Source organism: Medicago truncatula, chromosome 1 (assembly GCF_003473485.1).
Source record: "Medicago truncatula cultivar Jemalong A17 chromosome 1, MtrunA17r5.0-ANR, whole genome shotgun sequence".
Classification (NCBI taxonomy): domain Eukaryota; kingdom Viridiplantae; phylum Streptophyta; class Magnoliopsida; order Fabales; family Fabaceae; genus Medicago; species Medicago truncatula.
Genome location: NC_053042.1, coordinates 6,131,298 through 6,202,284, shown reverse-complemented (window position 1 = coordinate 6,202,284; position 70,987 = coordinate 6,131,298). Strand labels below are relative to the sequence as shown.

General features: G+C 33.1%; 7 protein-coding genes across 14 annotated transcripts in view; 4 read left to right on the top strand and 3 right to left on the bottom strand.

The window, feature by feature from the left end:
- The first annotated feature begins 15,814 nt into the window (after positions 1-15,814).
- Positions 15,815-25,865, top strand: LOC25482073 (uncharacterized). The gene is made up of 16 exons (XM_013610559.3): positions 15,815-15,970; positions 17,530-17,930; positions 18,018-18,243; positions 18,322-18,567; positions 18,868-18,983; positions 19,571-19,669; positions 19,780-19,867; positions 20,505-20,734; positions 21,209-21,381; positions 21,603-21,802; positions 22,843-23,175; positions 23,300-23,401; positions 23,587-23,884; positions 24,228-24,376; positions 24,457-24,741; positions 25,134-25,865. Exons 2-16 carry the CDS (start codon positions 17,632-17,634, stop codon positions 25,350-25,352), a joined length of 3,063 nt encoding a protein of 1,020 aa, XP_013466013.1. The 5' UTR covers positions 15,815-15,970; positions 17,530-17,631; the 3' UTR covers positions 25,353-25,865.
- Positions 25,866-26,091: 226 nt separating this feature from the next.
- LOC25482072 (uncharacterized) lies at positions 26,092-29,026 on the bottom strand. Its single transcript, XM_013610556.3, has 6 exons — positions 28,826-29,026; positions 28,464-28,714; positions 27,714-27,972; positions 26,988-27,167; positions 26,622-26,777; positions 26,092-26,529 (listed from the first exon to the last, which is right to left on the bottom strand). Exons 1-6 carry the CDS (start codon positions 28,865-28,867, stop codon positions 26,365-26,367), a joined length of 1,053 nt encoding a protein of 350 aa, XP_013466010.2. The 5' UTR covers positions 28,868-29,026; the 3' UTR covers positions 26,092-26,364.
- Positions 29,027-31,586: 2,560 nt separating this feature from the next.
- On the bottom strand, positions 31,587-35,499 carry LOC25482070 (probable inactive heme oxygenase 2, chloroplastic). Of its 5 annotated transcripts, none has more exons than XM_013610554.3 (6): positions 34,987-35,499; positions 34,161-34,381; positions 32,807-32,914; positions 32,567-32,710; positions 32,141-32,229; positions 31,587-32,048 (listed from the first exon to the last, which is right to left on the bottom strand). In XM_013610554.3, the coding sequence occupies exons 1-4, from the start codon at positions 35,432-35,434 to the stop codon at positions 32,618-32,620; spliced, it is 870 nt and encodes a 289-aa protein (XP_013466008.1). In that variant the 5' UTR covers positions 35,435-35,499; the 3' UTR covers positions 31,587-32,048; positions 32,141-32,229; positions 32,567-32,617. The 5 variants fall into 5 exon arrangements, with proteins under 5 accessions (XP_013466008.1, XP_024625633.1, XP_024625582.1 ...); XM_024769865.2 differs by having other exon boundaries at positions 32,141-32,224; XM_024769814.2 differs by lacking the exon at positions 32,141-32,229 and having other exon boundaries at positions 31,587-32,115.
- An 806-nt stretch (positions 35,500-36,305) lies between these two features.
- LOC25482069 (uncharacterized) lies at positions 36,306-44,006 on the bottom strand. Of its 4 annotated transcripts, none has more exons than XM_013610551.3 (10): positions 42,967-44,001; positions 41,316-42,476; positions 40,033-41,196; positions 39,833-39,874; positions 38,896-38,972; positions 38,662-38,746; positions 38,497-38,580; positions 38,281-38,382; positions 38,098-38,196; positions 36,306-36,927 (listed from the first exon to the last, which is right to left on the bottom strand). In XM_013610551.3, the coding sequence occupies exons 1-10, from the start codon at positions 43,705-43,707 to the stop codon at positions 36,811-36,813; spliced, it is 3,672 nt and encodes a 1,223-aa protein (XP_013466005.1). In that variant the 5' UTR covers positions 43,708-44,001; the 3' UTR covers positions 36,306-36,810. The 4 variants fall into 4 exon arrangements, with proteins under 4 accessions (XP_013466005.1, XP_013466006.1, XP_024631131.1 ...); XM_013610552.3 differs by having other exon boundaries at positions 41,316-42,473; XM_024775363.2 differs by having other exon boundaries at positions 41,316-42,430; positions 42,967-43,100.
- Positions 44,007-52,565: 8,559 nt separating this feature from the next.
- Positions 52,566-56,727, top strand: LOC11411558 (patatin-like protein 2). The gene is made up of 7 exons (XM_003589188.4): positions 52,566-52,880; positions 53,718-53,899; positions 54,017-54,206; positions 54,525-54,689; positions 55,463-55,765; positions 56,038-56,213; positions 56,325-56,727. Exons 1-7 carry the CDS (start codon positions 52,737-52,739, stop codon positions 56,416-56,418), a joined length of 1,254 nt encoding a protein of 417 aa, XP_003589236.1. The 5' UTR covers positions 52,566-52,736; the 3' UTR covers positions 56,419-56,727.
- Positions 56,728-58,579: 1,852 nt separating this feature from the next.
- Positions 58,580-62,577, top strand: LOC11409206 (26S proteasome non-ATPase regulatory subunit 14 homolog). Its single transcript, XM_003589187.4, has 6 exons — positions 58,580-58,858; positions 58,968-59,145; positions 60,290-60,371; positions 61,159-61,335; positions 61,430-61,597; positions 62,145-62,577. Exons 1-6 carry the CDS (start codon positions 58,714-58,716, stop codon positions 62,334-62,336), a joined length of 942 nt encoding a protein of 313 aa, XP_003589235.1. The 5' UTR covers positions 58,580-58,713; the 3' UTR covers positions 62,337-62,577.
- An 8,138-nt stretch (positions 62,578-70,715) lies between these two features.
- The window catches only part of LOC120579361 (uncharacterized), a 796-nt gene continuing 524 nt past the window's right edge, over positions 70,716-70,987 (top strand). The window contains exon 1 of the mRNA XM_039831368.1: positions 70,716-70,987. This exon is cut by the window's right edge and continues 110 nt beyond it. Within this exon, the coding sequence (XP_039687302.1) occupies positions 70,810-70,987 (178 nt within the window). The 5' untranslated portion in view covers positions 70,716-70,809.

The following is a 70,987-nucleotide window of genomic DNA, read 5'->3' as shown; positions in this document are numbered from 1 at the left end:
ATATGATATGAAATCATACCAAGAATTGGATGCATCCCAAATCTTTCAAATTAGTGTGATCAACCAGAAAAATAACTATGTAAAGAACAAGAGTTTAAAATATATATATATGGAAAAGCTTCTCATGCACTCTACCAAATGGTACTTAAAGAGATTTTGCATTTTTATCTTTGACAATCTTTCTTCATATAAATAATGTTCGGGTAGTTCTAACTAATTTGACTAATTTTATTTACAACCATCTCTTGGTAGGATTTCATTTCATATTCGAGTCTATAGCATGACAATAATATATTGTAAATAAGTTCTATATTATAATATGATATGAAATCATATCAAGAATTGGATGCATCCCAAATTTTTTTGAAATTAGTGGGATCAACCTGAAAAATAACTATTTAAGGAACAAGAGTTAGAAAGAAAAAAAAATGCAAAAGCTTCTCATTCACTCTACCAATGCTACTCCAAGAGATTTTGCATTTTTTTTCTTTGACAATCTTTCTTCAAATAAAAAAAGTTTGTGTAGTCCTAACTAATTTGATTTACAACCATCTCTTATTATGATTTCATTTTATATTTGAGTCTATAACATGACAAATCTTATATTGGTGATAATGTGTTTGGTTTGCAAAACAGTAATCACTGAACAGAACAGTACAAGATAGGGCAACACAACATAAGGCAGAACATCACAAGACAAATTTTTATGGTATTGAATAATTTTCTGTTTTATATGATTTTTGGGTGACAAAATGTTATTTTTGTGTTTTAGACAACTTCTACGTGGGAGAAAAAGTTGTGTTGTGGTTTGCCGAGGGACAAAAATTGCAGTTTTTGTCCTGTCCCTTGCCTCCAGTTTGTCATGTCTCTGAAACTGTTTTACAAATCAAACATTGGACAACTGCAGTTGTTCTGTCCTGTCCTTCATTTTGTATCAAATCAAACACATCATTTATACTCAAATATTTGAGTCCATGCATAGTATTATCGTGAAAAGGGTTAATTTTTAGAGTGATATTTATAAAGAGGATTGTTATTTGAACAATCATTTGGTTGACAACATTTAAGACAACCATAATTTACAAAGAAAAAGTAGGTATTTGCACGAAAACCAATGCACTAGAAATATAAAGTAAAAAATAATGTAAGTATGAGAGAGAAAGTTGTCACAAAGTGGATGTTCAAACATCATTTCTCATTTATAAAATACATTTTACATTTACTCTTTAAACTTTTATACTCCATTATTTTAAATGAAATATTTTATCCCGCCTCACTCATTTGATAATTAACACTTATTCACCTGAAGTATATTTCTAACCGCTAATTTTAAATCACATTGAGAACAATAAATTAATTAAGCCAATAATTCTAAACATTTTTTATTCAATTTGTTGGTCTATATTTTCTTTTTCTTTTTCTTGTTTTACCACCGTCGATATTGTGTGCTAAGTTGAAATATTGATTTTTTATTAAGGATACTGAAATATTGAGTTTATTTTGTTTGATTATATATTCATATATATTTTAAAAAATGAAATATTAAAATGTCTACACTCTAATGGTAACATGTAACTCATTAAAACTGATAGCTATTGCATTCCTACAAACTTATCAAAACTAATTCCTACGAAAAGTTGTGAAAGTCTCATTTTCTAACAACTAATTAATTTTCCGTATGTATCACACCACTAAGCCACTACTACTATTATCATATGTTATATGTTTAATATTTCAATTTTATTAAAATTTTAAAAATAGTTATTCGTTCACGTAACAGGCGGGTCTAAATCTAGTTTTCCATTAACCAGAGATAATCATATTTAAGATATTGTCAAAGACAAAATATAGATATCTATCCTAGCCAAATAATCGAATATACGTTCGTCATATTGTAGAAATTTAGTTTCTTATGCTAGAACCAATAAGTTAACACGTCAGTGATTTAAGCATGTTGGCCTACATTAGTTTTTCCGCAAATTTAAATGTATTATTATAAATTATAATTGAAATGTGACATCGTATGAAGTCAGACTATTTAAAATGTCATGCTAAATATCAAAATGAAGTTACCTTATTTGTCTTTTAACTCGTTAATCTATTTAAACATTGTCAAATTACACCTGCTTATTTAAATATGTTCATATCAATTAAACATTTAAGTAGGGTAACATGTTAATGTCATATCAGAATTTCAAAAATGTCAAGTTGATGCCTAGAAATAAGCTTGTGACGAACTATAGATCAGACCCAAACTTTAAATTATATGAGGCGTAGCCATTGCAAAGTCTAACTCAGTAGAACCTATTTTCAACCGCAGGGTGCAATGTATAAGTGTTGCTGCTCTGTTTTCTATCTTATTTTTTTATGTAATCTTACTGAACATTAACTTGTGTTGCTCTTTTTCTTATAAGTGCAAATCAAACTTGGCAGTGATGATACTCTAAGATTTATAGCAGTCACACATGAACTGTCAATATATTCCTAAGGGTTTAGAGACCCTCTAGAATGGCCTCCGAGCCCTCCAAAAGGCCTAGGACACCCTCCCAAAGGGCCCCAAGGCCTAGGCGCGTCCTTCCAGGGGCGTCGCCTCAGTCAGCTTCTAGAAGCCTCTAGAGCTTGGCAGAAAGACTTAAAGCCCTCGTTGCTTGGGGCTTAAGTCACGAAAAACCAAGCCCACAATAAGCTTTAAATACCTCACTTGAGAGCCTTCTCAAAGCAGAACCAATATAGTACTAAACCTTAATATTATATATTGTACTTACCACAAGTACAACACACTTTAGGCACCAACCGTTTGCATTATACCATGGTGGTTTCAGGTTTGTTCCGGTGTTTGAAGTACATATTAATAAAACTCTTTTGCTTTTAAGAAAATATAAAGTATAAAAGTTGAAGTCAATATATAAACCCAATTGATTATTATATATTCCAACAAATAGCATGATCATGACTTAATAATGAATATGTATAATGCGACATATATAAGGATAGAATTACAAACTACTTTTTACAAACACATTAAGGAAGAAATGAATTGCAAATGACTATAGACAAAATGCTTCGATGTACTGTACACAGACTGAGCATGGACTATAGTCTATATGTTCGTTAAATGAAATGCATGTCTAACTATATGTGTATTGCATTATGAATAATGAAATACCAATACTTAAATTAATAACCATATTATGCACGAGAATATCAATTATGTACACCTAATTAATTAACGCCTTGAGGCATGTTGGTGTCCATGGGGATTGTTGGGGTTGAATGGCCAGCACCAGGACTATGACCTGGATCCGTTGGTCGAAAATCGTCAACCAATTTTTCAGCCTCGACGCCAACATGTGGATTCTGGGAATCTAATGTTGTCGCGGCTTCATTCTCTAAAATGTTACGCCGCCAAATGACTATGTTTTCGTATGCTGATACGTACTCCAATTTGCTCTCTCTTTTCATTAGGGGTCTGCCAAGGGTTGAGAAACATAAATTGAAAATAATTAAGACTAGAAAAATAGAACTGAACACAAGCTTAGAATTTGCCATTTTGTAATTTTGAGAGTGATGTGTTTAATTGTAAAGAGATAGTTTAAGAGTTGAATGTTTAATGTAGTTGGGAGGTGTGAATTTGCTTGTAAAATGATGTGTGCGTATAGGGTATATATAGGGCTTGAGGGAATAAACACAGAGTTCAAAAGTTCAACATTTATCACTACTCTAATGTTTAATGAGAATTAGAATGTAGTGGATGTAATCTTTTACATGATTATGCTCCCTCAAGATTCTCTTTTTGCAAAGGTCAATCTTCCATGACCCAAGGAATCACATCTGCCCTTTTTCATGGATTAATTTGATATTTTTAAAGTAGGCAATTAACTTTAAATACGAATTATTTGTATTATACTTTTTCCAGCAATAGTTAAATATTTTTTGAGAATTTGGGCTCAATTATCATGCAGTCTTTGCAGCTAAATCTCGATCGTATAATCAAGTTATAATCCAAAATAAATGACTAAAATTTGACTACACAAGATTTGCATACGTATTTTTTGTCAAAAAAAAAAGATTTGCATGCGTATTTGTAGTGTTTATAAATATGTTAAATTTTTAAAATTTGTTTTTATTTTTGTTTCCTTTTTAATGAAAAAGCTAGGGTTAACATATATATGCTACAGGTTAAAGTATCACCTTTCACGTGATGTTGGCTTGAGACTTTATTTTTTTGGTGGGATGTTGGCATATTGAAGTGTTCGATTATTTTCGAAGTCGGTTTTGGTAAGCTAATTTGACTTCTTAAAAAAAAAATGTTTTCATTTTATAAACAAAAAATATATGTTTGATATTTATAACACTTTTTTTTTACAGAATCTTATAACACTTGATGTCTTGATGGATATGATAGTGAAATGAATTTGAATACAAATGCTTTATAAAAGAATGCACTCAAATTGGTTTAAATAAATAAAAAATTGATATCTAACCAAAAAAAAAAATTGATATATTTTTAGAGATCTAACTAAATGATTATAAAAAAGAAAAACCAAACTCAGAGATATAGAGAAAAATTATTGTATACTTTTAGTATCTTTCATTTCTCTAATTAATGATGAAGCTTGGTTTGATACTCAAAGTAAACTATATTGAAAATTTGTGCTGGTTGTAGTGACATTCATATTGTGGCTTAAGAGCATAGTGCAATGTATTTGGCCAGTCCAAAATATAGGCTGAGAGGTGAACTACCAATTAATTTCCCTTTTGGTGCACAAAGTCTAATTTGTTAGGAAATAATAGGGTTGAAGGAGAAAAATAAACACAAGAATATAACGTGAAAACTCCAAAATCAGAGAAAAAATTACGATTGCTGTCTAAATCGACAACTAAAGAATTATTACTATGTGAAAATTGTTACAATACATAGACTTCTCTAACTCTCACCTAATGTCCCAGTACACCCACACTCTCACAAAGCAAATATTTAAACTAAGTTAGATATAAGCTTAAAGTGTTATTGACCGGTGCATCTAAAAACAAAGAAACTATGTTCAATATATAGCCTTGGTCTTCCCCTTGCTTCACTAAACTAAGCGGTGTGGAACATAATCATCAATAACTAATTTTTTCTAACCTCCTTCTTTATTCAAAAAACTTGACAATCAAACCCAACAATCTCCACCTTGATTGTAAGAGTTTCATCTCCCGTTTCCATTGTCTATACCGACAATCATACTCCACCATAAGAGTATACTTCACTTGAAACTGAACCATTCCAAGAATTTCATGTCAAAACCTTGCTGAAAGATTATGGTGCAACTCCCATGTTGGCTTCCAGGAAGTTCTTCAACAATCGACATATCTCACCACACACCTTACATCACTGCCAACCAATGCCCATGTGTTGTTCTGAATCCGCTAGCAATTACTTGTCCTTTTGCATGGTATAGCGGAAATACCATAAGGACACACTTAATCTTCTAGATAAGATCATCATCATCTCCCAAAACAAGGGAGACATTGCTAGCACTTACCTCAGAGTCTTTTTCATAAACTACTCCACCTGGACAATTTCTCTTTAAATGCCCAGACTTTCCACATTTCCAACACGAAAAATCCTTTGCATGGATCTTCTTCCCATTAGCCCCACTTCTAGTCAACAACATTGAGCCTGATGAAGTGCTTTCATCACTTTTCATCCTCCTTTATTCAGAAATAATTTTAGTTGCAACTTCTTCAAAACTCAAACTTTGCTTCCCATACATCAAAACAGGTTTGAGATGAACATAAGAAGGTGGAAGGGATGAAATGAGCCTTAACGCTTTATCTTCATCATCAATCTTAACTTCAATTGATTCTAACTCATAAACAATATTATTCAAAGTACTAAGATGATCAGAGATTTCCGTACCCTCATCCATGCGCAAATTGTGGAATTGCTCCTTCAACAACAACCGATTTGAGATGTCCTTTGCTTGATATAACCCTTCAAGCTTTTCCTAAAGTTCCTTGGCTGATGACAGATTCTTCACATTCGCAAGAACATTCTTTGCCAAACACAAACAAATTTCACTTGCAGCTCTCAAATCTAGTTCCTCCCACTTATCGGCCTCCATCTTGGAAGTGTTTCCTTTCAGCGCCTTGTGTAAACCTGATTGTATTAGCACATCCTTGACTTGTACTTTCCACAAGCCAAAGTTAATTCTTCCATCAAACTTCTCTACGTCAAACTTCATTGCACTTGAATAAGACATAACAGTTGCACAATACCACCCTTCTTCAACACCTTCACAATATCACACTTCTTTTTCTGATGTGAAAGATCAGACAATGCTGCAACCACATAGCATACTAAGAATTGTGATATCACACGAAACCGAAGCTCTGATACCACTGTTAGGAAATAACAGGGCTGAAGAAGAAAAATATACACAATCACAACACAAGAATATAACGTGGAAACTCCAAAACTAGAGAAAAAACCACGACCGTTGTCTAAACCGACAACCAGAGAATTATTACTATGTGAAAATTGTTACACCACATAGACTTCTCTAACTCTCACCCAATGCCCCAATACACCCACACTCTCACAAAGCAAATATTTAAACTAAGTCAGATATAAGCTTAAAGTGCTACTGACTGGTGCATCAAAAAACAAAGAAACTAGGTTCAATATATAGTCTTGGTCTAAACAAAGCGATGTGGGATATAATCACCAATAACTAATTTTTTCTAACCTCCTTCTTTATTCAAGAAACTTGACAATCAAACCCAACATAATTTGATACAAGTGTGAGTGAGGGTATATTCCTTCCAGTGATCCTTTTAGATTCTTCCACAGGACATGTTGTTTCTGCAATTGGCAAATATTCATTCATTCATCAAAAACACAACTGCACAAACACACTTTCACTATGCCTATTCCTAAGTCTTGATTAGACGTTTCTGATGCCACTGAAATTCCAAATCCTGGTCACTTTTAGTAGTTTCTAATTTGTTTGGCAGCCCCTAGTGTTGCTAGCTAGATTCCATGGTACTTTATAAGTTATTGGAAATAACAATTAATGTACAATTCAATGTCACATTCACATTTCTTAAAAAAAATAGGCTTAAATGTTTTTTTGGTTCTTTTAACTATTTAATTGGTATTGTTTTGGTCTCTTAACTAAAAAAAAGATTGTTTGAGGATTTTAAGTTTTTTTTTAGTCTCATTTTGATCCCTTCTGTTAGGTTTCCGTTAGGGTTTTAAAAAAAAGTTAACTCCTAGACACGTGTCACCTTATCATTGGCTCTGAGTTTTTTTGTTTTACAAAAAAAAATTATTATTTTTTTAAAAAAAATCCCAAAGCCGATGACAGAGTGACACGTGTCCCAGAGTTAACATGTGTCACCTTGTCATTGGTTATGGGAATTTTTTACAAAAAAATAAAATATATATATTAAAAAAAATAATTTTTTTTTATAAAAAAAAAAACTCAGAGCCAATGACAAGGTGACACGTGTCCACACTTAACGTTTTTTATTAAAATTAACGGAAACCTAACAGAAGGGATCAAAACGAGACTAAAAAAAAACTTAAAATCCTCAAACAATCTTTTTTTTAGTTAAGGGACCAAAGTGATACCAATTAAATAGTTAAGGGACCAAAAGAGCATTTAAGCTAAAAAAAATATGTCATATTCACATGTTACTGCTGCTACTAGTACAAGAAGAAGTGTCCTACCCATACTTAATCTTTGAAGTTATTCATTTGGCTAGTTTGAACTTAACACCCGCGCACCTCTCAATGGAACATTCTCTCTGGCCTGTATTTAAAGTTGTACATAGAAGAGTCTAACAGTAAAATTCACGCATAAAAATGGGTGTTGCAAGTTCGAACATGTGCCACACACATCAAATATCGTAAAGTCTACCATCTAATTTGCACTTACAAGGTATTTTTTACTTTTTTTTTAAGACCAAGATATTTCCCTCCCTCAATGCGTAGATATGTTAGTAAAAGTGTTAGGGATCTTGACCAAATTGCGCACTAAAACTTGAAGCCAAATTGGAAGCAAATGAAAGGTATATACACTTCTAAACCCCACTAGGATTTCATGTGGACCCTTTTGCCTTAGTTTAAAATAATATCGTTATTAGTCAAATGAATATGATTATTCCAATTTGCTTCATAAAGGTCGTCAATGTGTATTATCAATCCGTTAAATAAATATTTTAAAGGAAACATGAGAGGTTTCTTCAATACATGGGGTTGGCTCCTCAAGCCAGGGAAGTTCATAACCATTGAATCGTTAATGGAGCTAGATCCCATCAAAGAGCACTACTTGTTTATGGTAGGGGTCTTTTTTTCCAATCTCACCACTTAAGAGAGTAAAAGGGAGAGAATAGCTTTTTAAAAATAGGGGGGAGAGAAGGAGGTATTTCTTGTCCCATTTTTATTTATGTCCTTTGCTTGTGTGTTAAATGCTTCATGTCTAGTATAGTGCGTAGGGATGGGAATAGGCTAGGTCGGCCTACAAGGGTCTACGGCCTAGTCTACGATAGGTCAAATCAGGCCAAACTTTTTTTTAAATAGAGAAGGTCTATGTTTTTTTAGAAATTTATTTAGCTTAAAAGGTCAGGCCACAGACATTCAAAAAGCCTCTTAGACCGACCTATTTAAATAAATATGAATAATATTATTTATTATTATATTATATTTTGTACTTTGAATTAAAATAAAAATTTGTTAACTTTTCAATAATTTAAGCTTATTAGTATACATTAATTTTTTGCATGTTTAAATACATTATTATAAACTAGAATTGAAATATGATACAATATATAGTCAAATTTCCTAAAAACTCATGTTGATTATCAAATGAGAATTCAATCTAATTGCTTATTTAAAGATGTTCATATGAAATAGGCTTTTAAATAGGATAGCAGGTCATACCAGACTTTCAAAACGCCAGATTCAGACCTGAAATGTAAGTCTATGCAGACTGCAGGCCTAATAGTGCGGTGTTCATTGCTAACTTCGGTCGATAAATTGTTGAATTATAAGAGTGTGGTTCAGTTTATGTTAATTTGTAAGTAGACATCAACGCTTGATGCTTGCGTTGATCATGATGAGTCCGTGTTAATTTTTTAAAATAATATCATTCATATAAATCATATAGTATATACACCCAATATGACTTACCTCGTTTTTTTTATTAATGACTTAAAAATCTGTTGCAATAGAAATATAGTTTGCTTATGTTAAAATATATTTTGCTTCCTTGAGAAGGAAAGACTTAGATTTAAACGTGCTTAAATTATACTTTTTTATTTATTTTAGAGAAGCTTAAATGATAGTATGTGTGTTGGTGGATGTGGTAACATTGAGACGAGGACATATTTTTCTTGAATGCGATCTATTTAGGAATGTTTGGTATTTAATACGTCATTAGCTTGGAATATCTTTTGTTAATTCTGGGCATATAAAAGAACTTTATCTTCAATTTACTCAGTTGGCGGGCATGCCGAGAGCTTCATATTCTTACCTAAAAGTTATTTGGCTTGCTTTAGTTTGGATAATTTGAAAGGATAGAAACAACTGTGTCTTCAAAAATGTAGTAATCGATGCTCATAATATTTATGACAAGGTGAAGTGGACTTCCTTTTTATGATTATCTTCGAATTATATTCCTTTAACTTTCGATTTTCATGACCGATGGCGCCATCCATTATTATGTATGGGTGGCATGTAATTGCTTTTGTTTGGTTTGGTGATGGCACTCTTTTCATAGGTGTGTGGTCTTTGTAACAAATTTTGGGTGATTTACCAATTTAGCACATCTTATGCGGGGTGGATTTATCTTATCTTTGAGCAATATATTTCATTTTGATTTGTTAAAAAAAAAATTATACTTCTCTCCCTTAAGAATTAAACATTTACTATATTTAAATCTATTTTAACATAAATAATTGTTTTTATAATATATACTAACTTTGTGCCTACATTTAAGAAAAATAATCCATTTCTCTATATTTTCAATTTCAATGATAATTAAATTTGAATATTCTATTATTAATTTAATTATTTATAATACAAAGTTCATTTTCAAATAGCCATATTTTTATCGGCTTTTTTTGCAATATTTTAATTTTATCAGGTATTGATTCACATTTCATAACATGGTTTAAAATAATATGTTAATGATATTTTTTTTAAAGAATAATACGTTAATGATATTGTAAATTAAAATTTCATAAAAGATATTGATTTAAAAATAGAGAAAATTATGCGTTATAATGTTCATTATATTAAAATATATATGCAATGCCGACTTTGTGTGTTGGATTTTTACCGTTATACCATTAGAAATAAAAATAATATTAAGAGAAAGAAAATGTAGATTTTAACGTAAGAGAGAATGTGTTTTGTCAAAAAAAAAACATAAGAGATGATGTGTATGTAACTCAAGTTTCTCTCAAGCTATTGATATGCAATTTAGTATGAATTCACGTTTTTTTTCATAAGAAGATAAAGGCGTGTAATTTAAACATTTCTTAGAAAAAAGAAGTGTAATTTACTCTTCTAAATATCAAATCATCACATTCCTCTAAAAAAAACTTTTATACATGCATCGTAAAAAAAAAGTGAGACGTGTATTTTACATGAAAATTATAGCACTATTTATATTTTATATGTTACATTAACAATTTTTTATTCATATGTAATCTCATGAAATTAGCCAAGAAAGCTTATTGAGTTTTTTTAAGGGAAGAAAGCTTATTAATGTCTACCGTAAAAAAAACAAAACTTATTAATATCTGGATAACAAAAGTAAAATACAAAATTCATGTAAAATTCTTGTGTTTTTTACTTAAAAAAAATAATCTTGCATTTTCAAAATTTAAAATTATATGTATCCTTGGTGTTAAAAATTACAGTTGTATGTTTTATTTAGACAAAAAAAAAAAAAAAAACCGTGTACAAATGAGCGTGAATGTCACACTTATAAGAGAGAGTAAAAGACTCTCGATAATAGAAATATAATATTAAATTCAAAAATGCATAAATATACAATGGATAAAAAAAATATAAAGATAAAATATTAGAGGAATGCTAGCAACACTCACTTTTCAACAATCTCTCTAGCACTCACCCTTTTATTGGATGAAATCAATATATGTCCCACCATATTGTGTGGGTTCAATTTTCAAAGTCTACACCCACAATGATTAAACCAATAAGAGAGTGAGTATTAGAGAGGATGTTCAAAAGAGAGTGTTGCTAACATTAATCTACAATATTAATATCAGATGTTTAATGTATGATAAAAGATGTTTAATGCACTACAAAAAAAAAAAAGGATAATAATTTTAATTTTTTTTGGTAGTGGCATTAAGATAATAATTTGATTTTGATCATGCACTACCAAAAAAAAGAGAGTAAAAGACTCTCGATAATAGAAATATAATATTAAATTCAAAACTGCATAAATATACAATGGATAAAAAAATATAAAGATATAATATTAACATCAGATGTTTAATGTATAATAAAAGATGTTTAATGCACTACCAAAAAAAAAAATTTTTGGTAGTGGCATTAAGATAATAATTTTAATTTGATCATGCACTACCAAAAAAAAAAGATGTTTAATGTATAATAAAATTAAAATACAATTTGCATATATTAATAATAAGATAATAATTTTACTTATATTCAATGATATTTCACAATTGCAATATGTTATAATGTTCGATTCTTTCCGCTCATCCATATTACCTTTGCGTTGAATGCCTACTTATGCACACGAAACATCTTAGAAGCTCCATCTACAACCGCATGATCAATTAGATTTTGAACCAGACATCCATTACTGTTTCTAAGATTTTGATGGCCTAGGAGCGAACCTATAATTAAGACCTTAATTAATAAGTATATATATAGACACACACACATATAAAAAGATTGAATTCCTAAAGTGTGAAAATAATTTTCTTAAAGATGATAATTTTTATTACGTTAGGAAATGTGATATTCAATTTTCTAACATGTTATTTTTTAATCAAATGTATATGGTTTTCACATTTTCTAATTTACTTTTTACCGAACCCTTAATTTTATATTTTGAGATTCAAATTTTAAACTTATTTTAAACAGCCTAGGACAGTCGTCCTCACTCCTCCTCACCTGTCTCAAATATGGCCCTGAAAAATAAAGTTTGATGATATGTGCATCTTTCCTTTAAGTTGTGAGAATTTGTGTGGTTATTTCACTTTTAAAATTTGAGGGGGTAAACTCTTGCATTCTCTTTTGGATTGATAATTCTTGCTAGTTTTTTAGTTTTTTTTTTTTTTTTTATACAAAAATCTCTTAATGCTTCCTTATTTTTGTTGTTGGCCGATGATCGTACAAGGATCCAATCCCTCTTATTGTTCCTTCACTTTCATTCTAGTTTTTAATTTATTAAAAAAGAACAAACTTTAGTGTTCAAAAGTTTTACACATGCATTTAAATTCAACGATATGGTGTCATATTAATTAATGACATATCATAAATCATGTATTTTTAACTCATTAAATAATATGTCCTTAAAAAAAACTCATTAAATAATATGATAATCCAATGTTAGACGTGTGTTTAAAACATGTGTACATTGTTAATGTATAAATTAAACTGAACACTTAAAAACATCTCTAACTTACAATTTTTAGGAGTTTCTTTTTCCGGCCAAGTCTATGGCGAATAAGGAAAATCATGCACCTTGTACAAGGTCATTTTCATCATTTAATTAATAAAGTCTACTGTTAAATTAAGTGAAATATAAAGAGACTTATTGGTTTAATGATAGAAAACAAACTCGTGTACAATGGAATATCAATTTTGTCAAAAAATAAATAAATGATTTTCACGCATTAAGTTTTACTTAAAAACACATGGAAAATACTATTTTGCCTCCAACTACTGTTAAATACCGTTTGGTAAGCGAGTTGTAGTTAACTATCTCTGAGCCAGCTGCAGTTGGTTCAGCTACACTTAAGTGCAGTTTTTGGCAGAGCATCAATTACGATTATGCGCGTTTTTGTCGAAAAATCAAAATAAATCGAGCCTTTTTCATAATGCTACGAAACTTTGCAGATCCTCTATATGTATTTTAATAGAGGTGTCTACATAGTTCCATACCATTTCGACAAAAGTCTTGATTTATTTTGATTTTTCGACCGAAACACGCAAAATTATAATTTTTTCCCAAGTGCGCGTCCGAAAAAGTGACCTAAATGTTGAATTTTTTCACGATTTATTGCATGCATGTCTAGGACATAAAAACAACATCTCTTTTAATGCGCTTATAACTCAAGAAACCAAAACATCAACCTAGAAATCAAATTTTGGGCTAGTTTTTTGCAGACATCTCTATAAAATACATATAGAGGATCTATAAAGTTCCGTAACATTTCGAGTAAGCCTCGATTTGTTTTGATTTTTTGACCGAAACGCGCAAAATTGCAATTGATGCTCTGCCAAAAACTGTATTTAAGTGCAACTGAGCCAACTGCAGCTGCCTCAACGATAGTTAACTATAGCTCACTTACCGAACGGTAGTTAACTATAGTTGGAGGTAAAATGATACTATTTTTTATGTGTTTTTAAGCAAAACTTGATGTGAGAAAAACAATTTTAAAAAAAAGATACAATTGCTTGAGTTGGGTTTTATAGTTGAGGCCTTGTGATTGAATAATTGGGCTTAAAGCCCAAGACATTAAATGCTTGTAACCGACTTGGCAGTTGCGGACGGTGATAGAAACGGTGCAAGTTGGGCGGCGGGAAAGGAAAGACGCGGAACGAAGCAGCCGAAACTGAATTTGATTTCTTTGTTTTTGATTTTGATGTAACAAACTGAATATGACTTTTTGAAAGCGTGCCTTTGGAAGTAAATTGAATCCGTGTGCTACTTTCTTTATATCGTTTTGGAAAATACACTTATGAAAAACATTTAATATTAATTCTTCTATTCATAGGGGAATAATGCGTGGATATATGTAAGTAGATGTTGATCCGTGAACTTAACTCATTTGTTAGGAATGATGCATAATATATGTAGAGGTGTTTGAATCTCACACACTCCATTTATTCACATTTTAACGCGTGAGCTTCTGACAGTAATCTACTTGATCAAAAAAAAAGTAAATAAATGCTGATATTTTAGATGATAAAACTAATCATTGTGAACACAATATTCAGGGATCTATGAGATATATTGATATGTATGGCTCTTTGAATTCCATGCATAAAGGCAACAACATTTGATGCTAGGAAGCCAAAACTGTCAAACGTGAATGATGTAAAAGCATGTTGACTGTGTTTTAGCATGTTGACTGTGTTTTCTCATGTTTAGTCATTTTGTTTGATGCAACTTTGAGAAATGTCTGTCCTGCTATAAAAGTCACAGACCCTAACTCCACAAGTGGTAAAACTTTAGTCAAATTCACGCATGCATATTTTCCTTCTATCTAGTTGTACACCATAACATTGCTGACCTAAGTGTGGATATTCGATCAAGTGGCTTAGACAACAACAAAAGTTCATTGATGTCTCATTTTTCACATAAATTTTGGAACAAATATATTTTTTTGGGACCAATGTATTTTGTAAATGTGATCGTCATTGTGATACATAATCTTCTATTAATATGTAATATTATTGTTGATTGAAGAGAATGATGCAAAATAAAGAAATGTATGTTGGTAAAAAAATAATTAATGTAATTGGAAATATCAAAATAGTCTTATAAAAAAAGACAATTTTTTATCCCCGTGAGCGTAGCTCAGTTGGTAGGGATATTGCATATTATATGCAGGAGTCGGGGTTCGAACTCCGGACACTCCACTTCTCCACAATTAAATTGTGTGAGCTCTAGCCGTTAGGCTACTTGACCAAAAAAAAAAAAAAAGACAATTTTTTTTAAAAGAGTCTTATAATTAGGGACGGAGGTAGTAACTTTACTTAAATTCAAATTTTAAATTTATAATTTTTTTTTTGTTATAGTGGTAACTATAAATAACTTTTTTTTGGGAGCTATAAGTATAAATAACCTTTATAGCAAATCTTGTCTAAATTTTGTGGCGATTTTCCTTCCTAATTTAATCATTTTTTTTTCAATCAAATCATACCATGCAAACTTCATTTCTTTTATACAATATGATATGAATATAAATCAAATTAAATAAATCTAGGCTTAATTGCAGTTTTGACCCCCCTATGTTTTAAGATGTTGCGATTTTTGCCCCCTAACTAAATAAACTACAAAACTGCCTCCTAAGTATTGACTCTTTTGCAGTTTTGGCCCCCAGATCAATTTTGACAAAGTCGATGGACACATGGATGCCACATGTGTGTTTTTTTTCAATATTTTTTTAGTTAAAAATATATTTTTATATATATTTTAATTAAAAAATAAAAAAATTATATATATTTTTATTTTTTAATAATTAAAAAATAAATAAATACATATGTGGCGTCCACGTCAGCTTTGACTTGGTCAAAATTGACATAGGGAGCCAAAACTGCAAAAAAGAAGTCAATACTTAAGGGACGGTTTTGTAGTTTATTTAATTAGGGAGCCAAAATTGCAACTTCTTAAAATATAGGGGACCAAAACTGCAATTAAGCAATAAATCTATTTAAATTACGTATTTAAGAAAAGAAAATGAAAGTGTGTTGGTTTTGTTTGGCTTCTGTGATGGGGTTTGGGTGAATGAATGATTAATGAAGAAGTTAAGATAAATAAATAAATAAAATAAGAAAAAAGAGAAAAGAATATGCCATTGTTATGTTCCAATTAATCCTCACAAACATTCTCAGATTCCCATATTCATTGATTCAAACCACTTAATAAATATAAGTTTTCTCTATTTTTCTTATATCGCACGCACGCTCTCTCTCTCTCTCTCTCTCTCTTAACATTCATTCATTTTCGATACAACACAGACAAAGGTTTTTCCTCTTTCTCATCTTAATTTCTTCGTCAATATCATCATTGCCTTTTCTCTCTATAACTGCTTTTTTTCTGTTATTATTTTTATGTTACCGTTGCTTTTTGCTTCTTTGTCGTGTCTTTCTAGTTTCGATGATTTTGTTGTTTTCATATGGTTTTGGTTCCTTATAGCTACAACATTTATTTTAAGGTAATAAAGATGATTATAATTAAAATTATTAATAGTTTTATTACAAGATGAATTGAATTAGGGCTTTGTTGTTGTATATTATCCCAATTTTATTGATTTTGCTCTGTTATAATAATTATTACTTATTATTATTATTTCAAGTTCGGTTAAGTGCTTTTTAGGAACTTAATTTTGTTGTTTTTTTTTACTTAGTTATTGTTTTAATCACTTGTGATACTATGTTCTTTTAATCATGTTTGTTTGTTTGTTTGTTTGTTCTGTTGCACTTTGATGTTGTAGATGTCTTTTAATCATGACAATAAACTTGATGTCAAAATATCTACATATGGAAGTTTAGTCGAGAATTTAATTATTACCAAAACGATTCAATCAGTGGCAAAGAATTAGGCAAAAATTTTCACAATGTTGAAGGATAATTTGGTTTCTATAGGACAACCGGTGGTTGAATGAACAAAGGATTTACTTATATAACCTTGAATAGTTACCTCTGTAACACTCAAACTCCTGATCCAAGGCGTGTCAGACACGTGACGGTGTTGTGTGTGACACATGCAATTGCATTTAATTAATTAATTTTCTTAAATTTTTACTGAATTCAATGTGACAGAGTCACAATTGTGTCTGTTGTCCGTGTTTGTGTCAGCGCTTAATAGATGGTTATAGTTAGAACCCAAATGTGTTGGTCTGGTGGTGTTGGTTTGGGACCTTGGAGCGTGCTCCTCTCAAGGTCTCAAGTTCGATTCTCCCCGGTGCCAATTTTGGTGGGCTAGTTTGGCTTCTTCAAAAAATAGATAGTTACAATCATAATTCTTGCTGTCTTCTTTTCACTGAGTTTATTTGTGCTGGCTCGTATTTTTTTCTTCCCAAAAATAAGATAATTAAAGTGAGCAAAATATTGACAAAATTTGTCACAAGCATGGAGGAGAATTTGATTTATGTCGTCTAGAATAGGAAAAGGACTAATTGTGGTTCAATTGACAAAGGTTTTACTTAGATAGCCTTGAATAGTTTACCTTTGTAACACCGATGCTTTTGATCGAAGTAGTGTCGGGTGTTCTATGTGTGTCGGTGTTGATAATGACACATGTGATTACATTCAGTTAATTCATTTTCTGCAATGATTACTAGTGTTGTTGCGACAGAGTGACTGTTGTGTCTGGTGTTTGTGTTCGTGTCAGCGCTTCATAGATTGTTACGGACATAATTCTTGTTTTTTCTTCCTTTGATTCAGTTTTTATTGTGTCAGCTTATATTTTTTTTCTCCAATAAAATAAGAAAATTAAGGTTAGCTTATGTTATGGGATTGTTGTTTTAAGACGACCCTGTTGCCGCTAATACTGATACTACTATTATTGTAATCTTCTGCAGGATTCTTCCGTTGTTGTTCTCTATGGTTTTCCGGAACTACTAAAATAGGCGTCATTGCAAGAAGTTCGGTTCATTGTATTGAACATTGTTAAAATATTGGCGATGGTCTCTGATAAGCAGCCTGCGGGCCTTCTTGATACACTCAAAATGGAGAGGGTCAGAACTATTCTGACCCATACTTATCCTTACCCTCACGAACATTCCCGCCATGCTGTAATTGCTGTTGTCGTTGGTTGCCTTTTTTTCATCTCATCCGACAATATACATACTCTTGTAGAAAAATTAGACAACAATATTAAATGGTGGTCTATGTATGGCTGCTTGTTTGGCTTCTTTTATTTCTTTTCATCGCCATTTCTAGTTAAGACTATCAAGCCGAGCTATTCAAATTTTAGTCGATGGTAAGTTTATTTAACAAATGTATAATGTTTATGTTTCTGAAAAAGAATTTACAGGATTGGAAATGATTTGGCGCATCCACTTTGCAGGTACATAGGCTGGATTTTAGTGGCAGCAGTGTACCATCTTCCTAGTTTTCAGTCAATGGGGGTGGATATGAGGATGAATTTATCTTTGTTTTTGACAATATATATTTCATCCATTGTGTTTCTTCTTGTTTTCCACATTATTTTTTATGGCCTCTGGTATATTGGCTTGGTGTCACGTGTGGCTGGAAAGAGACCAGAGATCTTGACCATTCTTCAAAACTGCGCTGTAAGTTTGGCAGATGGTTTTTTGTTCCTTAGAAGACTGAATATCATTCTGATGCCTTTTTCTTTAAATAAATAATAGGTACTTAGTGTGGCATGCTGTGTATTTTATAGTCATTGTGGAAACCGTGCCATGTTAAGAGAAAAACTTGAGCGAAAAAATTCAAACAACTGGTTTTCTTTTTGGAATAAAGAAGAGAGAAATACATGGCTTGCGAAGTTTCTTCGGATGAATGAGTTGAAGGACCAGGTTTGCTCATCTTGGTTTGCTCCAGTTGGATCTGCAAGTGATTATCCTCTTTTGTCAAAGTGGGTTATTTATGGAGAGGTACTTAAAACAAGCACACAATTTATGCAATCTTGTGTATTAAATCATATATCTATGTCTGGGCCAATCCTATGGTGCACAGGTGTGACAAGTCTTGCACCACGCACAAAGTTGTTCCCAGCCGTGGATCAGTACATCTTACCATTGGATCAAATGTGATATGATGTGATTTATTGATCGAATGGTAGAAAACATACTTGTGCGTGGTGCTGACTGATTTACTTGTGCACGTTAGACAAAGCCCTATGTCTGTAGTGGTCCTTTACATGTTTTGATGCAAGAATTATTTTTATATTTTAGATAGCTTGCAATGGTTCATGTCCTGGTTCGTCAGATGAGATTTCCCCCATCTACTCACTTTGGGCTACATTTATTGGGCTTTACATCGCAAATTATGTGGTTGAAAGGTCAACAGGGTGAGCAACTTTTTAGTTTATTTTTTATGTGCTAAATATTGTTATATTTCTGCATGTTAGTATGATTATTTGTTTTACGTGGTCCAAAGTATTGAAACTGTATTGTAAAATGCTTCTGATATTAAATTTTAGTTGAAATTAGCCATTTGAAAACAATGTCTTTTAACAAACTTTAGGAGATTTCAGTTTTTGTTCTTAGTTCAACAGGCGCTGTTGAACATTTCTGGAATTAAATGCCTGAATTTCCTGAGAAGTTTTTAACGCGGGTTAATGTTTTTTTTCCTAGCCATCCATCCCCAAGGAGTTTTTCAGAATATGAGTTTTTAAGTTTTTTCTTCTATAGAATAGACTTTTTGTAATGTATGTATTAGTTATAGTTGTTTTATTTTTGCAATAGTTTTTTTTTCTGGACCATAGTTCCCTGCAAAAAGCAATGCACATCAGTGCCATGACATGAGCCCTCGGCACAACAGTACACTAAGAGTCATAATTATTTTGGGGGACATCACATTTTCATATTACATTGTATCAATATTTATTTTCTCATTATTTTAATATCTTGGCTTTTATGTCTTAAAAACCAACAGTTGGGCACTCACTCATCCGCTATCTGTTAAAGAATACGAGAAGGTAAAGAAGAAGCAGATGAAGCCTGACTTTTTGGACATGGTTCCTTGGTATTCTGGGTATGTATATAAAATGCTTTTTTTTTCCCTTCATATTACTTATCTTTTTATATTTTAAGAGGATGTTGGAGGTGATCTTGATTGTGTGGTTACGCTTGCTACTGATGCAGAACATCTGCTGATTTATTCAAAACAGTTTTTGATCTCCTTGTATCAGTGACCGTATTTGTTGGGCGTTTTGACATGCGAATGATGCAGGTAATATATTTCTTTGCGTATTGTTCATAATCTTTGGTCAATATGCCATTTAATTTATAGCTTGAAGTACTTAGTTACCATTATTACATTCTATGTAGTATTAAATTGCAATTGGTGCGACGGGAATTGTTTGCATACCTTCAAGTGGTTTTTAGTTACTCCAAATTTGGTGTCGGATAATGTTGAATAGTTCTTTTCCCCTGTATTGCTGCCATTTTATTTCTGGTATTTTCTTGTATATGAATAAAACAAGTTGAAAACCTGAAATGTGGATGTGAATGCACAAAAATCATACTAGAGGTCGTCACTGACAAGTTTATGTGCTTGTATAATTCTTTACCATGTCATTTCTAGTCTCCAAATTTATATTTTAATTGTTTGTTGCAGTTTTTAAATATACACTGAGCATGCCAAAATTTAACTATCTGTTGCTTGTAGGTGTAATTAAATTTATGCATAAAATCTTAAGGTGTTGTCATACATGGCATTTTTTTTTTTTTAAAATCTCTATCTTTATGGTTGAGGACAAAGTATTTTCTGATATGAAGAAGTTTCCTTTGTTTTAACTGTTTGTTATGTTGCAAGAATGCCACATACTTGTATACCATTATATATTGGATGTAATTTTCATTGGCAGGCAGCAATGAGTAGAGCTGAAGATGGAAACCAGCAACGTGATCTTCTATATGATCATTTTAGCGAGAAGGATGATTTTTGGTTTGACTTTATGGCTGATACTGGTGATGGAGGGAACTCATCTTATTCCGTTGCACGGCTACTGGCAAGGCCTTTCCTTCGTACACTGAAAGATGATGCTGAGGTTACCTTACCACGGGGGGACTTGCTACTTATTGGGGGTGATCTTGCGTAAGTTGGCCGTTTATTGTGCCTACTATCATGTCCGTTGATCAGTAATTGTATATAAGTTGAAAGATTGTGTTGAGTGATTAGCTAACACCATTTAATGCATGTGGTTCTTGATTCTGAAATTTTAATACCTAGGTCTAAAATTAAATCACAGATAACAAAATCATGAGACTTCTGTTCTTAATTTTGTACATTTCTGTGACGGGCTATAGAAGTCCCATTAAAAACTAGATCGGATGGAGGGTGCCAATGGTTAGAGGTAGAGGAAAATTGTTCTTGCTTCAATAATTATGTAGCTTTTATGAAAAATTGATTTGCGGAACTTGTTTGAAATTTGTTAGCATGGTGGAAGACATTTAACCGACCAAAAATATATCTGTAGCGTCATTTGAAGTTTAACTCTTTCTGTTAGCATTTGAAGATCTTTGTAGCGTCATTTGAACTTATTTCAAGTGCTTGTTTGTACTGCTGTAGGTATCCTAATCCATCAACATTCACATATGAAAGACGTCTTTTCGTTCCCTTTGAGTATGCTCTCCAACCTCCTCCTTCGTATAAAGCTAAGCAGATAGAGGTAAATAAGCTCTGTGGAGATCAATTGAAACAGTATGATGGGCCTCAGTGTTTCATTATTCCTGGAAACCATGGTTAGTTTTAGCTCGGTAAACTATGTTACTTTTCAAGGACTTCATTTAATTAAATTAAGTAGTTTTACCTGTTTGTATCTATTAAGTTGCTTCTTTTATTTTCCATTAATTGTTATGTTTGTTTTGGTCATTTTACCCAATCTCGTGTTTAAAGGTCTTTAAAATTGTGTTTCCATGCCTGACGACGAAATGTACTCATCGTTATCATTGTTGCTTGACAGACTGGTTTGATGGACTTCAGACATTTATGAGGTATATATGTTATAGGAGTTGGTTAGGTGGATGGCTCATGCCTCAGAAGAAGAGTTACTTTGCTTTGCAACTCCCTAAACGGTGGTGGGTTTTTGGGCTTGACCTTGCTCTTCATAATGATATCGATGTGTACCAATTCAAATTCTTCACTGAATTAATAATGGAAAAGGTGAGATAATATCTGTTTCTTCACTTTTATATTTATACGATGTATAATTTAAGCTTGCTTCATAAAGTCTCTAGTGTCTAATGTGATTTTACTTACATAATTTGTGCAGAATTCTTTACCTTTTCATTATTAGTCATTCATTTGCTGTTGCCTTTGGGTTATTTAATATTTTTTTTTTTGAAGAAGCTAAATTAGCCCACCCAAATTGACACTAGAGGGAATCGAACCTGAGACCTTGAGGAGGAGCACACTCCCAAGTCCCAAGCCTATACCACTAGGGCAACCCAAATGGGTTTGGGTTATTTAATATTAAATGATGATTGATGTATTTTATGTATCCTGGTATTCTCACACGGGGAAATGTATAGAGCACACCCTTACAGAAACAAGAGCTATAACATAAAACTAGAGATATTCTCTGAAGCTAGAAATTAGAATGCCATTTTCCCATAAGGCTAAGCCTGCCAGATCCAGGGTCCTGATAATTTGGTGCCCATCCATGTATTAAGCAATTAATTTTGCCGAGGTTACTTCGATTCTGTTATTGTACGCTTGCTCCCAAATATTGGAGTATAGCTAACATAGCGAGTAATTTAAGATGTATATGTGTACTCATAAATTTGTAATTCCTAGAGTTAGTTAAGAGTGTTTTGTTATCTCACTATTAGACAGTTACCTAACTGTGAGTATGTATAAATAACTTTAGCTTGTATCCATTCAATATACTGAAATCATAATCACGGAAAGACTTCACTCCCTCTTTCGCTCTCCTCAGTTTTATCACTGAACCATCCTTCATGCATGCCGTGCAAACTCTAAGGATTCAACTTACATAAAAGGGCTAATGGAATCTGTTTTGTCATTAGCCTGGTGAAATTTTCTGTCATAATTTTTTGTATTTTGATTAGAACTTGTTTCTGAATGCCAGTCCTGTTCTACAAGTGAAGTTTTGAGTAGCCGATATTTGATAAACTGTTTTGTAATGTTTTCTGTTGCTTTCTGAATCCAATACTTGCTCACATGACCCATTTTCAACTTAGGTTCAAGAGGATGACAATGTGATCATTATTACCCACGAACCTAATTGGCTTACCGACTGGTATTGGAGCGATGTTACTGGGCAGAATGTTTCACACCTGATTTGTGATTATTTGAAAGGAAGGTGTAAGCTTCGGATGGCTGGAGACTTGCATCATTACTTGCGTCATTCACATGTAAAGTCAGATGGGCCTGTCCATGTCCACCATCTTCTTGTAAATGGTTGCGGTGGAGCATTTTTACATCCTACCCATGTTTTTGATAAATTTAGTAAACTTGATGGAGTTACCTATGAATGCAAGGCTGCATATCCTTCCGTTGAAGATTCGAGCAGGGTATGTAGAATGTTAACAGTTTCTTATCAATTATTATGGTCCCTTAATTGTAAGCACTAAATGTTTGGTTTTTATATATCTTGCTACTTATAAGGTTATAACATTTTTTTAAAATTTAATGCAGATTGCATTAGGAAATATCCTTAAATTTCGGAAGAAGAACTGGCAGTTTGATTTTATAGGTGGCATCATATATTTTATCCTAGTATTTTCAATGTTTCCACAAGTGAGTTCCTCCATTTCTTTGGTGTTATTGTGTTTTATTTTATTATTATTTGTTTGTTCTCAATGCTAATTTAGTCAGAGGATTCCCTTTGGCTCGGAGTATGCACAGATTAGCTTTATGCTTATCTTATAAAACGATATCATTTGTCACTAATATCCAACTGTTTTCTTTTGCTTAATTTGTAGTGTGAGCTGAATCACATCCTCCAAGATGATTCATTTTCTGGTCAAATAAGGAGTTTTCTTGGTACTGTATGGAATGGATTTATATATATCCTACAGCACTCTTATGTGTCATTTGTGGGAGCTTCAGTATTATTAATTTCAGCATATTCTTTTGTTCCGCCCAAGTTGTCACGGAAGAAACGATTAATGATTGGAGTTCTTCATGTTTCTGCTCATCTCGCTGCAGCTTTGATTCTCATGTTGCTTCTTGAAATAGGCATTGAAATATGTATCCGTCATGAGTTGCTGGCAACTTCAGGTTTTGTTTTCGTTTCTGTTGAATGACTTGTGTACTATATTTGCTTTTGAAATTAAGTCTACTGGTTAGATTGATGTTGAGGCTGCATTTCTTAGCTTACTTGGCAATATGCTATTTTTTATTAGTGATAATATTTCCACACCAGCATCAAACTTATAAGTTACTTAATTGTATAATACCAATTTTTGTAAACTTTTAGGTGCTTTCGTCATTCTCATAGTATAAGAACTGCTAATCATTGGTGATCATGTGGTTAGGAGTTTGATACTGTGTAAAGTAGGGTTGTGTCTGCGTAACCTATATGGATTATAGTTACAAGTTTTTTTTTCTCTGTATGATCCAGGGTATCACACTTTATATCAGTGGTATCGATCAGTGGAAAGTGAACATTTTCCGGATCCAACTGGCCTCAGAGCTCGTATTGAACAATGGACATTTGGTCTTTATCCAGCTTGTATCAAGTATTTAATGTCTGCTTTTGATGTGCCAGAGGTATGAAAATTCTTTGGACCTTTTCAGTTCTGATTGTTTTTTTTTATAATGGGATAGTATCATGAAGATTATTTTCTCAGGTCATGGCTGTATCTCGAAACAATATTTGCAAAAATGGATTAGAGTCTGTATCCAGAGGGGGTGCCATAATCTATTATGCTGCTGTCTTCCTTTACTTCTGGGTTTTCTCTACTCCTGTTGTTTCATTGGTGTTTGGGAGCTACTTATATATTTGCATTAACTGGCTTCACTTGCACTTCGACGAAGCCTTCTCATCTCTCAGAATAGCTAATTACAAATCATTCACACGATTTCACATCAGTTCTGATGGTAATCTTGAAGTTTTTACTCTGGCAGTTGATAAGGTAAGAAACTATTTTATGTGAAGTAAGATATAGAATTGGTTCAGGTTAGAATCATAAGGTAACACAGATACCTGAGGTATGACTTTGATCGTGATTACTGCATGACTAAATCGCTTAGATTCCTCATTCTTTTAACATTTCTTTGCCAGTACTTTTCTTCAAAACTTTTTTTCTTTTTTGCCAAGACCGCTTAATGATTTACATCCCCCCTACCCCTTTCTGTTCCAAAGAAAATCTAAATATTGAATGGAAGAATGCCGAGCATGTTCATTAATATCCTTTATGGCATTTGTCTTAATGTGTTTGATTGTTTACCTAAATTTTGTTGCGTGTGCACGCAACAAAGTTTGATAGATAACTCCATTTTATTAAACACTGTTTTCCATTTGTAGGTACCTAAGGATTGGAAGCTTGATTCTGAGTGGGAAAAAGAGACAAAAAATCCACAAATTTCAAGCCATTTGAGAAGCTTTCCAAGCAAATGGAGGGCAGCCGTTGCCAACCAAGATCCAGTACAGACAGTCAAAATTGTTGATCATTTCATTATTGAACGTACTGATGATAAGAATGAATGTGGTGGTACTGATTCTAACGGGCTAGTAGATCAATAATTTTTTGATCTGGTTGTCCTATTTGTAACACTATTTAGGAAGCAATTTGAAGAAATGAAAAGTAGAACACTTTCTACATCTGTTACTCTACTATTTTTTGCAACGTGAGATGGTGACCAATCTTAGTGTAAGCCCTTGAGGAAGGTACTGCTGAGCCTGGAAACTCAAATGAATGGGAGTTAGGGACGGGTATGTATGAGCCTTGACTCTTACTTTCTCAAAGTTTTTTGTAAAAATATATTCATATAGATTGTAATTTGTTATAAACCCTTGTAACACCTTGTAGTATAATCAATCATGCTAGAAGTTAGTCTTAATTCTATTTTCCCTTCCCAAAACCTGACTTTTGAAGGGGGTACTTAAGCTTTCCTTGACCCAAAACCCTCAAGGGATCTTTCCCCAATATGAAAAGCTTCAAACCTAGAGGTTATTGTTTGAAGCTAGATTTGATTGTATTATTAGTTGACTTTATCTCTGAATTTATACTTGTTGTAGTGAAAGTGATTTTGCCAATGTCTCTGCAACACCATAACCTTAGTGTGTGTGCTTAATATCAGTTTCATCCACTAAAATATATCGAATGAATTTCCAATTAAGTCCCTAAATTATATAAGTAACAATTAGTCTCTAAAGTATAGAAAATCAGTCAAGCAAGTCCTTGCTCATAAGATGTTAGGACTAAATCGAAAGATTTTCATATACTTTTTTGGGACATAAGATCAAATTACTCACCTTTAGATATGTAAAATGTATAGCTATATGTATCTTTGAAGTGTTTCCCTAAACAAAAAGTTGATATTTCAAGTGTGTTGTAACAAAAAATCATCTTGCTAGTCTAAGAAATAGAATCATTTGTATGCTCAAACTACACAAGGAGCTGTCACTGTTCATTCGTGTCAATAAACCGTTGTCTCTTATATACTACTCTCTCCGATATGAAGTATAAACAAAAATGATTTAGAAACTTTTAAATTATTTTTGCTTATATGTTATTCCAGCGAAAACATTCGTTTTAGTCTGAATTGAGAAAACTCTCGTATGATGTTTCTTTTAGCGCTTCTTGTACTTCATCCCAATTTTCAATTTGCTTTGACAACGGTGCAGTGTGAATCTTAAACTGACGGCTTTGCAGATTTCTATATGGCAATCCTAGAAATTCTTGAACATCCTCGAGTTTCTGAAAATGAAAATTCAAAGTTATATACATGAAGATCATCACTGAGTATATCTTGATGTATGAAATAATAAATTAAATATAGTACTAATTACCATGCCATTTTTGAGAAGATCCTCATAGTAGAGAACAATGTGGTGAGTGTTGCTAAAGTATTCAATGGCTTTTGAAGCTGTCTCTTCTGTTTGCTTTAGCTCTACCATTAGTAATGTGGTATTAATCCATGGCTTGTATTTGGCAAGAACTTCAGCCTGCCAAACCAATTAAATTATTTAATCTCACTTTTGGAATCAACATAAGATTAATTAGTACAAGTTAACCTTTACTTGATTTATAATATTAAAGTTAGTTCAAAGATTTTTTTTTGTCACACTTTGATTATTGCCTTTATATCCACTGCAATAACTTGGTCCAAACAAAAATACGTATAGTAATGAAGGAATAAAGGACAAGAGAGTGACCTCTATTGTGGAGTGGACATGAGATTTGTGGGTTCCATTGAGCTGTTTGGCATGTTTGTCATAGGAATTTGCTAGCACAGATACTGATCTACTTAGCAAATTCCTTCTTAAAAGGAATATTGCAGAAACTCCTTTTCTTTGGAAGTATTCTACTATCTCCTTATGATGCTCCATCAAACCCTATAAAAATATTAATTTCTTCTTTTAGAATCATGTATAAGCTATATGTAGACCGGAATCAACACATTTTTTTTAATACATGGTTAGGTAAATTTTAAGTAGGTCTATTAAAAAAGGGTTTATATCATCTTATTTTTTTCACTCACATGCTCCACAGCTTAGTTTTTGACAAGTCACAGTATTTTGTAATGAACCCTATATACAGACATAAATTATTTGTACATCTATATTTTGTGCAACATGTGAGTGAAAAAGAGAAGAAAAAAATGAGATTATCCAAATCCATTCAAAAGAAATGAAAACAATATAATCAAATTGAATCAATGAAGTTTTTTCAATAGACACGCGAAATCTGTTTGTTTCAACATTTTGTGTTAAAAGAAATCACTTAGAACTTTTCAAAACTGTTAGATTTTTTTAAAGAAAAAATATTAAAAGAAAAAAAAAATCTTAAAACTACTCAAATGAGAATTTATTTTGAGTAGTTTCTCTAAAAATTATTTTTGAAACCACTAAGAGTGTGTGAAAAGAGTATTACTAACCCACCTGATTAAGCATCCACTTGAAACCCACAGCTGAGTTGCACTCATTCTTAGAAGCACTAGTAAACCAATCAAGATTGTACACCTTATCAAGTGTCTTCAAAATTGATGAAATATTTTCCCTTCTTTTGGGTACAGAAAATATCTCCCCATTGGAACTTATATTAATGTGACTATTCAAAAGTGTCTCAAACCACCCACTCCCAGATCTTTGCATTGATATGATTGTAAAAAACCTCACCGGATTGCATCCACATTCCTCCCTGCCCATTCATGGATTCAATTATTATTTATACATCAGTTCAATAATCATACCCACGTAAAAAATATTAGGCAGTGTCGTCGAATTTTGGTTGACTTTACTCAACCCTTATAAAACTAACTTATAAGGTAAAGATTGTCTCCGTTTATAAACATTTTTAGATCACATCTTATACAATGTGAGAGACTTAACAAAATGTACCGACTCTCTCCAAGTTATTAATTGACTAACAAAATATTGATGTCCCCGGAACTAAACCAAAATGGTTAAGTTTGGTAGAAGGTGCTAATTCTCATAACAATGATGAACTAAAGTTTGATTCACTTTCTAAAAAAGGGTACATGTTAAGAGTTTGACGACAAGCCAAATAGATTGATTCTACGAAGAGAACCGGGTTCATCAATTATCTCATCTTATGAAGCTACAAACATATATACGTACATACATAATGTGGACACGTACACGTGTGCGTGCCCACATGTGTGTGTTTACCTGTTGAAAGTTTTGGGGTGTGGATAATGCAAGTAGGGGAGTTCCAAATCTTCAACATGAGAAGGATGGCATGACTGGTTGGTGACTCTTAGTTCCAACAGTTTGGTTCTTGAGCGAATGAGATCAACCATTGGTTGCTCTAAATTAATTGAAAAAATGTATATTGCATAAACAGAAGCTAAGACTAAAATTACCAACTTCAATGTTAATGGAGATTTCTTCTTAATAGATTTGATATTGTCCTCATAGTCCTGGAAATAGAATGATTAATTAAGTACCATGTGAGTATGTGAGATTATGTAACTCAATAAAAACATTAAGACAAAACAAAAACATAACAACATTAATAGTTGTGTTCTTACCTTGTTGAGGACAAATAGTTCTTCAATCATGTTTGAGGACATGACAACCTCTGATGTTTTGTTTATATATGTCTACCTCTATATGTTGTTTGTTGATGAGGTTGAATACATAGTTTTCGAGGTTTCCACGTGAAATTTAACGTTGATCAAGCAACCTGGTCGTGCTGCTGTTAAATCTAGTTGCTTATATTTTTCAGCTTATCAATAATAACTTCAATTACACGACGGCCAGGGCCAGAATTGTTTATATTATAGTTATATGTGTTAGTAGGTGTCACAATATCTTAATAGTTTAATATTCCGTGGGAGAAATAAACAGGTGAAAAATAAAGGATCGATTCCATTATGTTGTAGGATGACTCAAAAATTTGATGGATGGAGAATATTGTTGCTAAAAATATAAAAGATTTGTTTCAAATATATTGTGTTGAAAATATATTTATGGACAATAAATATATTTTTGTATCGTATGAATGACGATTTGATGCAAATATATTTTGAAAGGGAATATTATATTTTTTATGCAAATATATTTTGAAAGGGAATATTATATTTTTGATGCAAATATTCTTTCATTGAAGGAGAAAAAAAAAACGTATCACTATTAGTGTGATATTCGTTCCAAATTTATGAGCGTTATATTTCTCTATAAATATAGACCTTGTATCTTGTATCCTCTAAACCTTGAGATAGAGGGGGCTGAAACAAGGGTTTAGAAATCAAATTAGGGTTTGTATAGAGTTTGCTCTTGTCTATTAGGTTGATTCACCTTGAAAAACACTATTAGGATTGAGTCTCTTGGTCACATGAAGAGATTGAGACTTTGGGTAGAATTAGGCGGGGGACTTATTCTTGTAACCAATTGATATCTCTTTTGTAAAATTACTCATCATTATAGTGAAACGGAATGCTGCTCTCTCCCCCAGACTAGGTCAATTTGGACCGAACTGGGTAAACAAATTATTTTGTGTTCTCTCTTCTTTTCTCTCGTTGTCTTCTACTTTTGACTTGTATTTATAACTTCCATACATTTTATTTTGGTTGCTTGATTATCACTTTCTCCACACATCAAGTATATTACCGGTGTGATTTTTCATTGAATTCATAACACATTCCATGACCATTGAGGATATTGAGAAGGAAACAAAGGAGCAGTGGAAGTCACGTATAGTTTACTTATGATAATCATATACCGTGGTACGAATCAAGACGAGACCTCTTGGAATTTATTAGTACTATATCAGAGATAACTAATAATTGTCTTCTAAAAAGTAAAAACCAAAGGATTAGATTTAACGGAAAATTATGCTTTCACATCGTGGCGATATGAGGTTTAAATTTCAGTTGAAAAAAGTATCATATTCTTTTTGAAGAAAAAAGTATTCATATTTAGAAAAGGTTAAAGTTACATCCGATGGAAGGAATCTATATAAAAAAAAATAAAAAAATAGTAGTAATTGTGTTAAAAAGAAACAAAATAAGATACTACTAATAATTGGTAAGAGCTTACGCACCCACCAGTCTCTCTATCATAATTCATAAACATTGAGGAAATTTTTTGATGTTAACCTTTCGATTTCTATGAAAAGAGGTTCAGAGTAATTTGAAGTTCAATTGAGAGGTAAATAAAGTTTGGTCAAGAATTATTACATTCAAAAATCTAACATAGATTCTTTCGAACAATTAGTCGTTTGATGGAGCTTCAAGGATGAAAAATTTGAAATAAGAATGAAATACCAAATAAACAATTATTTTTGTTAACGACCTAAGAAACCTAAATAGAAACCATTGAAGGAAAATTAAAAAATATGATGATTTAACTAGGAATTTATTGGCAAGTATGTTGTTTGCTCAAAAAAAGTATGTTGTTTATTGAAGTGGTTAGTGAATGAAACAAAAGTTTTTTTTTAGAGGGAAACATTAGAAATCTTATATTGCATATTCTTTCTCCTCTATTTTAGAATGAACATGAGATTTGTAGGTTCCATTCATAAAAGAATGAGCATTTAATCGGCCTACTAAGATTCGATATTGACCTTGTTCTGAGAGGACTTTCATTCGCAAGAGTCAAATAAACTTTATTGATTATTTTGAGAAATTTTTATTTGAAATAATGCTCAAAAGTCATAGCTTTGTCCTCTTAATTTAAGGGCTCAATAGAGGTCGTAAGATAAGAAAGATATAATTATGTTATCATATTATAATTACACCTCTATTGAGCCAATATGATAATATAAACATATCCTATCAACTAATCAAATCCTATCAGTCTAATGTTATCTTATCCTAAAACACATTTTGTAAGTCATTCTGCACTCCTTTGCTTAAAAATGAATACGGTTATGAACCCACACTATCAATTTCGTCTTGAAGTCGAGCATTGTGAAGTCCTTTATTTAAAAATAGTTGCAATAGCCCCTACTTCCTCTTCAAAGGAGAAAACAATGCAGTTGAATCACCACACCGTACATGTAACCCTATTACAGAACCATAAAGGAATGCGGACTACATTCATGAAAGGGGAGATATCAATACAGTTGGGCGATGAACTCCCTCGAGCTGGTAGTACCGCACATTTCCAGTGGTTTGATGGCAGAATACAGAAACTGGTGGCTCCAGTGATTTCGCTAGAAGGGACGGTGGGTGAAAGATTGTGGCGATGGATTATTGTAACTTCAAGTAATCAGAAGATTTCTTAACAATAATAGAATTGCACATATAATATGGTAAACCACCCACTGAATTAAAAGAAAGACCAATGCAATTCAATCTCTCAAAAAGAGAGTAAAACGTTATATTCTACTTTGGAAAATTCAATATCAAATTGTTCAATGTCATCCTAGAACAGCAACAATACAGAAATACAGTAAAGACTGAGGTGCTAATTATAAAATGGAAAGTAAGAAACAGTCCTATAAGCGTCACCATTTTCTTTTTGACTGAAAGCACCGCCATTTTTATAAATTACATGTGAAGTTTATGTGGATTCCCAAATGTCTCAAATATTACTCGAGAACATTCAAACTACAGAGAACTTAAGTGGTGATCTCAAAAGAGTCACAAACGAGACTGCAAGTAGGAAATAATAGCCACAATAAGAAAGAAATCTTCAGTAATACTGCAACATCATGGTGATTATTATTTCAGTATTCATGACCTTCACGTAGTTCCAGCTAAGCCACATCTCTAGACTCTAATGAAACGAACTTGTCACTCCACCTGGCTATACCGATAAAATCCATAGCAATAAGTAAGGCAAATCCATAACAGATGTAACCTGGCCCTGGCAGCTTTGGAAAAAAAATATTGAATTACCATAAATGTGAGGCGTGATAACAGTAATATTTGCTGCAACAAAAAATGGCTGCCAAGCTACAGTTAACGCTCCCAAACTGCCCCCTATCCTACATAGCAACACTCGAACATTTCTTAGGCTGAACTAATAGTCACCACTACACAATTTATAGTTGCAATAAAATGCCGGGACCAAAAATAAGGCAATCAAATGTAAGAAACTTGACACTTGGGAGCAGTAGAACATACTGAAGCATGAAATGTATCAATATAATTTTTCCATTTAAGCATTTTGGGAGGGGGGGAAACATTATGTATGTCACTTTAAGAATGGAATAATACATTATCAGAGAATGCATCAAACAATTGTGACAACCCTTCCTGATCCTCTATCAATTAAAATCACCGATTTCAAAAGTTAAAGGAAGAAATTTTTAGAAGACTTACCATAAAAAAGTCACTGCTATTAACCAAAAAACAGAGAGCCCACCAGTCTCTTTATAAGATGATTAGACGAACAATCTGTCCCATAAACTGGAATGACTTTTTTGTTTCTCTTAAACATTTATTTTTCTCATCCCGACCCCAATGCTGCACAAATTACAACCACACAAAAATAATAAGTATAACACAGCGTCTAAATATTATACTAGAAAAGCCACAATTAAAGAATTCCTAGTAATCTACCTCTGCAAGCACGTTAAGTTTCTCACGTACATCTTTCAGCATTTCCTGTACATCTCCTTCCCATTTGCAGAACTCCAGCTCCTTACCTTCCAGGAGCTTTTCAGATACCTAAAAGCAACAACAATAGAATGACATGCTGAATGACATGCTTAAAGAAAGTCTTGATGGTTTCATGATATGTGCATAATTAAATTCTTTAATAAAGAATTCCTTAGGTCTGATTCAGAGTTCACTACAGGATTTCCCACCCCTAAATATTGGAAAGACAATATATATGTGTGTGTATAGATATACACATAGATTCACATGTGTGCACAAACACCTACAATTACCTTGCTCATTCTCCTAATATCTGTGTTAAATTAAAAAAATCAAGGTATCATGCAATGCAGTAATAACAAAAGCCCACACAAAATTCTTCGTGATTGCTTGATATGATCCCTTACTGATCCAACATTCAAGAGTTATTATTCATAACATGAAATAGTCACACAAGTAATAATATGATACATGCAATCAGAATCTCTTTTCCAAACAAAACTTCAATTCTTCGAGTTAAGCTAAATCTTGAGTTGTGGTTTAACAACAATCTATTTTGATGTCTCTCTTTCTCAATCTCACTTATGGAGCCCTATCTTATCACTAACTTTTTAATTAATCAAATACTCTTCTCACTCATTAATTCATTTTTTATTCAATAATCTTTATTTTTTTAATCTGGGAATGGACTCATGGTATTCTAACAGTTAAACCTCAAGACTAATCCCAAGGATATAAAGTATAAGTTAAGGGGCAACTTGAAACGCACCGTTTCACTTACCTATAAAAAAATTTAAAAATTAAATTAAAATAATGATAAAACACAAACACGGTCTAGAAGCTAGCACATATTTCCTTCATTCATTTTCCCTTCCCATTCTACTTCACTCTCGTTCCTTCTCTCTGTTCCTCATATTTCCCAAAAAAAAAAATCTATCAAATATCACTTTTACAATGAAATAGCTTATAGCTTAAATGTATAATTTTTCTTGTGGGTGTTTGATTTGGTTAAATTGTGATGATTTGAAGAGAAAAAAATTCTCATAGATGCATCTCTATTCTTATCATCACGATTCGAACACTAGACATATGGTTAAAGGGCTCAAGCTTCTAGCTACTCAACCACACCTTGTTTGTTAAACAATAAATCCTCATATAAGTTTAAATTAGCTTCTACGTTCCAATTTTTTTTGAATGATTTAATTCATCATAAACATCTGTATGCTTATAAGAAACTTTTATGAGTAACTAAAAAACTATAAAAGCTCCCCATAAATAGATTGAATTCCCTTTAAGAGAGGGGAAAAGTGAGTACCTTCTTTGTAATAACCTGGCCAGCAGTTATATGAGAAAAATGGATATTGTAGAAATGGGAGAGAAACAAAGGTGCGCTTCTTTCCGCAAGTTCCTCTAAATATTTGGCATATGTAGTCCCAGGTGAGCTTGGATTGGGAATCTCAACACCTTCCTTCAACCATTCTAGATCTTTCAAAATCCCTTCAGATCTTTCCAATCCAGTTTTCCTCAAGTACGCATCTGCAATTCCAACATACAAACACAAAAAGCCACCATCATAACTAACAAAATCAAACCAAACAAAAACTAATTTCACAGATGTTTTAAGCTCTGTTTGAATAAACAGCGCCGCAAAATGCAGCCGATGTGGTCGAAATTGCGATTGTGATAAGCTATTTCTAATCATGAGCATAAGCGCTAATCATATATTGTTACACAATCAAATAAGTGCTTATGTATAAGCTATTTCTATAAACAGAAAAACAAATTCAAATTGTTTTCATTTAAGGTATAAGTTGTTTTCATAATTTATCCTGATAACTTGCAGAAATAAGCTACAAATAGCTTACATGATAATTTGTTACCAGAAACTCCCCCAAACAGTCTCAAAGTGCTTCCGTCAGTAAATAAGTTGAAATAAGTCAATTCAAACATGTTATTGACGCATGCCTATTTTTAGTAACAGATAACAAAAGTCATTCTAGATACACAACATAAAAATCAAAATCTATTCAGAATTAAGTTTTCACCTCGAAACGCAATTTTTAACCTCAAATTAATGAATTCAAAGTCGATTTTATCTACCAAACAAACACTTAATAACTGCAATGAATTATTGAACTTACATGAAACGTTATCGGAATCATCAACAATGCGTTCGAGTGTAGAAAAAACTAGCTGATTATCAACCAAGAATCGAAGAAAACCTTTCATAGAAGGATACCACGTGTCAGGGATTTGTCCTTCAGCGTCTTCTACTACAACAGAAGTGGTATTGTTGACGGTGTTGGTTTTGTCGTTGTGGAGTTTCATGGCAACGAATCTCATCTCTTCAGTGATTCCGATGGTTTCACCAGGGTAAAGTTTTCGATAGCGGTTTCTTCTTCTAACCAACGGTGGATAAGAAGAAGAAGATGAGGATGTATTATTATTGTTGGTTTCGTTGTTGTTGTTGTTGTTGAGAATGATGATTCTTCTTCTGGTGTTGAAGCGTGTTCGATTGGGAAGTGTCGATGATGGTGGGAATAGTAACCATGGTTGTTGCAGCTGAGTGGGTTTCGCTGTTAACAACATTGCAATGCTATTTCGATTGCTTGTTTGCAGATTCTGTACTGTTCTTGTGGGAAATGTTCAGCTTAACCTCCAAATCCAATTTTATACTAATCTTTTTTAAATTATTACTCCCTTTGTTACATTTTTTTAATTTAACTTATTTATGCAAAAAAAAAAAAAAATCTTTTACATTATTAAAGTTTGTCTAACATTTACAAAATTGCAGATGTTAAAAGCAACTAAAAGTAACAATTTTTATATTATTGAAAACAATAATTATTTAATAAAAAATTATATATAAATTTCAAATTTATTATTTTAAATTTGCATATGATAGAAAATTTAACTCATTATCTATCTATAGAATTTAATTTATACACACCTATCTATGTGTTAATCTTAAATTTATAAATATCAAATTATATATATATAATGTTTAATGGAGGTCATATTAATGTAAATTTATTGCATATCAACATGGCAACATCCGATAGAAACACGTTATATTTCGCTCTCAGGAGCTTAATCGGTGGTTAATCGATTTGAGTTAAGTGTTAAAGAGTTTGAGTTTATAGTTCAAGTTCTGACAAAGAGAAAAAACTAACATAATAATTAACATATTAACAACTTCAATAAGCTTAGTTGGTTTCTTAAAAAAAAAAACTCAAATGGCTGTGTTATTCACCACTCAAACAAACACTATATTTCTATAAAAAAAAATCGATATAAAAAAAGTTTAGGTGTTATTGCTACGAGACATGACATGAGATATGAAATAATTACAAAATTTGTAGCAATGAATTAAGCATCAGAAATAAATAATATATTTAAATATAATATTTATAACTGAATTATAATTATATGAATAAAAGCAAAAATTGAAAATCCCTTGTTGAGGAATCGAAGTTGAATTACTTTCAAAATAGAAATCAAAATCAAAATTTCTAATGCTTAATGCCAAACAATAACAATCATAAAAAAAAGGGGAATTTACATTACAAATATACATGGGTTACAATTGTGTATCCTATATGTACAAGAGATACTGATTGGAATACCAAAGGGCAAGCTGGTCTCCAACACTGATGAAATTTGAAGCGCCGAAAGAATGATCCAAGAATAAAAAAATATGCAAGTTAGGCATGCCAAACTCTTGGTCCACCTTGGGCCTTTCACTAAACATGTTAAATGGTGTCAAGTCGATGCCACAGAACACCACAAGCTTCCCATGCATTTGACATGTAATTGTCACAGATACGCCTACCTAGCTCTTCAGAAGTCTTTACATACATATATCTACTTAAGTATAGCATGTTTCATCGCCGCCCTGATATCTGCGTAACTCGGCTTCTCTAAAATTTGAGGCATTCAGCCCAGTCCACAACAACAGTAAACGGTCACCAACTAAAACCAGCATCTTTTAATTTCTGTAAGAACTTTAATGTCTCTGTATAAGAAGGGTCTAAGCGGCTCACTGGTTTGCAAGAATTTATATGATCTGTTGATTCCAATACCTGTTTTTGAATTTTCAAGATAAATAGGAAAGCAAGAATTAAAGTAAGCAATATACCCAAAAGAAGAAACTTAAAATATTGGATAGAGTCCTCTGATATGAATTTGTCAAAGATTAAACAAGGGTGTATCTACCCTTGGATTTTAATGAGTCAGGATTACAATGTTACTTTAAACTAAATCAAGGGTCTGCTTGTGCACTTTAAGATACATCAAAGAAAGAAAGACAAAAACAGAAAATATTACAGTCAATGGCACCGAAATGAGTAATGACAAAAATACTTGATATATTAATATGAAGCAAATCTGGTTGCATCAAACAAAAAGACATCTATAAACTGGAATCTCATGAATTGTCACATGAGTGTTATATTTACCATTCCCAATGTTTCAGATCTAGAAATTGTGGTAAAACTGGTATGATCAAGTGCCCATGGTTGTGGTAAAAATCCTTATTTCTCATGCATCCTAGGTCCAATAGGACCCTCTAGAGGCTAGAACAACCCCCTCTACCCCACCCCAAAAAAAGTTTCAGTTTCCAAGGACTACTGGAATAATAAGAGTTAATTGGAAAAATCATACTGTAGTATGCAGGCTTAAAGCTTGCACATTTAAAAGGACATGCAGATAAAATGTTATTACAGCACCTTTCATAGGACCATCGACTAAATCACTATAAAATGATGCACTCGGTACTCACGGATACTTTTTCTGATAACTGTAAATAACTTTTGCACATAATGCAGGCTTCTAGTTGACGGCGTACCAATGGTGTACAAAACAGAAATGAAGGAACGAATAGCACACATATAACAAACAGGCCACATACAAGTCAATAAAATGGAAATTGAACAGTGCAATCAAACTATCTTTCAAGCAGATTATTAAGATGAGAAAAGGCACAGTTAACCCAATCAAAATCATCATGAAAATAAAAGCGATGACCTTAAGTCATTAAACTAAAGCGGCAGTATCATTAGTTACTGCACTCTATTTTTTTGAAAAGGAAAAAGGAAATTTATTCTTGAACATTAGCGCCGGGGGGGCGCCTTTGCAGCTGGGAGTTCAGGAGGGGATCACTTGAGTTATAGCTTACTCAAAAAAAAATGTTCTATTTTTCATATAGTTTATTTTTCCTGTCACATTAGATATAGTTTCACAAATATACTTACAACTAGTTCCCCAAATCCAGGATATGCTGACTCAATTGGTACAATTTCCATTCGAAAGGCCCATCCACCATAACCTTCCACTATTGGAGTTACCTTGGTCTGCAGAAAAACGGTGACAACTCAAACTCAAAAAAAGACACTAGCATGATAATAACAAAAAAAAAAAACTGAACTGCTGATTACCTCACAAAAACTTAGGACATCAAGAACACTTTTCTTATAGAGTAGACGAATATACTCATTAAGCTCAACCAATCTTGAAGACCCACTTCTTAGCTCTCCTATCTATATCACATTAAGAACCAAGTGCTAAAAATTCTTCTACATGAAGCAATTTATTATAATAGTACATTAATTAACATCTATTGTTGAATGGGGACATCAACTTTAAATGCTCACCGTCGGAGCAGGACGAAGTACAAGGCCCATTCGCCAAGGCATATCCGCAAGTTTGCTGCCAAAATGTGGACAGCTATAAAATACCTGCAACAAAAAATAAAGCATAAAAAAAGAGCGTACGATTTTCTAAACATATATTTAATTAAGGAGTTGGTTGATACTTACAATTCCTCTTGTGTTATTCACAAGATTATCATATTTTTCCTCCTTTGCTGTGTGAAGAATCTGCTTCACGACCAAACCCCCCAAGCTGCAGACGAAAGAGAACCACGAGGAAAATGCAAATAAAGTGAGGCTCAACTTGATAAAACAGATAACTAGGTATCCAAAATGTTAAGAAACTGCAATTAAAAAACATCAGAACAACTAGTTGTGTTTTAGTCCAACTGCCACACTAACCTATGAGTAACAAAAACAACAGGTCGATTCCCAATTCCTGCAGCAACAAGTTTCTCCAGTAGCATAGAGCTAACTTCCTGCAAGTTTCAAATAAACATGTATGTGAACTAGAATGTAACTGGAAAGTAGAGGCAAGATTGCTGCCTTGCCTTGTGATGGATGTCACAGGTTCAAATCCAAAAAACAGCATCTCCGCTTTAGACTCCACCTAGTGGAAGCCTTGTGCAACAGGCCCCCTTTTAGAGAGGTTATGCCGCACAGGTTCTAATGGCCTAACATTTCCATGAGAAAGGAAATGAAGAGAACGATATATCCTTCGATCATGAGTAAAAAGATAAACTTGATTAGGGTAGTGGAAAATTATGAAGCATTTTCAGTGCTGTCATATATGTCAGTAGTTTGCAAACTGGAACATGAACAAAATCAAATAAATTACGCAGAAACTAAATGATGTAGTAAAAAGTAAAAACATATTTGTTCACAGCCCATCAATTCAAATCGCAGTTAACACTATTTAAATCTTCATCCACAAAAGTCAGGCTCACTTCAATAAGAATTTAAGTATGGGATAAAAGTAAGATAAAAAATATATTTGAGAACCACAAATGCACTTGGTAATTAGTACAGAACCGTGTGTTTTGTAATGATGTTAACATTGACTACATGATCATGTAATAGTGCTACCAGTATTGGACAATAGGAACAGATGCTGAAATTATAACTTTGAAGCCTGTGTTCAAAATCCACAATGATAATGATAGTTTTTTACAACCCTTAACAAGGCTCGTGGAGGATGAAAACCCCATCTCAGATCATATACGGCGAAGGATTGGCAAATAACTTAAAAATCAAGTTAATGGTGCAGAATTAAAATGCGAATCTGTTTATTAAACTATTGATTGAGTAATGACAGATAAAGAAGTGAAAAAAGTTTAACCTGAAGAGGCAGGCTAGCTCCAGACCACTGTGTGAGATTAGTCTGTATAAAGAGCATCAAGAGTTAGGTAAGGGGATCATGCATGGGGCAAGCTCTAAATAATCTGTTAGAAGTAGAATGAACAGTAAAAAAGCCTACAGAATTTATAAGCGAGACTAATCTTTCTAAGGCAGACAGATCAAAATCTTATGAAGTCAAACCTTATATCTGAGGGTAAACAAGCGAGCGTTGGGAAAATCACTGGAAAGCCATTCACCAGGCCAAAAGGTTCCGAGCTTTCCAGCTTCCTCGTCAACCTTCTCTACCAAGGTAGACATAGTTGAGGATTTGTCTTCAGATATACGCCAAGTTTTGTAAGGGCCGCCACGGAGGCCGTGGACAAAAACCACATCTAGTGGAGGACAGTCTGCATCTAGGCTGCTTTTAGTTGAATCACTTGAACCACTAGAGCAGGTCCCATCATTCAAGGATTTGGTCCCATCCTCAACAACAGCAGAGGTGACTACATATATGTCTTCCGAGAAGGATCCTTGCCGATATGTTTCATTGGAACACTTCCAGTGAGGAAGATGAGAATTTATCAAAAATATCATGTCATCATAACGAGGACACAAATTATAATTGTTTACACCACCACCAGAAGGGCCGGTACCACCAGAAGAACCGGCACTGTCAGACGTTCCATTAATCCGGTCATTGCAAAATATATTTAAAAGTGCTGCCCTAGCATAACTTTGCAACTTAAGGTCACTGCAACCCGGAATCTTACCATTAGCACAATCATCAAGCCAACTGCACCAAGTTTTATCAGCTATAATTATCTTCTTGACTCTGGGAAGCAGTGAGAGGATGGTCAACAACCGAGCTGCATGCCTACGGATATGAGCTGTTGGGGGAACTCGGACACTAGCTGGATCATTTATATCTGATCTAGGTGGTTCCTCACCTTCACTTGATTTCCTTTCCTGCCCGTCGTGCGCTCTTGATGATGCATCATAAGCTTCGATAGCAGCCAGTCTCTCATAATCGTCATTCAACAAAAAGCGCCTCAGCAAACATAAAATGCCAAAATCAACAATCTTGTCCTGAGACTCGGAGTCTTCTGCACATACTTCAGTCAGAGCCTTGATACCTTTAAGGGTTGCCAAGGCAGAATCTGCAGCACCGAATTTAGGCAGACTATCCTTTTTTAAAATTTTAAACGGCCCTGCTAAAGGTTCCAGGGAAAGAAAATCTACAAGTGGGGATATATCCTCAGAAGTAGACACAGTTCTCAATTGTTTAGCTGCCAGATTAACAACAGCACTTGAAAGCTGCTTTGCAACTTGTGCAGCAGAAGCAATATTTGCATTATTGATTAAAGTCTGCAAAAGTCAAGACAGCGAAAACATAAATCAAAAGTTGACTTGGAATTGAAGTAGCACAATCAGATAACTATAGTATGCCATTTTTTTAATAGCAAGAGAGAAAATTATTTTTATACCTTCACTTTATCACTTTTTGGTTGACTGACTCCTTTATCAATTGATTTCTTGATGGAATCTTGTACTTCATTTAACAGCATGACCAACCATCCTTGGGAAAGTGGTACAGATGTTGCTCCATAGTCTTCAAGGATCTGAGACAGTATTTTTATGGCTGAACTTCGTATAATATCAGAAGAAAATGTTCCAAAAACCCAGGGAATGAGAATACCCGACCACTTCTGACTCTCTTCAAGAGATAAATGACGATCTCCTGTACAGAGTAGTTCTAATGTCTTTGCTATTGCTTCTTGCACCTGCATATGCTTTGTTGTCTTAGCAATGTCTCTCATCGAATTAAGACCCTTCTCCATCACAGTCTTCTGTACCCCAGGACTCCTCTCAACAGATAAAAGAAAGGCAGAAAAAGCTACCCGAGCCAACGAAACATCTTCATGCTTACATGCATGCAATATAGTAGAAAGAAGATTGGAACTCCAATCAGAAACAGATTCATTCAAAGGTGTATCACGGTCTTCTAAAAGCAACCGCACCACCAAACTCGCATGCCATTTTACAGATCTCTCAGGTGCCATTAGAGCAGACAAGACAGCATTTCCATCCTGATCTAGTTCCTGAATACGAGATCTATTCAACTTTGATGTGGTTGCCCAATTTGCCAATGCCCAGGTGGCAAAAGGAACAGCAACTTGTTCACAGTGTAAATCATCCCAGAGACCAGGTACGACAACAGAGGACATATTTTGTTTTACCAGCGAATCATCAAACTTATGGTACACGAGGGTTGTTGGTGTCCTGTGCTTCAACGGTTCTTCTTCATGATCAAAATCAGTATTATCAAACTCCATTTCATCACGGGTCCTTGAAAGTCCTAAAACAGAGGTACCTCCAAGTATCTTGATTCCAATCCCTTTCCTTCCTGTCCCACCACCATCATCATCATCCTCTGGAGGCTCGTCCAAATGCAAACCCCCTTCCTCAATAACTTGCAGGGCAGCAGCAATATCTCTGGTTTCAGCATTTCCAGGCAAAGACGGCCTAAAAGATACCTTCTCTGCATTGTCACAGCTGGATGTAACAATGTCCATTATAGCAGCCACAAGCATGCTCCTACCTTTCAAAGAATCAGAAAGGTCAAATGCACTACGTCTCGAATTCTTCTGCCATAAAAAATTTCATGATGTTACCAATGCTCACACCAGAGAGAAAGAAAAAAGACACAACCTACAGCATCACAAGAGTAAACCTTGCATTCATTTATGAAATTGTTTAAATTGACTTATTTGAGTTTATCTACCGGCATAAATTTTGTGAGATTGTTTGGGAGAACTATGAAAACAGCTTATGATATTGTTCATAAATTGTTTTCAGCTTATTTCCATAAATTCTCCCAGATAGCTTATGAAAACAGCTTATAGTGTATAAGTGTATACAAAAACAATCTAACTTCACTTTTTCTTTTTCTATCGAAATAGCTTATCCGTAAGCGCTTGTGCTATAAGCTGCAAATAAGTGTTTTTCCAAAACAAGGTCCAACTAGATTATGAAATGCATTACTCTTAAATTAAAAACTACAACATCTAAAACTCAAACTAGGTCTAATTCAAGCTTAATAAAATCGATTATTACAACTGAGAAAGAATCAAGTACCGTTTTATTCTTCGAACGCCGCGGTTTGCAAGAGAAGATAAACCTCAGAAGATTCGGAACAGCGTGAGGCCGCGCAAACACAGCAGCAGAAACATCAGGATCCGAAATCAAATACGCCAATGCTCTCGCCGCCTCCGCCTGAGTACCACCACCAGCATCCTTCACAACCGCAACAGAATCAAGCAACCAATCCACAACCGCACCGCCACCAGCACCCACAATCGCCGCTCTCCGGCTCGAATTCGCCGCAGAAATATCTGCCAGCAACGCCGCCACGCGAATCTCGAATCCAGACCGAACCTCGTGGTTCGCGGAAGATAACACCGACCTTAGCGACTGCCATAAAACAGTGGCGGCGAGGCTTGTTCGTTTTACGTGGTGGAAGATTCGGTTGATGGATTCGGCGGAACGATGTGCGGCGTGTTCGGCGGTGGTGTAGAGAGGATTAGGGGATTTGGATTGATCGGATTGTGATTGAGTTTCGCGGCCGTAATCGTAGGAGAGGAATGCGACGGAGGCGACAACGGCGGTGGAGAGAGCGACGATGGAGGTTTTGGAGAGGAATGAGGAAGGGGTTACAGGAGAGAGTTTGTTAGGAACGGTTGGAGGGGTAATTTGGGGATTTTGTGAAATTTTCTCCGGTGAATGTGAATTGGAAGATGATGAAGAAGAAATGTAGTATTTGTAGGGATTAGGGAAACGAAGAAGGGGTCGTGTTCTTCTAAAACAGATTCGAAGCATTGTTTTGTTTAATTTAGTTTTTGTGATTAATATTGCAATGTGATGAGAATAATGATATCATAGTTGTGGAATTAGTATTGTGATTGAAAAAGAGAAGAGAAGAAGGTCGTTGATTGACTTGAGTGTCTTCTTTCTTGCGTGAGGGGTGAAGAAGATGTTGCAGGCTTGGATGGATGGCGGGAGTGTATCTCGGTTTTGTGCATGAAATGAAATGCAAGGTGCTACATGCATGGACGGACAATATAGGATTTTAGGAAATTAGTCACAAGAATATGCCATAGAACATGATCTATCTTTGTTCCAAAATTCGAAATTTGGATACCACACTTCTTCATATTTTAAATGTGTGAACTTTATTTATTAGATTATTTAACAACAAAAAAATGTAATATATCTTAATTAGTAGAACAACGTTCGATACAGTAAAATGTATTCTTCGTGAAAACTTGGAATGGAAGAAGGTGTTGCATGTGCTGACACTCTAACACTTAAGTTAGTATTTTGATAAGAGACGAGATTAAGAGATATAATAAATTGTACCTTAAGAGTTTTTTATTTTATTTTTGAACAACCTTAAGAGATTGTATAAAGTCTTTGAATATATGGAAGTGTATGCTGCCGAAATTTCTACGTTTATATTCGTTGGTTGACGGTTGCGAACGACAAAATTCATAATCGTCAAGCGTTACAGAATAACAATGATCCAAAATATTGAACCATCATTTTTTTATCGTGTTTCAACTTCTTCGGAATATATCTTCCAAACATTGTTTTATAGATTTAAAAAAGGATGGAAGGACATCCTATTACGATGGTTGGCTGCTTTTTTTCTCACCTCTCTCATTTTTTAAAATTTTTTGTAGATATTTTTATTTCCAATTTTGCTCATGTGTTAGAAGTATTTTATTTAGATTATTACTTTTTCCGTTGAGGTTTTCATCCGTCCTACAAATTTTTCAAAAATGCTCATGTGATTTTCGAATTTTAAAATCCAAAGTTTTTTCTTTGTTATGGGGTGTGAAAAAAATTAGTTTTACACCGATTTACTTTTTATAATTCCCTAAAAAATAGGGTGCGTTCATTGCTATTTTCGGATTATAAAATCTGAATACCCCATAAACACCCTTATTCAAGGAAAAAAAATACAGTTCAAATTATATAATCCAAATTGTATCAACACAAATTTTAAATATGCTTGTAACATATGGATGGTCATTTTAAGAAACTTCTTATGGGACTCTGCCCCTCAAAATCCAAAATTTAATCGTTTAGACCTATTTTTATTTTTTAAAATTTTTTCATATTCTCAGAAAAACCTTGCATTAATTTCATTTGATTTTTAGAACTTTTGTATCAGCACAAATTTTAAATATGCTTATAACATATGGATAGTCATTTTAAGAAACTTCTTATGGGACTCTGCCCCTCAAAATCCAAAATTTAATCGTTTAGACCTATTTTTATTTTTTAAAATTTTTTCATATTCTCAGAAAAACCTTGCATTAATTTCATTTGATTTTTAGAACTTTTTGGTGCTATTTTTATAATTTTTTAATTTTAGTTGACATGTTTTATCATTTTTTTCTTTGTTGTTTTTAAAAGCAAAGTTCAAAACTGCTGAAATGGTAGAGATGTTGATTGTTGCTTATATATAAGCATATTTCAGATTATATAATCTGAACTCATCCAAATTGTATTCGAGATAACCAATGTAATCTGAACCTTGTCTTATCAAAGAGAGGGGTTCATCCTTAATTATCATCAAACAATCACTCTTCACTAATTAATTGCAAAAAAAATTCTAACCCCTCTCTTTGATAAGACATTACTTATAACCAATGTAAAGTTGTGTGCTGACGAAAAACGGAGCAAGCTTGCAAAAATTGGACCACTTGTGTTCTAATTTTGGTTACGCACCCCCTCCCTCCCTCCTTCCTTCGTGCATACTTCGTTGCTTCAACAATTGTCTCTTCAAAAAGTTTTTCATTTATCAACTCACTTAATTACAATAACACTTGGCATTTTGAATAAAAATAACCAAGAGTCTAGGAAATGGATATATCTTTCGGATTAATTAATCCTCGATGCCTATTATCTTTTATAGAAAAACACCATGTTATTAGCGTTTTAGATCAACTTCAAACAATTTTTTTCAAGAGTCCAATTTAAAAATGTAGGAGACAAACTTTTTTTTGACCAATATAAAAGAAAAATTTAATATAAAAGACAAATTCAATTTTTTTTCAAGAGTCCAATTTATACACCTTGCTTTCTTCTAAAAAAAAGAGAGGGAGAACCGGAAAATTCAATATTTCTTCACAAAAAATGTTATTATCTATATTTAACTAATTACCATAGTTAGAATAGTGGTTTGACCAAGCTTGTACATAACCAGGCTCTGATACCATCTTAGTATCACACACACACATGGTGGAAAGAAAGAAAGTGAAGGAAAATTCTATCTTCATTATTGAAACTGAGTGAATGAATACAAAGTTACTTATGAACAACTTATATACTATTGCTGAAATCTAACTAACTATATCTTGCTATATCTAACTAGGTGTAGTTATGTACAAGCTTGGTCAAACCACTATTCTAACTATGGTAATTAGTTAAATATAGATAATACCCTCCCTCAAGTTGGACTGTGTAGATTGCAAAGTCCTAACTTGAAAATAAAAGACTTGAAAGAGGTAGCATGTAATGGCTTGGTGAAGACATCAGCTAGTTGAGAAGCAGAGGGAATTGGTAGCAGTCGTATGACACCTTGTTGAATCTTTTCTCTTATAACATGACAGTCAATTTCAATGTGCTTGGTCCTCTCATGGAAAGTGGGGTTATGTGCAAGATAAATGGCAGATTTATTGTCACAGTAAAGAACTGAAGGAACATTAACAAGAGCAAGTAAATCTGCCAAAAGATAGTGAATCGATTGAATTTCCCTTGTGAGCTTAGCTAAGGCCCTATATTCAGCTTCAGAAGATGAAGATGAAACAATTTCTTGCTTCTTGGATTTCCAGGAAATTATGGCAGGACCAAGAAAAACACAATATCCGGTGATTGACTTTCTGGTGTCAATACAACAGGCCCAATCAGAATCGGCAAATCCAGTTAATTGAAGAGAATTTGCAGTAGGGAAGAAAAGTCCTTGGGAAGGAGCAGACTTGAGATATCTAAGAATTCGAGTGGCAGCTTGAAAATGAGAGTGTAGAGGCTTCGATAAGTACTGGCTAAGTTGTTGCACAGAATAAGCAATGTCAGGTCTTGTAGTAGACAAGTATATCAATCTACCTATGAGTCTCCTGTAAGCAGTTACATCAGGAAATACTTCACTTCCAGTGTTGCTGAACTTAAAAATAGGATCACAAGGAGTGGAGGCTGGTTTAGCCGCAAGGAGACCATTGTCATCAAGCATGTCGAAGGTATATTTCCTTTGATTCAAGACTATGCCACGACTAGATCTGGCAATTTCTAGACCAAGAAAAAATCTAAGAGCACCAAGGTCTTTGATACGGAATTTCTGATCCAAGACAGATTTAACAAAGGTAATTTTAGACATGTCATTTCCTGCCATTACAATATCATCAACGTATACTAAAAGAGCAGTGAAGCAAGTAGCTTTGGATTTGATAAAGAGAGAGTGATCAGCAGAAGACTGTTTATATCCAAGGGACAATAAGGTGTGAGTAAGTTTGTGATTCCATTGTCTGCTAGCTTGCTTAAGGCCATATAATGACTTATGTAATCGACAAACATTGTTGGATAAATCTGAGGTAGAAGAAGACAAGCCAGGAGGAAGTGTCATGTAGACTTCTTCACTTAAATCCCCGTGTAAAAAGGCGTTGTTCACATCTAGTTGTTCCAAAAACCAATCTTTGGCTGCAGCAAGTGCTAAGAGAACTCTTACCGTAGTCAATTTAGCAACAGGGTTGAAAGTTTCAAAATAATCGACACCTTCAAGCTGGGTGTAGCCCTTGGCAACAAGTTTGGCCTTGTGCCTTTCAATGGAACCATCAGCGTGATATTTAATTTTATAGACCCACTTACAGCCAATGGGAGTTTTACCACTAGGAAGATCGACAATGGACCATGTATTATTCAAGGCCAAGGCATCAAGTTCAACCTTCATAGCTTTCTGCCAACAATCATGTTTAGAAGCTTGTAAAAAGGTTTTGGGTTCAGTGTGTATAGTAACTGCCAAACAAAAGTTTTTATATGCTGGAGAGCAGTTTTGATAAGATAAAACAGAAGATAAAGGATAATGAGTAGAAGGAACATCACCTGAGGGGAGATTGGAGCAACTAGCCAATGAACAATGATAGTCATTCAAGTAATTGGGCCGAGTCGTGATTCGCGTTGAATGCCTAAGTGGAGGTCCAGGATTAGGTTCAGCTATGTGTGGGACATGATTGTCTAAATAGGCAATTTCTGGTTCAATGGGAGGAGAGGGAACAATAGCAGGGTCAGGTTCTAAAGGTGCGGGGTCTGTAGAATCTAAAGGTGTAACATTAGTGTCAAGAAAGACATGTGGGATATCATTTACATGAGTAGTAGTAGGAGGATCAATAGGGTTGGTAGAAGAGACATGAAAAGGAAAATGATCCTCAAAGAAAATAACATTCCTAGAAATAATCATTTGATGAGAATGCAAATCATACAAAATATAGCCCTTTACACCCTCTTTATAACCAAGAAAAACTGTTTTTCTAGCTCTATGACCAAATTTAGTACGATGAGCATGTAAAGTGGATGCATAGCACAAACAACCAAAAACCTTAAGGTGCAAAAATGTGGGTGGTTGTTTATAAAGTAATTCATTTGGAGTTTTATCATTTAGAAGAGAAGTAGTGGTTCTGTTAATGAGATGCACAGAATGTTGAACAACAAAATTCCAAAAGGTTTTAGGTAAGTATGCTTGAAAAAACAAGGCTCTAGCCACATTTAAAATATGTTGATGTTTGCGCTCAACAGTACCATTTTGTTGAGGAGTCTCAACACAAGTTCTTTGATGCACAATACCCTTACTCGAATAAAATTCATGCATGAGAAACTCAACACCGTTATCACTTCGAAGACATTTTAATTGTGTATGAAATTGTGTTTCAATAAATGCAATAAAATGAGTAATATGTTTATGTGTTTCAGCTTTGGATTTCATTAGGATCACCCAAGTAAACCTACTGAAATCATCAACAAGGGTTAAAAAATATCGATGACCCAAGATAGATGTATGAGCATATGGTCCCCAAATGTCAGCATGTAAAATTTCAAATATATGAGAGCTTTTATTGATACTACTAAAATGAGGTAACTTCCTTTGTCTAGCAAATTGACAAGCGTCACAAGGGACTTTATTATGATGAAAAGAAATAAAAGGAAAATGAGTAGACATACTTTTTTGTCTCTCAAGAGAAAGATGGCCTAATCTCCTATGCCACAAAAAACTATCATTTGAAGATTTAGAAATTGAATTACAGGAAATGTTGGGTTGGGGAACATTACAAATAGAAGCAGAACTGTAAGAAACAGACTCAGATAGAGGAACTTCCATCATGTATAGTCCATGACTTAGGCTAGCTGAACCAATCATCCTCTTGGTATTGTTCTGCAAAAATGAACAGGAGTGAGTAGTAAAAATAACATGGCAGTTACTATGTGAAAGAAGTTGTGGCACAGAAAGTAAGTTTGCATGAAAATTAGGGAAAAACAATACATTGTGTAATTGTAACTCAGTGGAAATGAATATTGTGCCAGCTAGAGTGGCAACTGCATAGGTATTGTTTGGCATATCAACTCTAATAGGATTGATGGAATGACATTTGGTAAGTATGGCTAAATTATGAGTGATATGGTGGGTGGCTCCTGTATCAATGATCCAGGAGGTAAGAGTCTTACCAAATGCATTATGAGAATTAGAATTGGAGGTGATAGAATTTGAAAGAGGATTAGAAGTCATGACAGTATTGGCAGAGGCGGAAGATGGAACTTGATGTTTTGACTGTTGAAGTAATTCCATGAGTCCTTTGTACTGCTCCTCGGATAAAAGCACACCATTAGTTGAAGTGTCTGGGGTAGATATCTGCTCAGTATCAGATTTGGTGCAGCCAAAAGCCAAATTTGCAGAAGGACCAGATTTAGCGGTGTTTCTAGTCTGATAACCAGGAGGAAAACCATGAAGAAAGTAACATGTATCAACAGTGTGATTCGTCTTGTATCAACAGTCTGAAGCCAAAACTAATAGGAATAGATGAATTTGAACTGATTGAAAGAAAATTGAAGAAATCAATTTCAATCCAGTTGCAAAAAAACGAAGAGAAAGGGAGAAAATTGCACCGATTGAAAGAAAATTGAAGAAATCAATTTCAATCGACAAAGAGGGAAAAGGAAGAAGTTGAAGAACGATGACAGAACCAAAGCTCAAGATTTGAGCTCTGATACCATCTTAGTATCACACACACACATGGTGGAAAGAAAGAAAGTGAAGGAAAATTCTATCTTCATTATTGAAACTGAGTGAATGAATACAAAGTTACTTATGAACAACTTATATACTATTGCTGAAATCTAACTAACTATATCTTGCTATATCTAACTAGGTGTAGTTATGTACAAGCTTGGCCAAACCACTATTCTAACTATGATAATTAGTTAAATATAGATAATAAATGTTACAGCTATTTTTTTTTGTGGCTGGGGTTTGAACACAAAACTTTACATATATTATACATTATCCATACCAACTGAGTTAAGCTCACGAGGACACAAAACTGTTACAGCTATGTAAGATGCCCCTTTTCAAAATGAGAGCGATGTACCAAGGTGGGAGAGATGATAAACAAAGGGTTTGAATAAGTTAAAATTGAATTTTTAAAAGGAAGGCGCCCCCTTTTTTCTTCTACAAAAAAATAGCTTATCATTTTGTTAGAATTTTCACATGAAGTAGATAAAAAAACCAAATGAAAAGGTTTAAAGGTCCAAATTAGAGTCACAGGTCATATAAAACCAAGCTTTCTTATATAGTAAATTGAATGATGCCAATAAAATGATAGTATGATGTCTTTGTCTTGCATTTAAAATCTGTCTTCATTATCAACAACAGAAATTGTCCCCTTCCTTGTTTTGTCGATTTTATATTGGATTTACGGTGAACTTTCTATTCATGAAGAAAAAAGTAGATGATGAGCGCATTTATTCTTTAATTTTTTTCATAGCATTTAATTTTGTTTAAGGGTATATATTATTTCACAAACATTATTTTTATTTCCTCTCACTCTTTATTCAATAAAACAAAGGAAGATAATATTTTGACCTTCCTTCCTTTCATTTATTCTCTATATTTTCTTCTACTTTTCTTTCTCTAGTTTTGCTTTCATCTAACTTTCTTCCATAACCCATACGTATCAATAAACTATTAGGGCAAATATGAGATCAGTCAGAAGTTTCACATTGTTAGAAAAAAATGAAGGTTAAACATATAAATGATATCTATTATTTTAAAATGTTAGGTTAAAGTGTTCAATTATATGATTGCTCTTAACTTAACATAGATGATCATTAAATTTAGTAAAAACATATTAATTTTTTATCTGAGTTGTTTTTTTGACAAAATGTTTCACATACGACTAAGTTAGGCCAGTCTGCCTTAGACTTAGTTTTACTTTTTCTGTTCTTATCATTCCTAAATAAAAAATTGTAGGAAGCAACCAAAACATTCGTACACGTTATAGTATAATGCAAAATTCTTAGTGTATCGTTGACAAGTCTCCTTTGAATCTAGATTTTTCCTTCACTACCTACCTCGTCTACGTCTACGTCTACAAATGCCTCATTACCTCACGTGCCACTCACGCTCTTCATGGCTACCCATGCTATTAATTAATGAGTTTAAATTCAAGTTGAGTTATTTTATTTGAGTAAAACAAATCCGGGTCTTGTACAAAAATAAATTCCGGGTGTAAATAATTTAGAAATGGCTCAATTTATTACCTTTAGATCCGATGCACGTATTTTTTCTATAGACAAATATATTTTTTTAAGAAGCAAAAAGATATATATTAACAAAATCACAACTGTCTTCTCAACACAAGGTGTACTAAGAAGACCTGTCAAACTTTAACAAAAAATACAAAAACATAGGTCAGTCGATACCCAAACATTACAACGGATCCGACCACCATCTCTGACAATCAAACACAAAAGTGACATTATTAGCTTCAACCACCAATATGAATGAAACTTAACTTTATCCATCAGCTCATGAGTAGAGCTATGAGAATTATTAAAAAACATGTTATTTCTTTCATTCCAAATTAACGAGACACACACAAGTCAAAGAAGCTGGATGAATGATCGTTGAGCCTTCAAACCACCTAAACAATAAGTAAACTGAATGAAGTGATCACAAAGATTGTGAGGATCAATTTATCCCGCATGATGATAATGGATTAATTCTAAGTTGCATAAATAAGATTAGATTTTTATAGTGTATAAATTAGTTCCTATTATCGTTTAACAAATCTCATCATTAAATTAAATAGGAAATGATATGATCTATTGATTCAATCATAAAAAAAAAACATTTATTCATGGTGAATTGAATCTTAATTTTACTAGTGTGTAAGACAAAACCTAATAATAATAGTATATAGTATAAAATATGCTTACGTATTCTAAATAATTGCACGGTTTATATTATAATGTTTTGGAATTGATTGGAGAACCGCAGGGTTACATTATTCTACAATTTAAACCATTCCGCAGCCCCCTTTGACGGCTCAAGTTCAACATGGACCAGATCAAATCAAATCTAACGGAGTCATTACACTTGCCATCCACCCCACTATAAATATCATCATCAACTATCATCATATCACAAACACAAACTCATATTTCTTCAACAACATTAATTCTTTATTTGCATAGCACTTACTGCCCTGAAATATATAAACCATAGTCTAAACAGCCTTTGCTTTCATTACCATTAATCTTTACTCAAAAAAAACTTAGATAAATTACATATTACTTCGATGGAGGGAGTCACAAATTTATCTGTTGAACAAATTCAGCCCCCTACTTATGGGAACTTGGTAACCATTCTTAGTATTGATGGGGGAGGTATTAGGGGTCTCATCCCTGCTGCAATTATTGAATTCCTTGAATCTCACCTTCAGGTATATATATGAAATGAAATTAGTACCTTCCTTATATTGGCTATGGCCAACCTACTTACAGTTAGAATTTTAACTTCATGTATAAATATAATTTTTTGTTTTCTTTTTTCATAAACGAATTTCCAGTTAAGAAAATATTTATAACATCTGCCAATTAGAGAATGTTTGAGTGAATTGTTTAACTAAAGTGCTAATTTATTATATGAAAATTTTTATGTGTAAGTTGGTTCCATAATAATGGCAGTAGGGATGAGAGTAAACTCTATTTATTATGCAAACTATCTTGGTGAGGTTAGTGTAGCTACTTTATGAAAGGTTTAGATCTAGAGAGAAAAAAGTGTCCTTTTTAGGGTAATTTATTATTATTTTTTTTTTTGTCTTTTGTCCTCTACAAAAAAAGTTTGTCTTTTGTCTCTCTAGATTTAACAGTTTTTTTTTTGGTGGTGTAGATTTAAGTATTTAACAGTTTATACAACGGCAGTATGAGTCTGAAATCCTAAAAACATATAGATAAAATGAGTTTAGAAGAATGTTTTATACTTTTTTCAAACACTAACACATTAATAGAGAGCAAACTACTAATAAACTTAGCCACGAAAAATACACATAAATTAGCAAAATAAATTTAGAGATGGAAAACGTAAAATTCCTATCTAATTCTGTCACAGAATTTTGCGGCAAAAGAATTAGAGAGAAATTTCGTTTTTTCCATCGCTAATTTTTTTTTCACGGTAGTGTATATTATTCGCACAAAGAAAATAAAATGATAATAATGTACTTCAATATTACTATATATTATTTGAAACTATATAATTAATTAAGTTGATCTGTGTGTAGGAGTTGGATGGTGAAGATGCAAGGCTTGCAGATTACTTTGATGTGATCTCAGGAACAAGTACAGGAGGTCTTGTGACTGCCATGCTAGCTGCTCCTGATAAAAACAATCGTCCACTTTTTGCTGCCAAAGATATCAAGCCCTTTTACCTTGAACATTGCCCTAAAATTTTCCCACAACATAGGTAATTAATATATATATAATAATCATAAATGATATTTATTTATTTACTTCTATTTGTAATTATTTGAGGTGTATATACTTGAGGAATTCAAGTTTTTATTGGTTCAATTTTTTGCAGAGGACTTGGTGCGACACTATTAGCAAAGGTAATGAGATCTCTTGGAGGACCCAAATATGATGGAAAATACCTTCATCAAGTTGTAAGAGAGAAACTTGGAGACATTCGCTTGCATGAAACCCTCACAAACATTGTTGTTCCCACATTCGACATCAAGACTTTGCAGCCAATTATTTTCTCATCTTATCAGGTTAATTTATTTCTTATCATGATTATATTAATTTTATATTTATAATAGAATGTTGCTAATTGTGGATTTAAAATACATTTCACCAAGTTATTGAACTCAAGTCGCTTAAGTGGTTAACAAGCTTAAACTAAGAATCGTTTGAGAGAACCTGAATTTTAATCCTAGCTGAAACAATTATTGATTACGCTAAACTTACCTCTCGAAAAACCAAAGTTTTAAGACCAAATAAATTATATACCTTGTCTTGTTTACTTATTTCCAGCAACAGTTTTATTTCAAAGGTTAAACCTAGACTAAAATTGTTTGAAATTTATGCAGCTTAAGAGATCCCCTTGTTTGGACGCTAAACTTTCAGACATATGCATTAGCACTTCAGCTGCTCCTACTTATCTCCCTGCTCACAACTTCACAAATAAAGATGATGAAGCTGGAAAAGAAGAGGAGTTCAATCTCATTGATGGTGGTGTTTGTGCAAATAATCCGGTACGTGCAAAAAAAAAATCAATTAATAAATTAGTTGTTGATTGGAAATTTTATTTTGAGTGTTTAACTTTTAATTAATTAATTATATGCCAACGAATATATAAATATACAATTACATTTCATATAATACATTCTCATAATGTGAACAAGTTGTTTTAAAAATTTGTACTACCTCCGTCCCTAATTATAGGACCCTTTTGAAAAAATAACGGGAATTAAGATAGTGGATATTTGTATTAAATATGTTTGTAATTACTATTGTTTTTACAATTTTATCCTTTAAGAGAGAGTTGGTTTATGTTTTCAACATGTTATTTATTGTTGATTGAAGAAAAAGATGTATAATAAATAGGGGCATGTATGTAAAGAAATAATTAATGTAGTTAGAAATAGCAAAGGGGTCTTATAAAAAGGGACAATTTTTTTTTTCAAAAGGGTCTTATAATTAGAGACGGAGGTAGTATTATGCAATGGCGTATATATATGATCCATGATTAAATCCAATTTGTCTTTTATTTTTGAATAAAATATACAATTTGTCTTACTAGATCCCAATTACATTATAGATGTATGCACTTTTTATTTTGGATTTAAAGTGTAATTTTTTTACACATCAAGCACCATAGTAGCTATAAATTATAATATATTTCTTTGGTCAAACAACCTGTACATATAACAATGCATTGTCTCTGCAAACTGAATTATAACGAAAATATTATATTATTTAATTACTAATTGAAGGTAAAACTAATTTGTTATTTTTTATGATCAAGGCTTTAGTTGCCATGAATGAAGTAACAAAGCAGATTATAAATCAAAGTCCTGATTTCTTTCCAATCAAGCCTCTGGAATATGGTCGTTTTCTGATAATTTCAATAGGCACTGGGACAGCAAAAAATGAGGAAAAGTTCACTGCACAAATGGCAGCCAAATGGGGATTATTAGATTGGTTAACACAGAGTGGTTCTAATCCCTTAATCGATGTTTTTACTCAATCAAGTGGTGATATGGTCGATTTTCATTTATCTGCTGTCACTCAAGCTCTTCATTCAGCTGATAATTACCTTCGAATTCAGGTAAAATTCCTTTACATTTTTTTTATAGTAGTAGGAGTCCAATTCGGTACACCTCGAAATTTACCATATTTATGCATCTTGTACACCAACCACTTGCGCTATATCCAATGATCATATAAATATATTTAGTCCTTAAAGTTTAAATATGACGTTGGTTACAATTTTAACATTTTTTTTCTTTCGGAAACTCGGCATGAAAAACTACATAACTTTTTTTTTTTGAGTATCAAGGATAAGTGATTAATTTGTTTAACAAATTCAACAAAATGCAGGATGATACATTGACAGGAATCGATTCTTCAGTTGACATTGCTACAGAGGAGAACTTGAAGAAACTGTGCCAAATTGGTGAAAATTTATTAAAGAAACCGGTCTCTAGAGTCAATTTAGAAAATGGTCACTTTGAGCCACTGACAAATGGAGAAACCAATGAAGAAGCTCTCAAGAGGTAATTAAGATAAATTAGTAGAGACGGTACATTTTAATTACCACTCAAGTTATAATTATGTTACAATTATTTTTATATTAATTAATGACATATTTATTCTAATACATTCAGGTTAGCAAAAATACTTTCACAAGAGAGGAGACTTAGAGAAATGAGATCCCCACATACAAGTAGAGGCAAGAAAGCCAGGCATCTGGTTTCATGATCCATTCATTAGCTTCAAGACTTTTCAAATATGTTTCTTGTAGAAGAAACAATATTTGTAAGATACATGCATGCAAGTTCAGTGATATTTTAAAATGTAATATGTGTGAGATCAAAAGTTTGACCGTGTATCATTGTCAAAAAAAAAAAAGTTTGACCATGTATTATAAATTGTAACCAAGTGGCTTCTTGTTTTCTTTTTTAAAGCTTTGTGCATTGCGTGTGGAGTGAAAATAATGTAATCTTACCTTCAATTCATTTGTTATTCTTCAATTTCATATGTAAATGTCAATTTGATACTTCTTTTGAAGTTATGTGTATACAAGACCATCTCAATGAGTAAAACTTCAATATAGATTTGTCATTGAATCAATACAAAACCGGGTTTGAAATGATATTTGTTATTTTTTGGTGCAGATATGGTTGGGATTATATTGTTGTTCTTTTGCATGTTTTTATGCTACTTTATACTTAAATAACGCAAAAGTGTGGTGTTACTTTATATGATTTTCACACGGGTGTTGTTAATGAGTGTCTTAGACACTAAGGATCTCAAACATAAAAATTATTCTTTTAAAAAATTAAAATTATAAATTTTAATGTATTGAATACACAGTTGTCCATGAAAATTTACTAGTATTAAAGGTTTTTAAAGAGTGCTCCCGGACACTCATTAACATTTATGATATGTCCGGTGAGGAGAGGATGAAGGCAACGGTGACGTGCGGTGTTTCGACACAGTGACGGTGGGTCTTCACGGTAACGAAAGGTGTCTGCAGACACATTAACACTTCAACGCTCAAGTTAGTGTAATGAGGTTGAACATGTAAAAGTGTATGAGAAATGAATCGTATCTTGAGGGTGCCGCAGAGCCACCTTTATATAGGAGAAGGAGGCGTTAAGGGTTTCCGTGAAATGTGACGCCTTATCAGAGAGTCGTTGGAGGCCACATGTACGGTGCAAGAAGCGCGGAGCGGGCTTCAATGCGGTGGTGTACGCTAGAACTAACGTGCTCACTCAGACCGTATTGTCTTATTTCAAGGGTTTTAGGTCCACATATGTTCATGAAATTGAAGCTCTAGCCGCCTATAGCAATTTTCCTTTCCACATATTATTGAGTAGACACCCTCTCCATTTTTTGAGATCTAATCATATGTTTTACTCAACCAGATAATTGGTTAAAACATTGTAGTATAATTTTCACTTGTGCTAATGAAATTCATGCCTAATTTAGCACTAGTCTGTAATTTCTATTGATGGGGTTAAGAAGGCTTATTTATGCAAAAGGCAGTGATATTGGAAAAAAAAATAGTGCGTATAAGCAAACAGTGGTGCTAATAAAAAAAATAAATCCTTAATTAATACTATTTGATTATTGAACCTTGCGAAACAGAGGTCCGTCCCAAAATTGTCTTTGTAAAATGTTCTAATATGACTATAGGAAAATGCATTAAAGATGGGGTGCTAGCTATACTTCCACTTTGTTTGATGTTCTTACCAATGAAGTTAAACTCACGGGGACAAATGTGTGAGCTCTAATCACTATGCTACTTGACCAAAAAAAATATTCGTTAGAGTGAAAAAAATAAACCAACATAATTAGAGGGGGGTGTAGGTATCACTATATTGCTCCCCTATAAGACTTTGGGCCATAAAATACGAGCCTCAAACTATACTGAATTATGCTTTTCTCCTAGCACAAAACACTCGCGCCCTGCAGTTTTGTCGAAAATGCCCATGCGTTAGTTAAGTAATGCAAATGTTAAACTCTATGTTACTTAACTAACGCTGCATGAGTTAACTAACGCAACGTTAGTTAACTCATGCTACATGTTGTTTTTAAACAAGGTAGAACACCTCATTTCCTCATTTGTCATCTAAAATCTCAAAAATCTCTCTCAAATCACCCAAATCCAAGGGGTGGGAGTGAGGAGAGTGAGAATGTGAGATGTTGTGAGGAAATGAGGAAGTTTAGAGGTGTATTTATAGGGGGAGTTATCTAGCGCACATGCCAATGTGCGTGAGTTAACTAGTGCGCATGCCAATAGTACGTGACTTAACTAACACATGGACATTATTGTCTTTTCAGCTGGGTGCGAGCGAAAAGCGCAGGAGAGGATAATTCAACTATACTTTCTTGATTAAAACGCAAACTTTGTAATGTCCTATTTAACCATACTGTGTTTTTCTCTTCTTCTCTCGGTGAGTGTTTTTAACACACACAAAACAAACCATTCTTAACTTGTTAACAAAGAAAAGGTTCCATTTTTCATCAATTGTCGATTCCAAAGCAATCATGTCAGGTATGGAAAGACTTCAAAGAATGTTTGCGGGTGCAGGTGGAGCACTCGGAGGTCATCCACCACCGGATTCCCCGACCCTAGATTCATCTGAGCAAGTTTACATCTCTTCCCTTGCTCTTCTCAAAATGCTCAAACACGGTAAAATTTCTTCAATTCACCTCCCGAATTTTCGATCCCTTCTTTCAATTTCTCATACCCCCAATTTTTTAAACCCTAATTTTGTATTGGGTTTTATTGGTGAATTTAGGTAGGGCTGGTGTACCTATGGAAGTTATGGGTTTGATGTTGGGGGAGTTTGTGGATGAGTATACTGTTAGGGTTGTTGATGTTTTTGCTATGCCTCAGAGTGGTACTGGTGTTAGTGTTGAAGCTGTTGATCATGTTTTTCAAACTAACATGCTTGATATGTTGAAACAAACTGGAAGGTATTTTTTTATTTATTTTTATTAAAGTTGTTATTTTGAGTGAAGAATTCTCTTGAATTTTACATTTCTTAAATGGGAATCTAGATGAGTTTCTTTTTTAATATTAAAAAAAGTTTAGATGAGTTGGGTCTCGGAGGCTCACCTGGTTAGGGCAGGCCTCAAGGCTCAGAGAGCGTTGTCATTAATCTAGATGAGTTTCTTTCTTAACATTAAATGGTTTAGATGAGTTGGGTCTCGGAGGCTCACCCGGATCAGGGCAGGCTTCATGGTTCAAAGAGCTGTGAAAGTAATCTAGATGAGTTTCTTTTTTAACATTATAAAAGTTTAGATGAGTTCGGTCTCGGAGGCTTACTTGGTTTAGGGAAGGCCTTGAGGCTCAAAGAGCGCGATAATCTAGACGAGTTTTGAAAGCACATAGCATCGTTACATTACATATTTCATTTAAGTTAGACAGGATGAGTATTAATAAGTAAAACGAATTTATGAAACTTTGAGACATATCATACCAGAAGTAAAATGATAGGGAAGATAGAGATGTAACCATAACCATAGGATTTAAACATGTTGTGAGTTAAGCAAAAAATTGAGATGCTGGTAGTAAAGAGCTGACAAAAAAATCAGCTCGATTTCGCAATAATGTGAATGTTATAATGGTTGTGTGGATACACAAAACAAAATAGAACTAGGGATGATTGCATTGGATAGAAAAGTTGGGGTACCATCTTTTATGAAGATGTGGTAGACTAGAATCTTGCTTTAGGTGATTTGGGTATGTGTTGATGAGATCTATAAAGCTTCTATAAGGCAATTAGAGATAAGAGGGAGAGACGTCCAAATTAGAGATAGAGAGAGGGAGGAACTCTCTATAGGCCAAACCATTAAGAAGGATTTTGATTCAAATGATTTGTCCATAGACATGATTCATGATAGACAGGATATTATTAACATGTCATTCGGTTCTTGTAGCCAACTTTACTTGGGCGGAAAAGAGTTGAAACTTTGGCAACTGTTTTACAAGTTATAACTAACTTCAGAAAATAGTCGAAGAATTTCATCAGTGCATGTTTTGTGTTTCTCTCCATGAATAATGTCTGGACTTGATTGCTTTACATCAGTTATTTGAAACTTAGACTTTCTGTTTCAGACCAGAGATGGTTGTAGGTTGGTATCATTCACATCCTGGATTTGGCTGCTGGCTTTCTGGAGTGGACATTAACACACAACAGGTTTGAATTTTTCTTCAATCTTCATTTAATCATAGTAGCTTCTTATATATAACTTTTTCTTTATTTATTTACCAAACATGTAAAATAAAAAGATGATATTTATGAAACTTCTGGGGGGCAAAAATGAAAATTGAAAAGTATTTTATTTTTATTGCTAAAGATGGATGTATAGACAAGTAAATTTATTTCCTGGATTATGCTTTAGTGTCTCTGTTCATGACTTAAGATGAGTGCTGCTTCATTTACAACAACAACAACAATAACAACCAAGCCTTATCCCACTAAGTGAGATCAAATACATGGATCAAATTACGCCATATTGTTCTATCATAAACCATATTTTGATCCAACTCATTAATCTCTACATGTGTATATCAAATGGTGCAACCACTTGAATAGGAGAGGATATGTTTCCCGTTGTAGCATTGAAACTCCAAGGCTCGTCATCATATCATCCCCCATTCTTAGATTGGGGACTGTTGAGCTACTAGCAAGGTAGCTAGTTGAGCGGTATAAACGTGTGGATAAATAATACTGCTTCTTTGTACAATGTTCGAGTATCTTTTTTGTTGTGATTTAAAGTAATTGCAATGCGATTGAAATGTTTAATTTATAGATTATGAAATGCCCGGAGAATTTGTAATTAAGACTAACCGTAAACTAAGGAGTTTTTATGCAATAGAACGAAAAGTTGAATTTGTTTGAGCCATGACAATGCCTTATGTGGATAGTGCTATTATTTTTAGAAAGTTGCACATGATATGTTTGCTACTTTTATCTATTGCAGAGTTTTGAGGCTTTAAATCAACGGGCAGTGGCTGTTGTGGTCGATCCTATTCAGAGTGTTAAAGGCAAGGTGGTCATTGATGCTTTCCGGCTGATTAATCCACAAACTATGATGCTGGGTCAAGAACCACGACAGACAACCTCCAACTTGGGCCATCTGAACAAGCCATCTATCCAAGTGAGTGTCTTGAAAATTTATTCAAAAGTATATTTTCTGCTTTGGTTTATATGTCTGTTGACTTACTAAATTTGACTTCAAATTCTCCTTTTAGGCTCTTATCCATGGCTTGAACCGACATTATTACTCAATAGCAATCAATTACAGGAAGAATGAGCTTGAAGAGAAGATGTTGCTTAACCTTCATAAGAAGAAATGGACTGATGGTTTGACACTCAGGCGATTTGATTCACATTCTAAAACTAATGAACAAACTGTTCAGGTATGTTAAGATTTTTGGGTGTGAAATAGAAATATAGATCATTCAACCTATTTATTTCTGTTCTCTTCTTCACACTTCAACTTTATTTATTTTTTCTTTATCTGGATTCATCATATATATGATATACTTGTGCATGTAATACATAAGCTTCATCATCTTGTAGGTATGCTAGTATCCAAGATATTTGGCATAACACGCTGTTTAAGTCTGACCACCTATGAGCAACAATTATATTTAGATGTGGACGATTTTGCTCATTTGGTTCAGTAAATTTCACAAACATTATTTTTATCGGTCTGTCGTGTTACTTTGTATTTTCCCTGTCTTTGTATTTTCGTATATGATGTTGTGGGTGTAGACCCGAGGGGTTGCTTTATGGTTTATTCTCAAGAACGGAATATCCTGTAGTTGATGATAGATTTGCTCATTAGTCATTACTATCTTGGCTTAAATTAGTAGAGTTTATATTGAACACACACACAGAGACTCACACACCATGCTCAAAGGAGAAATTCTGATTTGTTTTCATGATTTTTGGGCAATTCAGGAGATGCTGAGTTTAGCAACCAAGTACAACAAGGCGGTGCAGGAGGAAGACGAGCTGTCACCAGAAAAACTTGCAATTGCCAATGTTGGAAGGCAGGATGCTAAGAAGCACCTTGAGGAGCATGTTTCTAATTTAATGTCATCAAACATTGTTCAGACTTTGGGAATGATGCTCGACACAGTTGTGTTCTAGAGTTAGGATTGTCCACTGTATTTTCTTTCATGATGTCCAGCAATATTTCATTAACACTCGTTACCTGTTTGTTAACACTTTTTTTATTACAAAGTTATTTGCATGTGTTCATTTCAAATGTTTTAGAGTTAAATGCTTCAGGATGAAATTCGTGTTAAGAGTCTTAGAGTGCACTTGATTTCTGTTTTGTTTATGCTTTTGATACATTGTAATGTCCATCATCGACCTTGCATTACCATTACTGACACCTCCAAGAACTACAACACAATTACCACTAATTTTGCACCTGTCTTAGTGAATGAATGAATGAGTTTCAACAACATTTAAATTCTGAGCTTGCTTTTTGAAATAGGATACTGAACTTCGGATTTGTTAAATTATTTTGTCAGAATTCAAATCTGCAATGGTTTGTCAGGATGGTTTATCAGAATTCAACGTATCTTATTAATTAATTCCTCATTAACATATTAACACGTCGTTAGATAGATTGGAGTGTTGGCCAAAATTCAACATGACTCGACAAATCAAACAAAGAGATCAAAAGAGAATTAGATAGTTTGGAGTGGACGAAAAATGAAGAATCAAAGAAATTTAAGGGCCACAAATGGAGTTTGATTTCTACATTCATTGTTGTACATTTAGTTATGAATTATATCAGGTTAGATATATGTTTGCTGACATAGAATATATTAGCTGGAGTAAATTGTTCTAATGCAAAGAGTATTAGTTGAATCAAATGAAAAGCCCCTTTTGATGTACCTTTCATGTTACCGATCTCTGTTCACCTCATGCGGAGATCTGGTTTATTAATAAATTTTGCAAGCTATAGGTGCCCATGCAAATTCATTACCTTTATACAAAGAAATTGCATTCATCTTTCGATAAAATGTCATCTTCTTGTTGGAGTTTCTTGCTATAATGTTGACCTGAAAATTATAATATAAGGTGTTGCCGTCTATGAGGTTGAACTGTGTGATTGAGGCTTCTGTTATGTTGAACCCTACCGGTGAGAACTCGTCATGGGAGGAGTCCGCGACATAAAAAATTATGAGCAAGGTTATAGGCATTAAAAACATCCCAATTAAGTTAAACAACTTAAGAAATCTTCAAACATCTCTTGATCAAGATCAGAGACTCTTAACACATCTATGATAATGATAAGTGAACTTGATGATTAATTGGCAGGCTAAGGTCTAGGTGATTGATGAGTTACGCTGCAATGTATAATGGAACAACTTTGTATAAATAACTAAATTGAGGTGTAGCATTCCAATATTAGCCATCAACAGCCATAATACAAAATAATCCGGTAACTGAAAACAAAACTTAGAAAGATAATCACAGTTTACACTTATATTGGTTGAATAAAATAAAGAGCTTTACACAAATCATGAATTCCCCCGGAATAAAAAAAATCATGCTATTTATTTTTTGGACCCTAAAATCTAATTTCAATCCATATCAATCAAATCCTAAACCATAATTTCAATCCAAATTGCCTCATCTAAACTAAATTAATCTTTCAACTAAAATACCAATCAATTATACTCGAATAACTTGCATCTAAGAGCATGAGTTAACATTGAAAGTAGGTGCCAATTTGTCGTTGAAAATCAAACGAATTCTCAAACTTAGACAATGCACAATTGGGTAGAGTTCAAAATCTAAATTGTAAACCCCCAATCGCGCCTCATTATCATACTCAACAGGTTGTTGAGACTCGAGTTTGATCACACACTATTCACTTCAAACACTAAGGACCCAAGTAGAACATTATTCTTCTTCCCTAGGATGAGAGGTGGTGCCATACTCACCAAAGAGATATCATTGCCTTTAAATGAAGAAATTGCAACGGCATTTCGATATATAATATGATATCTCGTCGTTAAAGTTTCTTGATGTAATATTGACCTTAAAATTGTAATATAAGGTCTCGTTGCTTGTGAGACTGAACCGAATGATTGAGGCCTCAGTTATGCTGAACTCAACCGGTGAGTATGGTTCATGTCGATGGGAATCCATGACAAACAAAATTACGAGAGAGGCAAAAGAGATCACAGGAACCAAAGTTATGAAAAAGTTATGATGCAACCTTCTTCTATAAGATATAGTAGTTGTTTGTGTATTTTATTTTGTACTTATTGTGCTAATGAATGGGGAAAGTAAAACCTACTTTGATCACTATTGCAACCTTTGAGCTTTGCAGCCTACTTTGATTTCAAGTGATCCTGCAAGATAAATCTTTAAGTTTGTAGCACGTGAGCAATTCATTGAAAAATAACACCATATTTAAGTTTAGGAAATTTCATAATATTGACTATATTCCATCTTTAAACTCACCTGATTTGGATGAGTCGGAAGCTATGCTTTAAGAGACATATACTCTCTTCCAACTAACCGTTTACTAATTCAAATCTCAAAAACAAACTCTAATTTTTATTTTAGTTAGTAGTACTCGGGGAGTCGTTGACGTGGGTGAGGAATATGCGAGAGCATGAAGTTAGAAAAAGACAATATACAGTATCACATTTAATAGAACATTAAAATTATGCAATTCTATGGTACACTCAATAATTTTAAGTGTCCCGGTACACCCGTGTATTTAAATGAATAGTTTAATGATTTATTTTTTTTAGAAAAGAATATTTTCTATCATTTATAATTATAATAATTATATTTTATTTTTCAAAAGTGTCGGCAAAGCAAAATTTAATTTTTTTAAATTTTTATTACTCATAATAGTGAATATTGATTATTTTTTCAATAAAATGTTAAAAAATTTAGTATAATTCTTATAAAAAATGAAATGATGTTTTTTCTTATGGGATAATATTTTCTAAAATATAAAGATTGATAAATATCTCTTTATCACATAAAAATTATCGTTAACTTATAGATTTATGAAATAGGTGTACTGGTACACCTTAATAGAAGGGTGTACTGTAGAAACTCCCTTAAAATTAAACTTCATTTGATATTTAACATGTCATTTTTGAGAATAAAATTAGGAGAAAACTTAGGCTTTTCGTATGGTTCTTAACTAAATTCACCATGATTTCCTCAAATCCATAATTTTCTCAAAGTTTGTTATATCCAAAAAATATGTATTTTTAGTGAAGAACCGTACGAAAAACATCTAAGGAATTGTACCTGAGTTTTCTCCATAAAATTATATATAATATTACATTTCAATTCTAGTTTATGATTATAAATTACAATATGCAGAAATTAATGTAAGCGTTAGTTACTGAAAAAGTTAGACTTTTTTTTTTTTTATATTTGAATCCAAAATACAAGACCTAATATTATAATGATAAACATTTATTATTCATATTTATTTAGTACTCTGGTCACTATTATAAGAAAAAATCCACCTTTTAGATTCATTCAATAAATGATGTATGTCGTTCATATACAGACCACATATATCATTTATTAAATAAACCTAAAAAGTCAACTTTTGCTTACAATAATGACTGGAGGGAGTAGATAAGTTTCTGAAAAAGTCAAAGTCTTTTTCTCAAAAAAAGAAAGTCAAAGTCTTCTCTATTTAAAAAAAAGTTTGATTTAAATGAGTTTATCCTAAATTATATCGTCGGTCGGTCTGACTTATTCAAATCTTCATACAAGTGTAATTTTTTATTAGGAGAAGTAAAAAGTAAAACCAAAACTCCTAATGAAATAGTTGGGAGCAGGGGCGATTTTACCCCCCATCTTGACCGGGCACGCGCCCGGGCTCAACTCGTACTTTCTTTTTATCGCTATAAGAAATTTACAAGAAATTTGATTTTTAGTGACGGCCAAAATCTGTCACTATAGGGCAAATTTCCGTAGCTAAATCTGTCTGTCATTGTCAAATGACTGTCACTGCAAGTTTTCCACCTTTATCTTAGGAAAAAACCGTAGGTAATTCTAAGGAGACCATTTTAAAAACATTATGACCTCTACCTACAGTTGCGGCTGTCACTATAACTTATTGTTGTTTTATTTTTCCCATGCTCCAAAAAATTCCTCGCTCCGCCACTGGTTGGGAAGGTAAACCTTGGCTCTATTTATGTCAAGAGGCCGAATTGTTTATATCGTTTGCTTGGAGAGTAAATCAAGTCACGCATTAAAATAGAGAGAATCCAGCTCTGTAGATGGGTGAAGATTTGGAATGGAAATAAGCTTGGTCGAGCTAAGTTTTACAAGACCTGGGTTTGGCCAGAGCAAAAACTTCAAAGCCTAACCTTGATTTGTTAATTGTCATATGCTTATTTTCGGATATGAGACTGACTTATTTGAAAGTCTAATATGACCTTAATTAAACCTATACTTAAAAGACTTATTTCATCTTAAACTCATTAAATTTAACACATTCAAATATACTAAGGAGCTAATATATCAATGATAGTATGTTCTAAATTAAGATTTAACAAGATATTTAATGAGTATGAGTTTATACGACAATCTATATCTTTTATATTTTATAATAGTATATTTAGACGTGTAAAAAATTAATGTAAGTTACTATTAATAAATTGATGATAATTTTTTTCGTCGAGAAAAAGATAAAAATGTTCACCATGAGTATAAATAAAATCCAATATAATCAGAATTTGAATAAAAATTTATTCAAATTTACTTACGTTGATCGGTCTAATAAGTCTAAAAGACTTTATTTAGGGCGTTCTTTTAATTTCTCAAGTGTGCATGGCTTCGTAGGTGTGCATAATAGGTCCAAAGGTATTATTCTTTTAATTAGGACGTTCTTTTAATTTCTCAAGCGTTCTTTTTAATTTCATGTTCTCCGTTAAAGCAACCACCTAATTCTAAAGTCTAAAATCAACGGTTAATTTAAAAAATTCATATCAAATCATGAATTTATTACAATAACCTTTTTTAGAGGATGAATTTGTTATATTAATATCTTGGGTTAATAGGCCTTTACCTCTGTAATATAGGGTATTTTTGATTTTGACCTATGTAATTTTTTTTTTTATTTAGATTCCGTCCTTGTAAAATAAAAATTCTTCAGAATTTGCTCGGGAGTCCTTTGAGTCAGCAGAATCGCTGACGTGGTAGCTACATGACTTTTTCTTTTTCTTTTTTTTTGATTGCCACGCATGAAAAACATTTTACACGTCATTAATAATTAAAAAAAATATGAAATTTAAAAAAAAAAATTATATTCCACATTTTTTAAATATCTTCTTAATTTCGAAAAAGATATGAACTTTTTTCTATTTTTTTAAATTTCGAAAAAAAAATCTAAATGTTTTTTAATTTTTGAAAAAAAAATCTGGTTTTTATTTCGATTTTTTTAATTTAAAAAAATAATTTGAATTTTTTCAAAAATATTTTTCGTTTTTTTAAATTTTATATTTTTTTATATTTTTTTAAATATAAATAACGTGTAAAATATTTGCGTGGCAGGCAAAAAAAAAAATTAAAATTAAAAAGAAAAGGCCACCTAAGTGCCACATCAAAGATTCTGCTGAGTCAATGGGCTTAGGGGGCAATCGTGAAGAATCTTCATTTTACAAGGACGAAATCTAAATTTTTTTATACAGGGGGCAAAAGTGCCTTATATTACAAGGGTGTAAAGGTCTATTAACCCTAATATCTTTGATTTTCTAACTTTACACAACTTCAGCATTTAGCATGGGAAATGAGAGTTCTTTCCCACTATGGAAAAGTTGATCATGTCCATTATATTAAATGAGTAACATATTCCTATCATACTCTCTCAACCAATAGATTATTTTTTATACTATCTTTCACACTCTCTCTTTCATGTCCCCACACACCCATACCACCACCACTAAATCACAAATTCAACAACCACTTTGATCACCACTGCACCACCACACACCACTATGGTTGCTGCCGGAAAACTTGTTAATGTACCATTTTCAAGGATCAAACAAAAATTGTCAGTCACAGTTTATGATTGGACAGGACGAACGCCTTCAGAGATTGTAAATAATACGAAAGATCATTAAGTCACAGTCACTTGTTCCTGCTTTGAGTTAATGGCTTTGTTCAGACTGTCTTGTAGATCCATCAATTGCTTTTATCATTCAACATTGATGATATGATTATGATTTTAATCACTTACGCGTACGAGTGTATTTTAAGAAATTTAATTATGTTATATTTTTCATAGATACATGCACAGATCCTGAAAGCTACTAATTCATTTCTCTATTGGAAGTCTCCTACGGTTATACCTGCTTTTGTTTTTGTTTGATGTGTTGTTACCTACACCATCCTATTAAATGCTGAAACCATTTTCACAGTCCTTGCAACATTGAGGAGCATGGGAGAACCTGTTAGAATGATTACTGAGGCACTATCCATTATGATTCACACCACCAAGATAATGAATTGTGAAGATCCATGACAGATTTGGTGGTGGTGCGGTGGTGTTCAAAGTGTGTGAGAACATGAAAGAGAGAGTGGAAGATAGTGTAAAAAATAATTTAGTGTTGAGAGACTATGATAAAAATGTATTCCTCATTTAATCTAATGGACATGATCAACTTTCTCATGGTAGAAAAGAACTCTCCTTTCCCATACTAAACCTCACCTAACTTCACTATCTCATTGTCTATTGATAAAAAACAACCTCAAAAAAACACATACACAACATTACAAACATACAAATAACAATGTAACAACAGAGTTTGCACTCTTTCTCTTCTTCCTCCGTTTTTTTTCTTTGGAAATAATGGCTTTACCTTCAATATTTTTCTCTTCTTTTCTTTTATCTATGATTTTAGCAAAGGTTTAATCACTACATGCTCAACTCACAATTAACAAAAATCTACGCAAACTGCAAAAACTTTGCCATACTAAATTTCTACCTCCACTACACCTACGACCCAATGAACTCCACCATGTCGGTGGTCTTACTAGAGACCCCGCCAGTTCAAGGTGGTTGGATTTTATGGAGAATAAACTCAATCACCACATAATGGTTGGGGTGATTGGGTTTATTCCCCGTAAAATCTAACCAGCTAGAGTTGGTGGGGCCGCTATGAAGACCATCGAAAGGGTGGAGTTTGTTGGATCATAGGTGAGGTAGGAATTTAGTACGGGAAGATCCACGTAGTTTAGGTATATTTTTGTAAAAATGGTACTAAAGATGAAGCCATTTTTTTTTGTAGAAAATAGATCTATGTTGTTATATTGATATTTTTATGATCGTTATGCCATTGTGCATGTGTGTCTTTTTTTTGTTTTGTTTAAAAGACAGTTATTATGAGTTGGTGAAGTTAATGATTATAAGATTGGAATCGAAGGCAAACCGAACATAAAATTAAAAGAACAATTGAAAGATTAAAAGAACAAAAATAGAAGAATGATACCGCTGAAACCATTCGATATATAAAATTTGTTAGAGAAATTAATGATATTAAGGTAATTTTATTTATTTGTTCATAAAATTTTACTACTAACAAGTGTGACCATATCAAAGTGGTACTAACAAATGAGTGTGTGTAGGTTGGCTAGCTTAGATTGAAACTTCCTTTGATGACTCCATGAAGATTTTGCATAATTGCTCTCTCATCCAAGTCATGTTTTGATTGTTGTTTTAGGTGTTCCTCGGCCATGAGCTTGGTAGGTTTTTCCCTATTTATTTTTGTCATTTTATTTCTTTCTCAAAAAAAGTTGCACCTCCAATATGGTTTATGAGCAACAACTAAACAGTGTCATCGTTGAGTTCTTTTTTAAAGAAAGTGATTATTGAGTTAGATTCCGAAATTATTGTTAGCTGTAATAGTAAAACTCAAGATGATTTGGGAAGAACTAAGAATCTTAACTTAAGATGAACAATCAAACTCTAAAACATGTAAATATTATGAATGGTCTTTTTTGTGCAACACATTTGTCCTTAACCATGTCAAATTGTCAAGTGTTGTTGATGAAACAAAAGGCTAAGGTTGGCCTGGATTGACTTATTTACGCTTATTCATTGGCATAAGCACTTGTGAGCGTGTTTTGGACACACCTTATAATATGTCCATAAGATATTTTCAACTTATTTTGGTAAGCTCTTCAGGCTAGCTTAAGAAAACAACTCATAGCTTATATGAAAACAGTTTAACTTTATATCATCTTTTGTTATAGAAATAGCTTATACGTGAACACTTATAAGTAAGTGTTTATGCATAAACATTTAATCAAACCGTTTATCCAAACTCGACCTATGACTCAATTTGGATCATCTTCTAGCTTACTGAGCTTCACAATTAGCTAAGGAGGAAATTAAATAATAGAGCTTCTTGAAAAGAAAAAAAAAATTGATGCATAAGCTAATTTATACAAGAATCAATTGTTTAAGAAACTCATACTTATTGCAAGACTCTTTAAATATTTATTTTCTCTGTGAATGTTTTTTGAAAAATTTATCCAAAGTGACTGACTATAGGTCCATTATTCCTTCATGGACTAATTGTTACTTTAGTGTTTGTGATTAATTCTGCAGATGTTAATGGTGAGAAATGGTTATAGCTTGCATCCGATGTCTTTATCAGGAGGATCGCGACCTCCTACGATGTTTCCTCAGACTGAGTTGTTCAATCTTGATGAGGGTAATAGTGGGTTTCACAATTCTAACAATGCAATTACCCCGCCTACTAACAATGAATATTTCGCACGGCAAG

What these genes read in the sequence shown, in the direction of transcription:
- LOC11409206 (XM_003589187.4), top strand. Translation starts at nt 58,714, where the DNA reads ATGTCAGGTATGGAAAGACTTCAAAGAATGTTTGCGGGTGCAGGTGGA. An exon ending in TGGACATTAACACACAACAG is followed by an intron (nt 60,372 to 61,158) that starts GTTTGAATTTTT and finishes TATCTATTGCAG; the next exon opens with AGTTTTGAGGCTTTAAATCA. An exon ending in CTAATGAACAAACTGTTCAG is followed by an intron (nt 61,598 to 62,144) that starts GTATGTTAAGAT and finishes TGGGCAATTCAG; the next exon opens with GAGATGCTGAGTTTAGCAAC.
- LOC25482069 (XM_013610551.3), bottom strand. Translation starts at nt 43,707, where the DNA reads ATGCTTCGAATCTGTTTTAGAAGAACACGACCCCTTCTTCGTTTCCCT. An exon ending in TACTTCGTCCTGCTCCGACG is followed by an intron (nt 38,383 to 38,496) that starts GTGAGCATTTAA and finishes AATGTGATATAG; the next exon opens with ATAGGAGAGCTAAGAAGTGG. An exon ending in ATGTCCTAAGTTTTTGTGAG is followed by an intron (nt 38,197 to 38,280) that starts GTAATCAGCAGT and finishes GTTTTTCTGCAG; the next exon opens with ACCAAGGTAACTCCAATAGT.
- LOC11411558 (XM_003589188.4), top strand. Translation starts at nt 52,737, where the DNA reads ATGGAGGGAGTCACAAATTTATCTGTTGAACAAATTCAGCCCCCTACT. An exon ending in GTGTTTGTGCAAATAATCCG is followed by an intron (nt 54,690 to 55,462) that starts GTACGTGCAAAA and finishes TTTATGATCAAG; the next exon opens with GCTTTAGTTGCCATGAATGA. An exon ending in ATAATTACCTTCGAATTCAG is followed by an intron (nt 55,766 to 56,037) that starts GTAAAATTCCTT and finishes AACAAAATGCAG; the next exon opens with GATGATACATTGACAGGAAT.
- LOC25482072 (XM_013610556.3), bottom strand. Translation starts at nt 28,867, where the DNA reads ATGTCCTCAAACATGATTGAAGAACTATTTGTCCTCAACAAG. An exon ending in TCAAGTGGATGCTTAATCAG is followed by an intron (nt 27,168 to 27,713) that starts GTGGGTTAGTAA and finishes ATATTTTTATAG; the next exon opens with GGTTTGATGGAGCATCATAA. An exon ending in ATCTTCTCAAAAATGGCATG is followed by an intron (nt 26,530 to 26,621) that starts GTAATTAGTACT and finishes TTTCATTTTCAG; the next exon opens with AAACTCGAGGATGTTCAAGA.
- LOC25482070 (XM_013610554.3), bottom strand. Translation starts at nt 35,434, where the DNA reads ATGTTGTTAACAGCGAAACCCACTCAGCTGCAACAACCATGGTTACTA. An exon ending in TGATTCCGATAACGTTTCAT is followed by an intron (nt 34,382 to 34,986) that starts GTAAGTTCAATA and finishes TTGGAATTGCAG; the next exon opens with ATGCGTACTTGAGGAAAACT. An exon ending in AACTTAACGTGCTTGCAGAG is followed by an intron (nt 32,711 to 32,806) that starts GTAGATTACTAG and finishes TAATTTGTGCAG; the next exon opens with CATTGGGGTCGGGATGAGAA.
- LOC25482073 (XM_013610559.3), top strand. Translation starts at nt 17,632, where the DNA reads ATGGTCTCTGATAAGCAGCCTGCGGGCCTTCTTGATACACTCAAAATG. An exon ending in TTGACATGCGAATGATGCAG is followed by an intron (nt 19,868 to 20,504) that starts GTAATATATTTC and finishes TTTCATTGGCAG; the next exon opens with GCAGCAATGAGTAGAGCTGA. An exon ending in TTACTCTGGCAGTTGATAAG is followed by an intron (nt 24,742 to 25,133) that starts GTAAGAAACTAT and finishes TTCCATTTGTAG; the next exon opens with GTACCTAAGGATTGGAAGCT.